Source organism: Solanum lycopersicum, chromosome 10 (assembly GCF_036512215.1).
Source record: "Solanum lycopersicum chromosome 10, SLM_r2.1".
In the NCBI taxonomy this organism is placed as follows: domain Eukaryota; kingdom Viridiplantae; phylum Streptophyta; class Magnoliopsida; order Solanales; family Solanaceae; genus Solanum; species Solanum lycopersicum.
Genome location: NC_090809.1, coordinates 60523725 through 60584860, shown reverse-complemented (window position 1 = coordinate 60584860; position 61136 = coordinate 60523725). Strand labels below are relative to the sequence as shown.

The 61136-nt window shown below is 31.7% G+C and overlaps 6 protein-coding genes across 6 annotated transcripts; 4 read left to right on the top strand and 2 right to left on the bottom strand.

The window, feature by feature from the left end:
- The first annotated feature begins 6319 nt into the window (after nt 1-6319).
- Nucleotides 6320-10500, top strand: LOC101252540 (transcription initiation factor IIB-2). Its single transcript, XM_004249205.5, has 7 exons — nt 6320-6825; nt 8410-8434; nt 9032-9161; nt 9243-9373; nt 9469-9557; nt 9763-9839; nt 10037-10500. Exons 1-7 carry the CDS (start codon nt 6479-6481, stop codon nt 10174-10176), a joined length of 939 nt encoding a protein of 312 aa, XP_004249253.1. The 5' UTR covers nt 6320-6478; the 3' UTR covers nt 10177-10500.
- A 1759-nt stretch (nt 10501-12259) lies between these two features.
- Nucleotides 12260-14005, bottom strand: LOC101252238 (zeatin O-glucosyltransferase). Its single transcript, XM_004249204.4, has one exon. It carries the CDS (start codon nt 13908-13910, stop codon nt 12495-12497), a length of 1416 nt encoding a protein of 471 aa, XP_004249252.2. The 5' UTR covers nt 13911-14005; the 3' UTR covers nt 12260-12494.
- Nucleotides 14006-33065: 19060 nt separating this feature from the next.
- LOC101251939 (protein PGR) lies at nt 33066-38119 on the top strand. Its single transcript, XM_004249203.5, has 5 exons — nt 33066-33309; nt 33403-33516; nt 36348-36570; nt 36941-37189; nt 37851-38119. Exons 1-5 carry the CDS (start codon nt 33164-33166, stop codon nt 37980-37982), a joined length of 864 nt encoding a protein of 287 aa, XP_004249251.1. The 5' UTR covers nt 33066-33163; the 3' UTR covers nt 37983-38119.
- Nucleotides 38120-42476: 4357 nt separating this feature from the next.
- On the top strand, nt 42477-50823 carry LOC101251633 (uncharacterized). The gene is given in 5 exon segments (XM_069290515.1): nt 42477-44012; nt 44653-45620; nt 45665-45683; nt 48691-48716; nt 49379-50823. Coding segments are annotated over 5 exon segments (2739 nt in total). The 5' UTR covers nt 42477-43612; the 3' UTR covers nt 50705-50823.
- A 760-nt stretch (nt 50824-51583) lies between these two features.
- Nucleotides 51584-54172, top strand: LOC101250557 (PIG-Y superfamily protein). The gene is given in 3 exon segments (NM_001365570.1): nt 51584-51741; nt 52093-52275; nt 53617-54172. Coding segments are annotated over 2 exon segments (255 nt in total). The 5' UTR covers nt 51584-51741; nt 52093-52114; the 3' UTR covers nt 53711-54172.
- Nucleotides 54173-55037: 865 nt separating this feature from the next.
- Nucleotides 55038-59882, bottom strand: LOC101248343 (UDP-URONIC ACID TRANSPORTER 1-like). Its single transcript, XM_004249194.5, has 4 exons — nt 59097-59882; nt 56783-56886; nt 56307-56535; nt 55038-55461 (listed from the first exon to the last, which is right to left on the bottom strand). Exons 1-4 carry the CDS (start codon nt 59547-59549, stop codon nt 55315-55317), a joined length of 933 nt encoding a protein of 310 aa, XP_004249242.1. The 5' UTR covers nt 59550-59882; the 3' UTR covers nt 55038-55314.
- Nucleotides 59883-61136: the final 1254 nt, after the last annotated feature.

Sequence of the window (61136 nt, the reverse complement as noted above, 5' to 3'; positions counted from 1 at the left end):
AAGATAGTTTGTTGGTTATATGAAAACGCAATGGTTTAATCCACGATATATTTCAAATTTGTCAATAAATTTATATTTAGATATTCTATTTGAGCTATAATTTATTTCGATTGAGCATCTCAACATCCGATGCAATATTCTCTTTGATATTTTCAACTTCAAATTTTAAAGATAATTTTGCATGTATATCTTCAAACGCCTATTAAATTTAAATTAACCGCATACGAATATATCAAACTAATTTAATTATATACAATTCTACAACAAGGGTAATGTGTACAAATTACATCAATAGTCTAATTAAGTGCATGTTGAACATGCCAAAAAAAACTTAAAACCTTAATTTGAAAATTATATAATAAAAATATTTATCATATTTTTAACAATTTAATTAATACAAATCATGTTCGAATGTCTAAACAAAACGTATTACCAAATTTAAAGAATTACTCATTTAGGCAACATCTTTTTTTTTTTTGGACTAATCATGACAAACATAATACACTTTAAATTATCAAAAAAATAGCAATTTGAAAGAACAAAAACACTTACCTAATTCTCTTTAGTTTACTCTTTTTCTTGTTTTTTTTTTACATCCCATGAAGTTGCATGTTTTGTGTATTATTGTTGACACATATTTTTTTTAATTAAAATCAAGTTTTATTACTATGTTATTCAAAGCAAATTTATGTACCTAATTATTACTAATAATTTATAAATAAAAGGGGAGAACAAGAATAATAATCGAGTAATGTTGACTTCTTCAAAAAAATAGAATTATAATATGCAGAAAAACAGAAGAAGAAAAAATAATTGAAGACATCGAAATAATTAATTAGCTGATTATTATTGACTAATTATTAGTTCCAACTTTCATTGCAAGGAAATATTTGTATGTGGCGTTTGGTGATTTTTTGTGAAGTATTTTTCAAGCATATTATTGGATTTTATTTGCCCTGATTTTTTATCATAAATAGATTTTTCTTTTAGAAAATTATTTTGGATTAACTAATCATTGCAAGGAAAATGTTTGGAACGTTTTAAATAGAGACATGTTCCTTATAACTTAATTAACATTCACAATGTAGTCTTAAGGGCTTTGAGAATTTTGGTTAGAAAAGAATTTATGGTCACAAGCTTGATACTTTATCACTTGTGTGAATCTCCCATGTATTCTGAGTGAATTGATAAAGGTTATTTATCTCTGTATTTTGTACTCTCATATTTATAGTGGATTGCTCATCTCCTTTGTGGACATAGGTCGATTGACGGAATCACGTTAATTTTTTGTGACTTTTGGTATATTTCTCGTTGTCTTCTTACTCGTAGTCTTTATTAATGAGTTTAAGTCTTCCGCATTACTTTCTGTTGATATTATATTGAAATGTTAAGGTTTAGATTGGTTGGTTCGCTCACATACGAGCGTAAGTGTGGGTGCCAGTCGCGGCCCGGATTTGGATCGTGACACTTTTGATATATTTCTCGTTGTCTTCTTACTCGTAGTCTTTCGAGATTTGCTTTATTAACTTCTGCATTTATACCTACTTATTTTTGATCCTAACACATATTTCCAAACCAATCTTTAAAAAAAAAGTTCTAATTTTTCGTTCATCAGAAAATAAGTAGTATGACGTTTATTACACAATAAAAAATTCTGAATTTTAACGAGTATAGCTTTTTTCAATTTATTCATCGATAATAGTGAATTTATTTAATCATTAATAAGATGGACGAATAAAATGATGAATAACTGATTAAAATAGTATGCTTTTGATATTTTAATCATCTGGTTTAGGTGTAGTCATGTGCTTAACAAGATTTTGATACTTTAATGAATTAAAAAGAAGTTTTAAAATTAAATTTTTAAAAAATCACAAAAAAATTAAAATTGAAAAAGCCAAGGTTGGCCTCTTCTTGTACAGAGCAATATAATACTAACCATTTTAATTTTTATGCGTGTAAATTGCATACTTCCAACACAACTTAATTTGATTTTCTATTTTTAAAAGATCTCAAAAAAATAAAACTTTATTTATATAAAATAATTGAAGCATTTACTTTAAAGCCTTTGGTAGTGAATATTCACAAATTTATCATAATTATTATGATTAATAAATTTCATCATTTAATTAAGGACTCATATGTTAATACTTCTGCTTCATATTTGAAAAAAAAATATAGTTTGAAAAATAATTAAAATATATTCTGTCTTACATAAAGAGATTAAAAAGCATTTCCAGAATTTCAGTAATTCAGTTAATTACTTTATATGAATATTTACTTTGTTAACGAATGTATATTTTTACATTGTATAATTAATTTAACATACCATTCTACGTAATGATAAAAGTTCATATTTTTTTTTATTTAATCAAAAAATATATATACTTTACTAGTCTGCTCCTACAATTAAAATAACTAAATTTAAACACTTAATAATACAAAAGTAATTGGGACAGACAAAAGTTATGGGCTATGGTACTGCTGCACATTCCATATGGGGCACATTACAAAAAAAAATAAAAAAATATTTTATTAAATTTGAATTTATATCATATAAAATTTATTTTAAAAAAAAACAGTTTTATTTTTATATTTAAAATTAAAATTCAAAATATCTGATATTCGATTACGAAGGAATAAATTGCTAATAATTTTATAAGCCAACGAAATTTTTCAGTCTTTGATTACTTCCTTTTCAAATCATATTAATCTTATCTAAAATTATGAATAATTTTAATAATATTTCAAGATTCTGCTGTATTATATTGTTTCTTTTTACTGAAAAAAAAAGTCAATAATTAGTTATTTTGCTCTTTCAGCTAAAGTAGTTTGCTTTTCCAGCCACCCCATAATATTTATTTATTTTATTTATGTTAACCTAGGTACTAGAGTAGTATATAAAAAGCATAATATATAATTGTCTTTTAACTTGGTTTTGAATTATATTTATGTTCTTTAATTTTTTGTGTGCACAAATAGACATTTAAACTTGTATAAAGTTGAACAAATAAATACATATGTCCTATATGTCATTTTTTATCCTACGTAGTGTCCTACGTGTATTGTGCCATGTAGGATTTATGTATTTATTTATTTAAAAGTTAGACAGTTAAAAATCTGTTTGTACATTATGAAAGTTGGGGGTTAAAGTTAAAATTTGAAGTCAAGTTTAAGGCTCAATATATGTAATATGCCTATATAAAACGGTTCTAATTTAGACTCTAGTTTTGTATAATAATGGGGTGCGTTAAATAAAAGTTTTTATTTTTGTTACACTTGGTTGATTAAAATATTATAAAAAGATACTTTTTTTAAGAAAATAATTTTCTAATAAAATTAGAAAAAATAAATTTTCAAAACTAATATTTCAAAGTTTATTTGTTATCCCCACCCCACCCCATCAATAAATCCCCTACACTTGTAATTTTTGTCAATCTTTACGCTGTATGTTTACATTTTAAAATATTATTATATTTGTTGTGTATCAAATAGAAAAATAATAATGAAACCCTATTTATAAAGTTGGATTATATATATATATATATATATATATATATATATATATATATTATTTTTAAAGAAAAAAAAAAGGTTGAAAGAGAAACCAAAAGTGCAGTCTTGTCCTAAAATATTTATCACATCTTATTTTTTGAAAGTAGAATTAAAAAAATATGATTAAAATTTAAATAATTTTATTATTAATTTTAAATAATTAAATATTTTAAGACAAGAAAAATAGTTTCAGTAGAATTTTGAGGAAAAAGACATCCTTAAATATCGCCGGAAACATACAATTTTGATGGAATTAAGATAACCCCTGGATTACGGCTTTAATTAATATTGATTTATACGCTCACGGATTAAGATTATTAACCTTTTTTCCTACATTTTCAACGACAATTATTTTTGGGAGGGCACCTTTTGTTACTTTGAGTTAACTTTTTAAAAATAAAATTAAAATTAAAAAAAATAATCATGTTTAAAAAAAGGGATTAATGGATTATTAATTGCATAATTAAATCTATTGTTTTTTTTTTGGTTCAATCTGTTGTGTAATTTTATTAGGGTAGAGGACCCTATAAAAAGTCTTAGTATTGAGGTAGAGTAATAAATATTTATTTTTTATTTAATTATTGATTTGGGGATTAAGCTTAGTTAGGTAGGGAGTTATCTTATATTTTGTTTTAGTTAATTACAAATGTCATTAAATATATTTTTATTTTGAATACTAAGTGACAAATAAAAAAATAATAATTAAAAGTTTAGCTTAATTAGCTTAGCTCTATTAAATATAAGTGCGGCGCAAATCGCAATCTATGACCAAAAGTTTGAAAATTGTGTTAGCATAAAAGAAGTTTAATCCGATTTGACCAAAGTTTGACTATGTAATGTTATCTATTTCTATTACAATGATGAAAAATATTAACAGTGATATATATATATATATATATATATATATATATATAATCAGCGATAAATTACATGGAGTTTAGAGTTCATTTAAATTTATTAAGTCGAAAAATATGTAACATATAAAGAAAATTTGTATTTTATTTCTTTATATTTATTTTTAATCCGTTAACACTATAAGGGGCTTGATTCAACGGCTATGGGGTTCAAAAACTAGTAGACGCGCAAGTTCAAAATTGGCTAGAAATATTTTTCAATATTTTAACTTGAAAGTAATGTTAATTTGTCAAATACTATTTAGTATGTTTCTTTAACCCCTCGACAAAAGTTCTGACTCCGCCATTGTATATTATAGTTTGAATCTGTAACTATTTGTTTTAATTAAACAATTATATTGTCTATGTTTATTTTAATTCTGAATTGTCTGTTTAACGTCCAAAAAAAGCTTCTATAGGAATAATTCTCATTCCATCTCTCAATTGACTGCAACACGCCAACGCCTAGCCTTTTTATAGCATGAGTAGCTTAAACTATATATCGACGATCAAGAAATTTAGAAATTCAAATGGTAGTGTTGAACTATAACTGGTTTGATAGCGACAGATGCATAGATACTCGATTTTGAATCGTCTTTTTAAACTCAAGTTTATAAAAATTTAAAATTTTAGTTATGTTTGAAATAATTTAAATTTATCAAGCTTAAACAAATATCTCAATTCTCTTTGATGATTTATTATTTTCATTTTACTAATATTCTATTTGTAATTATATATGCATTATATTACACTCACGTACATTCTTTTCAACAATGATATTTTATTCATTTCACCTTAAATTTCTTTCACTTTATTCATGGTACCTTATTATATGGTAACTCAAATCAATACTTTAAAGTGAAGATGGTGAGGAAATATCACATCTTTTCTCAAGTTTGCCAAAACATAATACATGATAAATACTATCTTCGCCTCAATTTATATGATAATTTTTGAATCTCAAAGTTCAAATAAATATTTTTCTACTAAATAATTTCATATATATCTTAAATATATCAAATTATGATAATAAGTCTTAATAGTATTTTTTACATAATTTTATAATTTTTTATTTCAAAAACTTAAAGATAGCATGTTTGAATTCACAATCAAAGTAAATTATTTAACTTTTGAAATTCAAACAATATCACATAAATTAAAATAATGAGAGAGTTTTTAAATTGAACGCACCGGAACGAGGACGGGCTTTTTGGGCTAATTGGATTTGAGAGTTATCTCGGATATGTACCAATCCAGCCCAACTAATATAAGATCTTTTGTAAGCCCAACTTTGATAAGGCTGGGGGAATTAATGGGCCCAAGCTTTGAACACTAATTTGAGTGATCTAATCAATTAATTTGAGGGGGGAACAAGTCAAAATTAATATGTTATATTTACATGAATTGTTATGATACGTTAAGCTATTTCTCTTTCATATAAGTAAGTTATTCATTAGAGTATAGATTTAATATAAACAATATCTCTATTTTGTAAAAATAGAAATATACAACACGGCTATAAATAGATTATAAGTTGTAACTTGTAACTATAGTCAGAAAACACATCAACAAAGTTCCTAACATTAACCTGACGAAGCAGTAGCAAAGGAAACAACAATTGAATAAACCTCACTTGTAAAATTACACTCGTTATATAGTTTGTCATCCTGAGGCACGAAGATAATAACTTGCGCACAAGTTTAATCATACTCAATAAATTTAAAATTCTAGCTTCGTCGTTGATGATCGTCTAAATAATTCCACGTTTTTTGTGCATGAACGAAATGTGGTCCCTACTCTCAAACCTTTTACGACCGACCCGCTTCAGCTTTATCGGTTTATAAATACCCGGTTGAGCACAGTTGAATTCTCCATAGTTATCAACAAAGATTTTCTAGATAGAGAAAAACTCCATCAACAACACATTATCCTTCTCTCTCCAGCTCAATTCACTGCTTCTGAAGAAGAACCTCAAGTCAATTTTCTCAATTTCGGCTTCACATAATTCGGGTCGGGTCAGGTCAGGTGGGATGGGTGACTTGTACTGTTCGGACTGCAAACGGAACACGGAGGTGGTATTTGACCATGCCGCCGGTGATACAGTTTGTTCGGAGTGTGGACTTGTACTGGAATCGAGGTCAATAGATGAGACGTCTGAGTGGCGTACGTTTGCTGATGAATCCGGTGATCATGACCCGAACCGTGTTGGAGGACCCGTTAACCCGTTGCTTGGTGATGTTGGTCTATCTACTGTCATTTCTAAAGGTCCTAATGGAAGTAATGGAGATTCATCTCTAGCTAGGTTGCAGAATCGAGGTGGTGATCCTGAACGTGCCCTAGTTATGGCTTTTAAGGCTATTGCTAATATGGCTGATAGGTAAAACTTATCGAACTTCAACCAACGTTTTCAAAAGTTCCCTTTTTTACTAGTATTTAGAATGGGATATTTGAATTTTGAGCTAGTCCTGAAAAACTGGGAGTGAGGGAGTACTTTCAGTTAGTAAAATATTACTCTCGATTTCAATTTGTTTGTCTAGTTCGTTTTTTTGCTTGACACGGGGAAAGTCAAATTGTTTGTCTAGTTCATTTTTTTTTTGACTTCGACACGGAGTTTAGGAAAATCAAATTGTTTGTCTAGTTCGTTTTTTTGACTTAACACGGAGTTTAGGAAAGTCAAAGAGACTTTTGAATTTCGTGGTGTTAAACCGAAGATATATAAAATGTAGCAAAAGGCATGATTATAAACATGTCACATGGATGGTTAGAATTAGAAGTCGCCAAAAAAGGAAAGAGATGTTCTTTCTGAAACGGACTAAAAATGAAAGTAAGATAAATAAATTGAAATGGAGGAAGTATTATGGTGGTTCATCTTGAGTTCAGTGTTGTGTGATATTGACTATTTAGACGAAATATGGATTAGCCCAGGAGGACTGATAATGAATTTTGATGTTACTTGGAAGGTGGTTTAAAATATGTAACGGAAATAGTAGTGTGAGTTTTGGTTTGAAACTCACACTGTCAATAGATTAGGTATGAAATTATAAAAATGGAATAATTTAGGTGTGTTTTCGACACGTTTGTCTTAGTTTTTCTTTAAGTATTTTTTATTGCCAAAGCCAGTTGTGTGATTGAAGCCTGCTATTTTGCAAGGAGTTAATAAAGTCTAACAAGGTATCACAATGGTTTGCATTTATCATATTACATACCAAAACACCAAGGGATGTACGCATCCATGTTTAATGAAGTGCTGCCGCTCTTCCCTCAAAACTTCTAGACTTCCTTCCTGTCTACGAAGTACGCACATTGGGATGGTGCTCCACAGAACTTTGAGCTATGGATTCATCCTTTGTCCTCTCCAGCTACTGATTGTTCCTTTTTAGTTACTTGGCGTTATCCATTTACTCCAAAAAAATTTGTAAAACATACACCAAATCTGCTAGGATATAGAGCAATGCTTTTCACAGATGTACATTGGCTGCAACAGTAAGACATGATCTTTGCATAGCAATCCAAGTTAAAAGGACCACCTTCATGGCACCTTTTTTTTATTATTTATAAATTATTCCAACGGTAATGCTTTTTTCTTCCAGTTCTAACCAGAACACTATAGCAATACGTAACAGAGGAGCAGCTAACCTTTTTTCTGCTTTTTAGGTTTTGGAGAGAAGTCCTTTTTGAGATGTGATCATAACAATTGTTATTTATTTATCCTTGGTTGTTGATGAATTGAGACAATGATTATGTACGCCTTATGTTCTTACTGTTTTTAACAGTTAGCTAAGTAATTGTATTGTTTCAGATACATATTGTTGTGATTTGTATGACACCATTATTAATGATCTTAGACTGTTGTGTTTTGTCTTGAGAAGTTTAAGATCAGTTATTTTTGTTGGATTAGTCAAGTGTGTCCCCCATTGTTGTGTGCATTAATTAAATTAATTGTCCTTTTCCTTCTTTGCAGGTTGAGCCTTGTTTCTACCATAAAGGTGTGTCCTCCTGTTTTGTTAGATTTTTCTTGTTTCTCTTATTCTTCTTTTTTGGCATACAAGTGGAGCAAATTTTTGAATTCCTGTTGCTTGCTTGTTTTAAATCTCTGTTTTTTCCTAGTTTGCTAAGAATATATCTTCAATTTACTAGACGAGCTTCGCCTTGAACACGATACTTCTAAGGTGTCAGTAATTCTTATTCTGGTAACTTCAAAATTTTTTACTGAAATTCTGGATGCCATACTGCTATTCTCTCTGGTCTAGAGTTATCTTCTTGTTTGAAGAATATGACTTTCGCATCACATTGTTTTGATCTCTTCCCATGCGTGCTATTATCTTTCATATAATAGCTTGAAATCATAATGCAAAGGCTACACAGCCTATGTAGCCACCGTTGCCAGCTATCTTTCCTTGGCAACAACCATCAGCATCAGATTAATGATCAAGGAGGTACTCTTTTAATCCATTCTATGGAAATCAACTTTTAACTTTATCCTTATCAAACCCTGTGGTATTGGGACAAATTTGGTCCTTCATTACGTAAGAACAAGTCTTACCCATGTCTTTTTTATGCATATTTCCCTTAATCTTCTGCAGGACCGAGCAAGTGAGATATACAAAAGGCTGGAAGACCAGAAGTGTACGAGAGGAAGGAATTTGGATGCCTTGGTAGCTGCTTGTATTTACATTGCTTGTCGGCAAGAAGGCAAAGCACGCACTGTAAAAGGTACTATCATGACATCTTATTATGTAGATTAATGGTTCAGTCCTCTGTATGAACTTCTCTGAACCTTTGGGTGTTAACTAGAAATATGCTCAATCGCCAATGGAGCTACAAAGAAGGAAATTGGCCGAGCAAAAGAGTTCATTGTGAAACAATTGAAGGTTGAAATGGGAGACTCAATGGAGATGGGGACTATACATGCTGGAGACTATCTGGTGAGTGAGAGCAAGTGTTGTGGTCTGCAACTCTTTGTGAGTGCATTCAGTACAATATGAATTTTTATCTGATGCGGACCATGCATGAATGTCAGAGACGTTTCTGTTCTAACATTGGAATGAACCATGAAGAGATTAAGGCTGTCCAGGAAACTGTCAAGAAGTCGGAAGAGTTTGATATAAGGTACAGAAGTGTTTTTGGTTATCGTCTAATCAAGTTATCAAATGTTAATTATTGTGCCTTAAACCAAAAGTAATATTAGTCTAGTAATCAAGTCGATTGTGGATATGAAAAAGATTAGAGCGAGGGAAAATGGGTTTCACCACAGATTTGTATGCGACTTATCTCATTGGTCGAATAACATAAATGTTTATTCCTGATTTTGCAGGAGGAGTCCTATTTCAATTGCTGCAGCAATAATATACATGCTAACACAGCTTACAGATTCAAAGAAACCCCTGCGAGGTTTGGGCATTACCTTCTTTTTTGTAAACCTGGGCAATATACTATATTTTATCGCGCTATACTTTTAAGGCTTCCAATACTATAGTTTTATTGTTTCCAAGTCGACTATTGGTTGCGTAAAGTATAGTGCTGATCTGGATATACTGAAGATACTTTTATTCCGGCTGTGTAGCTTGACTGATAGGCTGTACATGCAGATATCTCAATTGCAACCACAGTTGCAGAAGGGACTATAAAGAATGCATATAAGGATCTCTATCCACATGCTTCCAAAATTATACCTCAATGGTACCTCAAGGATAAGGACATTAAGAGCCTAAGCAGTCCCAAGGCATAGAGGTTCGATTTCTACAACACCTGCTGCTCTCGCTAATCGTCTACCCTTTGGGGGAAGTGTGATTTCTATGTTAGGTATAACGATATATGTCGGTTAATGTAGTATAGAATCTCCTGTTATAAGGCCTAAATCTTCAAGAGAGTGCCCAGAATAGAGACAATTAGATAGATGTATTGAAGTTATTAGGGTAGTGTGGTATAATATGTTGATCCCATTAGTAATCAGATTCTTTTTCATTTCCTCTTTTCTTCCCTCTCACAATACAGATAGGCTAATTAATTTCATAATCTATTTGACGTATATGATAAGGCCTTTAGTTGTCTATTTCTTTTTTATAGTTACCAATTGTTATTAGCAACATTTTTTCAATGTTTGTTCAGTCAAGGGTTAATAGAAAACAATCTATCTACCTTCTTAAGGTATGTAGACCTATATAAACAGTAAGGTTTATGTACATTTTACCCTTTTTGGACTATTTGTGGGAGAGTTTTTACGAAATTTTTTTTTCGAGCAGTACAATAAAATGATAGAAATGAAAAGGGGAACTTACCAATTCAAAAGCAAAGTATATTAAATCGATCTTAATACTTGTTTCTATCCCTAACAAAAAAAATGTTTTCAGAATACTTATCGATCTTAATTACATGCTTCTATCCCTGGTAAAAAATTATTTTCAAACAACTCGAGATATTTGGACATGGTAGAGTTGTAAACTTATGTAGACCCACGTTGAATCCTGCATCAAAGTCTTGACACTGTCCGAGTAAGCTAAGAGCTATTCAAATGGGAATATCTTTAAATAGTAAATAAATAAAAAAAATAGTTATGCTTTTCAACTAAAATATTTATATACATTAAAATATCTTCAAATAATAAATAAATAGACAAAAAATATTATGCTTTTCGACTAAAATATTTATATAAGTTAGAATAATTCATGGCATGAGATGAGTATCATAATATAAAAATGTGGAGAGCAACCAATACCAAATACTATTGACGTTTGACTTTCCTTATCAATAAAATTTTTTCTCTGTAAACCATTATGCAAACATAAAAAAATAAATTCAATCGCTTAATTTTTATTTTTAAATTTAACATAAATTATTAATTTTATTTTTATATTATTAATTGATATTAAAAACATGACTAAATAAATTGATATTTTTAAAGTGATCAATAATTTAAAAGTAAAATTTGGTAATTTATATCAAATGTAGAAATATTTTTCATACTTTTTCTCTCGTTATTTAACTAAATTACATGTTCTTCCACACTTTTTCTTGTTACTAAATTATGTTTTCAATCTTTTCAACTAGTCATTTTGAGATTAGTTGTCGACACTTCAATGGTTGAAAACATTTTTTTTTGTTTCCATCACCTATGGATTTTTGTGTGTGGACCTGATCCTTCAATTCTCTTTTTTTTATGTTGTCGAACATATTAATGGACTACACATTTATACCCACTGTCACCAATGATGAGATAAGGCCATATACCATATTATCTTTTTGAAATTTTATTTGTGAGATTAAAATTGATACATTATTTTTGTCAAAAAATAGATTATTAAAGATTACAGTGGAATAACAGATAATATGTTCATTTTTTATTAAAAGTTTTAGTTAGAGACTAAAGTTATTTTAAGTTGGAGTTATTTACCCTTCAAATTAAAAGTTTATTCTATGAACTTAAATTAGTGAAAATAAGAATTTAATCGTACTCGATGTTTAGATCAAGTTTATAATGCATGACGTATGTTTGTATATAATACTTATATTTGGTGGATTGACATAGTTTGGTAAAAAAATTCTCGATATAAATAAATAATTATTTCAAATTATAAACAGAGCAAATCGTTCACACATTAGATATATGGTATAAAAAAGGTTTATCATGCCTCAACACAAAGCTAGAGAGTTGTTTACTGATGCACATGAATTCAGTTATTATTGTAACATGATTTTGAAGTTAATACAAGTATATATCCAAAAATTTAAAATCTTTAATTAATCTTGATAAAATTGCTTATATAAAAAAAAATGACGCATACAAATATACGAAAAATAACAATATGTTACTATTCATAATAAAGGAAAGTAGTTATCTGAAAATATATTAAGCAATAATTATACTTTTTTTTAATACTCTCAACATATAAAAGTTAAATCTAAATGGAATTTTGATTCATTGACTTCAATTACATCATGCTTGAATATTTCTTGATTTTATTCGATACTCCATGTCACTTAAATTCTTTAAAAATTTATCTGTGCGATAATATTTTTAGAAATTCTGAATAGTATCGCCAGAACTTGTTATCTTGTTATATGAGATATGAATGAATCCAATTCTATACGTTTAATTCCACCCTCTGCCACTGATTTTCTAATTTCTACACTCAAAATTTTTGCTTTGTTCCTCATTTCATCTCCTTCTTTTGATGCCATTAATTTTTCCACACAATTTTTCACCACATTTGATTTTACCAATTCATTCCTATCAGCCCAATCTCTAACAACAATTCCAATTTTAAGAATCTTGGTAATTAATACAGTATTTCTTGGTTGATCAGAATGCATTGGCCATGCAGCTATTGGCACGCCCATCGAGACACTTTCCATGCATGAATTCCACCCACAGTGACTCAAGAATCCACCAGTCGAACAATGCGACAAGATCTCCAATTGAGGTGCCCAATCTCTTACCAAAATCCCCCTTTCTTTAACTCTCTCCTCAAACCCCTTTGGCAATTCAATCTTTCTTGTTGAGTCTTTAGTAAAAACATTCCCTTTATCCGCATCTCTCAACACCCAAATGAACTTTTGTTCGCTCTGCTCTAGTCCAATTGCCATTTCCTTTATCTGTTCATCAGAAAATGAAGTTGTGGTACCAAATGATACTAATATCACCGAGTTTTGTTCTTGTTTGTCGAGCCATAACAAACACGTGTGGCTTTTGGTATAGGGGCCGTTCTTGGGAAATGTGACCGGGTTAAACGGGCCGAGGGCCCATTGTTTTTCGTTGTTATTGGTTACTTCTTTCGACAACAAATCAAGAAAAGGACTTTCTATCACTTTACAAGTGTTATAAATCTTTCCCGAGTTAAAGTTCATGCATTCATATTCTTTTCTCATAAGATTCTCGAATTCTGGACTAAAACAATCTTTGAGGGAAGGAAGGTCAATCAGTATTTCAGAGTCTATAAGAAACGGTCTCTTTTTCCGCTCCCATATAAACAGGAGCAGAGCAAAAGCTGACACACTATGGAAAGTGTATGCCTCAACATTTGGTACTGACACATAATCTTGAACAACTGATCCCATCAGAGAGTCGTTTATGATAACGACTCTCTGATACTTGGATGAAAGAGTTTGGATTAACCTTTTCACAGGATTCCTCAGATAGGACGATGATTCAAACGAAGATTGAAGATGAGATGGAAATTTCATCCGCGAATTTGGATTTGGATTTGGTGAGATGAAATTAGGAATAGGAAATTCATGGAAATGAATTTTGGAGAAAGAGTCAAAACTATTTACAACTCTAACTTTTGCTTGAAGATTATGTGTTTTTGTACTAACATAATGAACTTTTATGTTGTTATAAGATGCTATAAGGCAAGAGAGTTGTAGAAGTTGATTAAGATGACCTTGTGCTAGAAAAGGGACTATTACTACAACAATTTTTTGACCTTTTTGGTTATTTTTGCAAATATGAAGATTGGAAGCCATTGAAGAAATAAATTCCCAATGAAATATTTCTAAACTTTGTATGAGAAAATATGAAATTTTTTTTTTCTTGGTTAAAATTTTTGGTACAGACTTTCTCATAACTTTACCCCCTATTTATTTAATTTGTAGAGGGTGAGAACATGTGAAAATTGAGTCACATGGCAATAAAAGTACCATGTTTAAGTTAAAGAGTTTTAATTACGAGTTCGATAAAAAAGGAAAATTTCATATTTTTCTCAAAAATTCTTTTTTTTTTTTTAGTTTTTGTCTTTAAAAGAAATAATGATTAAAAGAAAACATGAACTATCATATTCATGAGTTTCATATTTAGTTATCAGTCATTTTCTTTTTCTACGTAAACTGTTAAAGTCAATACATCGATGCCGATTAGAATCGACCTTCGAACTATCATTATCTACTTAACTAGTTAGGTGTATTTTAATACATAGATAATAATAATTTAGGTTGAAAAAAGATTCAACTAATAATTAAAATCGCAAAAACTGATAGCTTAAATATATCTTTTAATGATTAACTCAGTTAAAAATATAAACTCGAAATTCTAAATTTACTTTCATTTCTAATAGACATGAAGTTCTTATTGTAGGACATAGGTAGACATGAAGTTCTTATAATTATATGACATTTTTTTAATTAGAAGTAGTTATCATATAATAAATGTACTTGCATAAAAAAAGAGAGTTTGGTGCAATATCTGGCTGGTGACAGCAGTGCTACAAACTTCAAGCAAACTGTATAAATGAAACTGATAGATATAAAAGGTCATAATTAGGATAGTATTTTAGGTCTAGTTAAATTATTAGTGGTATGCAAATTGTAATTATATATATATATATATAAATAATAATTAACATTGTTTCATGTTAGTAGTAAGGACAAAGAGAAATTAATAGATTATTTACTTGGACATATCAATTTATTTTATATAGACTTTGACTAATAAGTGAACGTAAGTAGATAGTGGATATTGCTAATTTGTAGTTGTAAAAGTGTAGCATATTAAGTTGATTTATGATTAAGCTTGAATTATTATATTGAATATAAAAAAGTTGTTGTAACTAGCTTGTAGTTATTGAAGTGTAGTATTAAGGTGGTTCAGTTGGTAAACTGATCTTGTATTATAAGTGTTGGCTATTAATAAAAAAGATAATTGTATATAATAGCAAATTAATAATCTAAAATAAATAAAGTAGCTAGGGTTTGATTTAATTGTGTTCCATAGCAAACGTTTGTCAAAATTTGCCAGTTGCCTCTCTCTCAAAAATCTCGCTCGCCACTCTCCCATCCTCGCTCCAATCTCTCGCTCGCTTCCTCACTTTTTATACAAACACAAGTGTATAAAAACTATTTCTATTTGTATAAATCAGAGAAAATTGTATTAATACATATATTTTTGTTCCCCTTTCTCTCCTCTTCCAGATCTCGCTCGCAATCCTCGCCTTTCTCACTTATACAAACAGAAGCGAAATGTATAGATTGCATTTCTGTTTGTATAAAGCGTGAGAAAATTGTATGTACACATGCAAGTACATATATTTTCGTCATATACACTTATAATTATACAATAAAAATACTCCCCTGCCCAGTTTCTTTTGCCTTTCTCTCTTTCTCGTTTTATATAAATTCAAATTGTATCTAATTTCTCTCTTTCTCGTTTTATTCAATTTGATTCAATTGTATATTCCCTGTCCAAGTCTCTTTTATCTTTCTCTTTCTCATTTTATACAAATTCAAATTGTATATAATCGTTCTATACACTTATAATCATACAATTCGTTTTATACACTTTTCTCGTTTTATACACTTCGTTTTATACAATTTGCTTCAACTGTATATGTATAGCGAATTATACAATTTCTATGTTTGCTATGGAGCGCAATTATGCAAACTTTGCTATATCATACAGATATGAATTTTTTATTTGCTATATGTGAAAGTTGCCATTAATAAAATAAACGTAGCAGGGGATATTACTAGTTCGTAGTTATTAAAATGTTTGCATTAAGATAATTCGAAGTATAATAAAGTGAACATAGGTAGGGGATATTACTAGTTTGTTAAAGTGTAACATTAAGTTGATTTAAGTGATTAAATTTTACTAAAATTCGAAGTACTATAGTGAATATAGTTAGCTTGTAGCTATCGAAGTGTATTATTAAGGTAGTTCAGTTGGTAAACACGTCTTTGCATAAAGTTCCACTAATAAAATAAATATAGTTAGTGGATGTAACTATCTTGTAGATATTGAAATACAGCATCGAGATAATTCAAGTAATAAAACCTTGTTTAAGCCCAAATTACTATAGTGAACACATTTAGATAGTTCGAGCTCTGGATACAAAATTTTATTGACAGCATCACCCCTAAATAAACTTTATAATACGTAATTCAAACTTAATTAGAGTTTCAAATGTAGACTTCGAATACCAAACGAAAACCAAATACTATACAAAGAAATTAGTTTGGATTGAAAATAACAAACTGATGTGACAGATTATTTGCTTATATTGCAATAGGATGAGTCACATGTCAATAATGTAAGTAGGCTAAAAGTTCTCAATATATAGGATAGGGTTGGTTAGTTATTAATATGCTTGCTTAAAGAATATATTTCTCCGTCTTAAATTATTTATCGTAAGTTTTAAAATTAATTTTCTTAAATTATATATAGTTTGAAAAGTGTAATCAAGATAAAATTATCTCATTTTATCTTTTATAGTTATAATTTGAAAACTACAATCTACAAACATCTCAATTATGCGATGTTATGATTTATTCAAATATCACTAAAAGATAAAATAACTAAAACCTTCTCATATTTCATGTTTTTAAAAATGTGTATAAAAAGAAACATGACAGATAATTTGAGAATGAGACAATAAGTACACATCTAATTCTACTATTGAAATTTAAACTCGTGATACTACAATTTAAATTATAATCTTTTAACCGGAAACTTGTAGCAGTTGTCCCGATAAATTAATCGAACGATTTATTTAAGTATATTATGTGACATCAAGCCGTGATAAAAATTGTAGTGCATAATTGTCACGACCCAAATCGGGCCGCGACTGGCACCCACACTTACCCTCCTGTGTGAGCGAACCAATCAAATCTAAACTTTAACATTTCAATGTACTATCAACATAAAGTAATGCGGAAGACTTAAACTCATTAATAAAAACCAATTCAATAACTATTATTTCCAAAATCTGGAAGTCATCATCACAAGAACATCTACTTCAAATTACTAAATCTAAGAATTTCTAAGAAGCTAAAAATACATAAAAGCTAGTCCATGCCGGAACTTCAAGGCATCAAGACATGAAGAGGAAGATCCAGTCCAAGCTAGAAGCATTAGCTCACCCTGATATCCGGAGTAATGAAGACTGGCTAGAGTTACTGTTGAGTCGAAGATGACGGCACGTTTGCTGCACTCTACAATTAAACAAGAAGAAAACATAAAAGTAGGGGTCAGTACAAAACACGGGTACTGAGTAGATATCATCGGCCAACTCAAAATAGAAATCAATATATACCAAGTAATATCATAAAATCAGCTATGATACTCAACATGTAGCAACAACAAGTACTATGTCATAATCAATTACCGTCAAGTTCACACATGAGGACTCAAGCATCAATACCATACTCATTTGGGAATTATGTTCATTAGATTGAGTATATTAACATCTTTCAAGATTCATTATCTTTATTTCTCTTGTGTCGGTACGTGACACTCCGCTCCCTCATATTCATTAGTTCTCTTGTGTCGGTACGTGACACTTCGATCCCCTACATCTACGTGTCGGTTCATGACACCCGATCCACTAATTCTATGTGTCGGTTCGTGACACCCGTCCCACTAATTCTATGTGTCGGTTCGTGACACCCGATCCACTAATTCTATGTGTCGGTTCGTGACACCCGTCCCACAAATTCTACGTGTCGGTTCGTGACACCCGATCCACTAATTCTATGTGTCGGTTCGTGACACCCGTCCCACTAATTCTATGTGTCGGTTCGTGACACCCGATCCACAAATTTTACGTGTCGGTTCGTGACACCCGATCCACTAATTCTATGTGTCGGTTCGTGACACCCGATCCACTAATTCTATGTGTCAGTTCGTGACACCCGTCCCACTAATTCTATGTGTCGGTTCGTGACACCCGATCCACTAATTCTATGTGTTGGTTCGTGACACCCGTCCCACTAATTTTACGTGTCGGTTCGTGACACCCGATCCACTAATTCTATGTGTCGGTTTGTGACACCCATCCCACTAATTCTATGTGTCGATTCGTGACACCCGATCCACTAATTCTATGTGTCGGTTCGTGACACCAGATCCACTAATTCTATGTGTCGGTTCGTGACACTCAGAACCTCATATACTATCCTGGTACCGGAACGTGGCACCCGATCCATATTATTCCTGGTGTCAGAATGTGACACTCCGATCCTCATATACTATCCTGGTACCGAAACGTGGCACCCGATCCATATTCTATCCTTGTGTCGAAACGTGACACTCCGATCCTCATATACTATCCTGGTACCGGAACGTGGCACCCGATCCATATTCTCCTTCCATCAATTCATCAAGCCTTCTTTCTTACCAAGGCATCATCAATCTCACTATTTTAGTTCATCACGCCTTCTTTTATACCAAGGCCTCATCATTAACAAAGAGATTAGGGTTTTTCAAGATTTGGGATTCAATAACTTCATCATGCTTATATAATCACAATTATATAATTACATTCATGCAAGCATACAAGTAAGCACATAGCAGGGTTTACAATATTATCAATACATATCATTCGCTATTAAGAGTTTACTACGAATATCGTAAGAAAAACCATAACCTACCTCCACCGAAGATTAGTGATCAAGCAAGCAATTTCCCCAAGCTTTGTTCTTCGTTTTCTCTCTTCTTCGTTCAACTTTCTCTCTCTTTCTCTTGTTCTTTCTATTTTCTTTATTCAAACCCTCTTTCTTTTACCCTAATTAGTATATAATTAAGAATAAAAGATGACAATAATAACCCACTAATTAACTTAAGGTTACCTCTTTTAACCCCCAAGTAATTGAGTTATTAATATAAACCCACGAAATATATAATTATAGCAAGAAATAGTCCAAAACGCCTCTTTAAAACTTAACCAGAAATCCGACTCCGACTGGGATTACGCAACCTGTGACGGGCCGTCGTGCCTGCGACGGTCCGTCCTGCTGCTCCGTCACAGAGTTCAGAGACTGAAATTCTCTGAAGAGTCTGTGACGGTCCGTCACGCCTGTAACGGTCCGTCCTGCACTTTCGTCACGAAGTTCAGAGAGTCGATTTCAGTACCCAAATTTCAGAATTTCTAAGTGTTTTGAAACGAGACCCCTCGACGGTTCGTCGTGCCCATGACGATCCGTCGTGGGTTCCGTCGTCTCAGCCTGTTTTTCCAGAAATAAAATCTGCTGCTCAAAACGACTAAACAGGTCGTTACAGTGAGAAATTATTATCTGTAGCATGTGTGTCAATCAATTCAAATCCAATTGTACATATATCTAATATAGTCTTGTCAGTCAATAAACTTTATATGACTCATAAAGAAGAATTCCTAGCCAGCCACACGTAAGTATTTAACTATATGGTGAAATTTAAAAATTTAATAATTTAAAAAATTAAAAATATAAAAGTTGAAGTACAACACAAATCACATGTTGAAACTTGAAAGAATAAGAAAAAATAGGAATATTACTAAAAATGAGGTGTGTTTGAGGGTGAAAATAAAAATTAGGAGGGCCGAGTACGAATGAGGTGCATTAGAGGGTGGAGATGGAAACTACGAGGGGTGGGGTGAAAATGAGGTGAGCCGGAGGAGTGGGAGGGGGACTACAAGGAGAGGGGGGGGGGGGGGTTCAGTGTGAGGAAGGAGGCTACGAGGGCGCGGTGAAGAGCAGGTGTTCTGGAAGATGGATAAGGATTACGGGGGCGGGGTAAATATGAGGTGTGTTGAAGGATGGAAAGGAGGTTATGAGGGCGGGGTGAAGAGCACATGTGCTGGAAGGTGGAGCTAGACACAATTAATATTAAATGTTACTAGTGAAATATCTTTCGTAAAAAAATATTTTTCTCATTTTTACGAAAATTATTTTTCTAGAGACAGTATTTTCTAAAAAATTTAACCAATCAAATTTTCTTCCCCCCTACCGATCGAACACATCCCAAGAGAGAAATTCTCTTACATTTATTGGCGTTTACAATTTGATAAAAATTCAATCTAAATAAAAAATCAAATTAAATAAATATATTATTTTTAATATTATCATAACTCTAAAGTATTAATATTGAGACACTTTTTAAAAAGTCAAAATCATTATTTTTTTATAATACGAATATATATAAGTTATAGTTGATCAATCTATGAAAACTAATTTATCATACAACATGATATCGAATTATACCAAATTATTTAATATAAAATAAAATTATATTTTTAAAAACCATAAATTAAAATTATCAAATCAAACTTTTCAATATCATATCCAGCTCACTGCTCAACCATTATTTGCACACAAGCCTAATAGAGGGTAAAGGGGCTCTATCGCTCTCTTATTTCTTTGTTAAAAATATATATAATTTTCTCTGACATTATTAAATCATTTAAACTTTCTTTATGCTAAGCTAAGTAATCTATAATGAGCTAATTTACATATTAATATTTTAATTAAAGTTTAAAAAAAGCAAAGTTAATGGATGTGTGATATATCTTTGAGACGTAAGGAACACTACCACTAATAATTAATATTCTGTTTTTTCAATTTATGTAATATAATTTGTTTTTCGAAAGTTAAACATGTTAAGTTTAATTGTATATTTACATACGAAATCTTCAAAAAAAATTTTAAAATTAAATTTATATATTTTTAAATTACGTAAAAAATATTATAAGTCACCATAATTGACAGTTTAATATATCTAACAAAGAAGAAAAATTTTACAATAAAAATAGAATTATTTGAATTTTAAAATTTTAAAAGCATATGACCTAAATATTGCTCCTTTCATTCGGAATTTTTTGTCATGTTGCGCTTATCGAAGTTAATTTGACTAATTTTTATAGGTAAATTAGATCACATTAATTTAATTTAAATAAAAAAAATTAAATATTCTAAAATTACATGAAAAAAATTATAAAATTATGATTTTTTTCATATTAATATAATAAAAAAAATATATCTTAAACTATTAATCAAAATTTTTATAATTTAATTCCTAAATTAGAAATCACGACAAATAAATTCACACGTGTAACCAATGTCCCATATCTTCAATCCGTACACCCACATGTGAAAATTAAATGAAATTTGTCGATTAGTAAATATGGTGATGTGAGGCCATCCCATCCACTAGCCTTAATTGATAATTCTTTAAGAACTTGTTTTAACTTCTTTTTTCTTTTCTATATTGTATTAGACTTGGATTAATTAATTTAAATTCAAATTATAAGATTTCATTATTATATATAAAGCAAAACTTTATATTTAAGATTCAAATTAAAATTTTTTTATTAAAATAAATACATAAAACAACATATTCTTCTTTCTAAGGAGTAAATAACATTTGATATGTTACGGCTAATTTGTCTCAGGAGACTAAGTCATAGATTTTTAACTATTCTTGACAAATATTACTTTGGTGAAAATCTAAGTGTTATTTTACCATGTGTTTTAGTATTTTGGAAATATATTTTACTTTTTAGAAAAATATAATTTATATTCATAAATTTAAAAACTATCAAAACTAAACATAAGTTTGTATTACAAGTTAATTGGTTTTGCACAACAAATAACAAGTAATGCTCATGACACTAGCGCAATGTGGTAGTTTGAAGTGAGTGCAACAAGTATCATTCCATAAATCGTGAAGTAGACAAAGCACATGACTTTGTTACCTTGAGCCGCTTGTTCATCATTTTCGTCAACCACCATATCATCACTTTCATATTCATTGATTATTTTATCACTACTTTGGTGTTCACGTAAAAATATTATATAATATAACGCAAATAACTACTATAAAAGGTGTTTTGTAATTAAAAAAATAATTATTTTCAAAGATCCAGATAATGAGATTTTACCCAAATCCAAAAAAAAATTAATATTTCAAATGAAAACTTCACAAGGATGTATACGTAAATAGGAATGACAATGGGGTGAGGCGGGTGGTTGCAAGGCAAATCCATGCGACATCGTTAAGATTTCAACCCACCCTCCTTAGCATAATCTATTGTTATAAATTCGCTCCACTCCATCCCACATAATTTGTAAAAGAAAAAAAATTGAAATGGTCCGTATTTAACTTAAAAGGTTTATGAAAGTAAATTTTTAACATAATGGTTAATGCAACTTATGCAAGTAGTGACATGACTCATCATATATATGCAGAGGCCAACTTAGGACTCGAAGATAGGGGGACACCACTGAGAATTGCTCAAGGATAAGGTTAGCGGAGCATCTTTCTTAGGTTTCGAAATTTTTTGACTTGAGGCTCCTATAAATTTTTAATAGTGAATTTTATTATTTTATTTCACTTTAGTCGATATTGAACATTATAATTAAAAAAATGAAAACTTAAGCATCTTATTTTTTGTGAAAAAATCACTTGCATTTCCCTTTGCATAGTCATTTTTAAATAGCAACATAAGCAAAATCAACATCTTTCTTCATACTATACTCCAACCATTTAGAATATGAACCCCTAATCATGCCTTACAAAATCTGACACATTTACGTTCCGAATCTAGTTTGAGGTTATTTCATTATCATTAATATCCGATTGACAAGGACCTTGTTGAATATAGTGTCTTCTCACATCATCTCGTATTTTAGGGCTATATTTATCAATGGATATTCTTTCTCCACAATCCGATTTAAGTTATAAAACGTGAAGAATTGTCTCTAAAACTATAACTTGATTGAAAAGAAAATGTTTTGTCAAAAATCTATTCATTTCAAATCACAAGAATTAACAACAAATTCTTAGAAAAAGTACGTTTACAAAGAAAAAGTAGGACTTAATTATGCAGTGAAGAATATTTGTAGACTTTCTAGAAGTCTTATATTTTATTTAGAATTGTTCTAAAAAAAGTTAGTCTTCTATTTTGTTTAGAATTATGTTAGGACTTTTATTTATTTTTAAATTCAATTAAGAAAGAAATGGGATAAAAAAAATTAAGAGAAAAAACTGAACTTAAAGTAAAAAAAAAGTTACCTTCGGCAGGTATCGATAATGGAAGAAAAGTTTTTTTTTTTTTTTAAAGAGAAAAAGCTTAATTTTAACTTTTTTAAAAAGTTACCTACCTTTGGTGGGATTCAATCTCGGGCACTCGTGCTACAAATAGGTGACTTCGACCAGTGCATACGTAATAACTTTTAGTTGTTAGGGTGCATAATTAAATATATATACATTTTATCAATTATCTATAATTAAATATATATACATTTTATCAATTATCTATACAAATATATATATATATATATAATTTTTAAAAAAATTTAGCGGATGCATATGTCTGCCCGTGTATGTATAGCGAGTGTCCAAAAGCTGCAAACTGAAAAAAAAATATGTAAATTTACAATCTTAAAAGATTTATTTTTCAAATCTGTGACCTGTCGTCTGAAATATTTTAAAATATATATTTAATGAATTTTATCAACAATACTATAAGGATTTTTCAAAGATACATACAATTAAGTAAACATTAGTTTTGCTGGTTGGTTCGTATATAATGTCTTAGATATAAATTCATTCATTCTATATGTTAGACGATTTTAATATAATAAGTTTGTTTTTATGTGTTTCATTTAAATATTTTATTATCTTATTATTATATACAATGTATCGAATAATCCACTCTTTTTTTATACCTTATTGAATGGAACTTTTAAATTAGATTAGATAAATACATTATTATATCTTTAAACTTTATGTAAGAATTATTTAAAAAATATATCAATTATTCGAAGTCTTAATTAATTAAATATTAAGTAATAATATTTCAATTATTTTTTAGGTTATGAGTTATTTATTAGCATGAAAATTAAATAATTATTAATTATATTGTATAATGAATTAGCCAAAATAATAACAAATTAAACACAAGTGCATTTATGGTGAAGAACCCATCACAAATTAATTGCAAGTTCATATATGGTGAAGAATCTAGGAGTTATTTGTATGACTTTTTTTTTTAACATGATTTTTGAGTTTCTATATGACATTATATATTTATTAACTTATAAATTACATTTGTGTGCTTCATGAGAAGGTACTTTTCTGTCATGAAGTAATTTTAGTTATTTTTTCATTTTGATTGTTTTGTTAAGATAATGAACCATGAAAATGCTGATGATACGAAAGAATTTTCATCAACTTCATTATCAGGTGTGAGGAATAATGAAAAACAACAGTTTTTTTTTTTGAAAAAATTTAGTCACATTTCATTATTGTATCTCTTGATTGTTTAATTTCGATATTACTTCTCTTTTGCTTCTTGAATCATTTGATATCTATTGCCCTTTTTTCAAGGTCTAAGTGATGTCGAATGAAATAAAATCTACATATGCACAAATATATTATGTTTTGTTTATAGATTCTATTATATATTTATATTAATTTGGTCTATTTATTTTTTTTTTGCTTTATAGATTTACTTTTTTCGTTGTTTGTTTTATCCTTTTCACTCCAAGTCCCAAATATATATTGCATGGAATACTACTATACCCGTCATATGATTATTATTATAGTTGAAAAGCTAGGAAACTCTAATGTTATTTTTTCTTTTTTATGGTTACTTACTTTGTGGTGACTAGGCAAACAAAAGATGCACACTATATATATATTTTTACATCGTATCATTTTATTTTGATATATTCTATAACTTCGAATGAAACTTCTCTTGTATCTATGAATTACCTTTAATGTCCATATTTTATGTTATTCTTTAGAAATACAATAATAACTTAAATTTATGAATGAATGTGATTGCATGTTTGGAGGAACAAACTTTAAAAGAAAAAGTATATTCAAGGTTTTAATATGTATCTATCTAGGTATACTATTCGATAAATAGAATATCTTAAATTAAAGTAATTCAGGAGCGGCTCTAGTAAATCGGTGACCTAAAGCCAAATTAAATGGAAGCTTTAAATTTGAATATATATTTTTATAAAGTTTACTATAGTGAATAATTTAATCTTTCTTGAGACATAACATTCATAATTTGTCAAACTTCTATTACTTCTTTACTCTTTTATATAAAAAAATTTATTTATTGCAAATAATACTCAATACTATTTTTTTAAAAAAGAATTATAACGGATTATTTTTAAAAAAAAGGAGGCCCCTCAAATTTGGGGCCTAAGGCGATTGTTTTTTTTTTGCAAAGCCGTAGAACCGCCCCTGAAGTAATTAATAATTAAATAAATCCTATCATATTGAACGCCCACATAAAGTTTAAAGACATATTTTTACTCTTCAATCAAATTCCTTCTTTTGGTATTTTTGTGATAGTTTACCCCTAGGTGATATTGATTAGTAAAGTTGTTATTTCTTTATGTTATTAAGTTTTAATCCGAGTTACGCTTGAATGTGTAATTGCATGAATTACTATAGATAATTTTTACTATATGTTAGATGATATATTGTAGATGAACTGTATTTTAGAGAATTAATTCATTATTTGTCTAATTTTATGTGACTGATTTTAATTGTCTGTAATGTTAAATTTGATATTATATATACATTTTAATTAATTATTTCTATTAAATTCGAGTATGAAAGGACTTTGAAGTTAAATTCAGGCAAAAGGTAACCTACCCCTTTCAAAAGTTCATACAATTAACCACACATTAATTCTAATATTATTTTAATAAACTATTAGTTAGCCTGAAATACACGTGCAACGCCCGTGTTCAAAAACTAATAAAATCAAAAGAGGCACACAAACAAAGACCAAAAACATGACAAAAGTTGTAACACAACAAGATAATAGAAGAAATGTTGACCCAAAAAGAAAGTAATAAGATGTTTTCTTTGCTTTAATTTATTTGTCATATTTTAATTTTATACATAATTGTGATAAATAAAAAAGTTTAAATATTTGTAATGTTAAACTAAGGATATAAAAAATACTAAGACATTTTTTAATTTTGTAATTTTTTACATATCACGTGAAAGGTTCGAATTGATAAGAAACATTAATTTTGACGCACTAAAAAAGTATGACAAATGCATTTAAACGAGGAAGTAATAGAAGATTTAATGGCAAGAAATGATGAATGTATGGGAAATTAGTCATAAATATTTGATTCCGCAGTGCAATTAAGGTAAATTCAGTCAAAGTAAAGTAATCTCGATCACTTATAACCGTTTCTTCATTTTCCGTCTTTCAATCCCCAATTAATAAAAAAGAACTTAGTCAAAGTAGACTTATAACGTATTATTTTTTTTAAAAAATGAGGCCCCTCAAATTTGGTGCCTAAGGCGATTTCTTTTTTTGCAAAGCCGTAGAGCCATCCTTGAAGTAATTAATAACTAAATAAATCCTATCAAATTGAATGCCCACATAAAATTTAAAGACATATTTTTACTCTTCAATCAAATTCCTTCTTTTGGTATTTTTGTAATAGTTTACCCCTAGGTGATGTTGATTAGTAAAGTTGTTATTTCTTTATGCTATTAAGCTTTAATTCGGGTTACACTTGAATGTGTAATTGCATGAATTAGTATAGATAATTTTTACTATATCGTAGATGAACTTGTACTTTAGAAAATTAATTCATTGTTTGAAGTTATTTGTTTAATTTTATGTGACTGATCTTAATAGTTTGTAATGTTAAATTTGATATTATAGATACATTTTTATTAATTATTTCTATTAAAAATTCGAGTATGAAAGGACTCTGAAGTTTAATTCAGGCAAAAGGTAACCTACCCTTTCAAAAGTTCATACAATTCATCACACATTAATTCTAATATTATTTAATAAACTATTAGTTAGCCTGAAATACACGTGCAACGCACATGTTTGAAAACTAGTAAAATCAAAAGAGGAACACAAACAATTGTGATAAGATGTTTTCTTTGTTTTAATTTATTTGTCATATTTTAGTTTTATACATAATTTTGATAAATAAAAAAGTTTAAATATTTGTAATATTAAAATAAGGATATAAAAAATACTAAAACATTTTTTAATTTTGTATTTTTTCACATATCACGTGAATGGTTCGAATTACTAAGAAACATTACTTTTGACGCACTAAAATAAGTATGACAAATGCATGTAAACGACGAAGTAATAGAAAATTTAATGGCAAGAAATGATGAATATATGGGAAATTTGTCACGACCCAAACCGGGTTGCGACTGGCACCCACACTTACCCTCCTGTGTGAGCGAACCAACCAATCTAAACCTTAACATTTCAATGTAATATCAACATAAAGTAATGCGGAAGACTTAAACTCATTAATAAAAACCAATTCAATAACTATTATTTCCCAAAATCTGGAAGTCATCACCACAAGAACATCTATGCTCAAATTACTAAACTAAGAGTATTCTAAGAAGCTAAAACAAATAAAAGCTAGTCCATGCCGGAACTTCAAGGCATCAAGACATGAAGAGGAAGATCCAGTCCAAGCTAGAAGCATTAGCTCACCCTAATATCCGGAGTAATGAAGACTGGCTAGAGTTACGGTTGAGTCGAAGATGACGGCACGACCCAAATCCGAGCCGCAACTGGCACCCACACTTACCCTCCTATGTGAGCGAACCAACCAATCTAAACCTTAACATTTCGAACATAATAAATAGAAAACAATGCGGAAGACTTAAAACTCATTAACAAAATCAATAATCAACTTCTATAACTCAAAACTTATCATTATCCCCAAAATCTGGAAGTCATCACCACAAGAACATCTATGATCAAATGACTAAACTAAGAGTATTCTAAAAGCTAAAACAAGTAAAAGCTAGTCCATGCCGGAACTTCGAGACATCAAGACAGGAGGAAGAAAGTCCAGTCCAAGCAAGAAGCATTAGCTCACCCTGAAGATCTGGTGTGACGAAGACTGGCTAGAATTACTGTTGAGTTGAAGACGACGGCACGTTTGCTGCACTCCACAAATAACAAAGAAGAAAACATAAAAGTAGGGGGTCAGTACAAACACGGGTACTGAGTAGATATCATTGGCCAACTCAAAATAGAAAACAGTATATATATTAAGCAATATCATAAAATCGACTAATATCCTTCACATGCAGCATTTACAGTTACCATAACCCTTGGTTACAACACCAAGCACATCAATGAGGACTCACACCTCTTCATCATACTTATTTGGGAATTCGGTTCATTAGATTGAATATATTAACATCTTTCAAGATTCATTATCTTTAATCCCCTCGTGTCAGTACGTGACACTCCGCTCCTCGATATACTATCCTGGTGTCGGAACGTGACACTCTGATCCTCATTCTATCCTGGTGTCGGAACGTGACACCCGATCCATATATTCTATCCTGGTACCGGAACGTGGCACCCGATCCATATACTATCCTGGTGTCGGAATGTGACACTCCGATCCTCATTCTATCCTGGTGTCGGAACGTGACACCCGATCCATATATTCTATCCTGATACCGGAACGTGGCACCCGATCCATATACTATCCTGGTGTCGGAACGTGACACTCCGATCCTCATATACTATCCTGATACCGAAACGTGGCACCCGATCCATATTCTATCCTGGTGTCGGAACGTGACACTCCGATCCTCATATACTATCCTGGTACCGGAACGTGGCACCCGATCCATATTCTATCCTGGTACCGGAACGTGGCACCCGATCCCCTAATCTCTCTACTTTCGTTCATCAAGCCTTCTTTTATACCAAGGCATCATCATTAACAAAGTAGATTAGGGTTTCTTTTCAAGATTTGAGATTTCAATAGCTTCATCATGCTTATTTATTCATAATTACATAATCACATCATTCATGCAAGCATACAATTAAGCATATAGAAGGGTTTACAATACTACTAACACATATCGTTCGCTATTAAGAGTTTACGACGAATAGCATGAAAACCATAACCTACCTCCACCGAAGACTAGTGATCAAGCAAGAATTTTCCAAAGCCTTGTGTTTTTCCTCTTCGTTCGTCTCTCTCTATCGTTTCTCCTTCTCTCTCTTTCTGTTCTTTTATTTTTCTTATTCAAACCCTCTTTCTTTTACCCTAATTAGCATATAATTAAGAACAAAAGATGGCAATAATAACCCACTAATTAACTTAAGGTTACCTCTTTTAACCCCCAAGTAATTAGATTTATTAACATTAACCCACTAACTTTATAATTAAAGCAGGAATAGTCAAAAACGTCCCTTAAAACGTATCAAGAAATCCGACCCAGACTGGGATTACGCAGTCTGTGACGGCCCGTCGTGCCTGCGACGGTCCGTCCTGCTGCTCGTCACAGAGTTCAGAGACTCAATTTCTCTGAAGAATCTGTGACGGTCCGTCCTGCCATTCCGTTACGAAGTTCAGAGAGTCGATTTTCAGTACCCAATTTCAGATTTTCTAAGTGTTTTGAAACGAGACCCTGCGACGGTCCGTCGTGGGGTCCGTCGTTTCTGCCAGTTTTTCCAGAATTGTAGTCTGCTGCTCAAAACGACTAACAGGTTGTTACAAAATTAGTCATAAATATTTGATTCCGCAGTGCAATTAGGGTAAATTCAGTCAAAGTAAAGTAATCTCGATCACTTATAATCGTTCCTCATTTTCTGCCTTTCAATTCCCAATTAATAAAAAAGAACTTAGTCAAAGTAGAGCAATCATATTACTTTGATTGCTTTCTAATCCCTTCTCTCACTTTTAGTGACTCCAATTTAAAACAATTATTCAAAAGAAACACGTCAAAGTAAATAATATTAATAACTGAATTGCTTGTAATCACAACTCAATTGCTTGATCCATAAAGAAAGTAATAGGATGTTTTCTTTGTTTTAATTTATTTGTCATATTTTAATTTTATATAAAAAAGAACTTAGTCAAAGTAGAGCAATCATATTACTTTGATTGCTTTCTAATCCCTTCTCTCATTTTTCGTGACTCCAATTTAAAATAATTATTAAAAAGAATCAAGTCAAAGTAAAATAATATTAGTAACTGAATTGGTTGTAATCACAACTCAATTGCTTGATCCACAAAGAAAGTATAGGATGTTCTCTTTGTTTTAATTTATTTGTCATATTTTAATTTTATATAAAATTGTGACAAATAAAAAAGTTTAAATATTTGTAATTTTAAACTAAGGATACAAAAAATACTAAAATATTTTTTAATTTTGTATTTTTTCACATATCACGTGAAAGGTTCGAATTAATAAGAAACATTATTTTTGACACACTAAAATAAGTATGAAAAATGCATTTAAACGTGGAAGTAATAGAAGATTTAATGGCAAGAAATGATGAATGTATAGGAAATTAGTCATAAATATTTGATTCCGCAGTGAAATTAAGGTAAATTCAGTCAAAGCAAAGTAATCTCGATCACTTATAACCGTTCCCTCATTTTCCGCCTTTCAATCCCTAATTAATAAAAACGAACTTAGTCAAAGTAGACTTATAACGTATTGTTTTTTTTTAAAAAAAAAAATGAGGCCCCTCAAATTTGGGGCCTAAGGCGATTGCTTTTTTTTGCAAAGCCGTAGAGCCGCCCTTGAAGTAATTAATAACTAAATAAATCCTATCAAATGGAATGCCCACATAAAGTTTAAAGACATATTTTTACTCTTCAATCAAATTCCTTCTTTTGGTATTTTTGTGATAGTTTACCCCTAGGTGATGTTGATTTGTAAAGTTGTTATTTCTTTATGCTATTAAGCTTTAATTCGGGTTACACTTGAATGTGTAATTGCATGAATTAGTTAGATAATTTTTACTATATTGTAGATGAACTTGTATTTTAGAGAATTAATTCATTGTTTGAAGTTATTTGTCCAATTTTATATGACTGATCTTAATAGTCTGTAATGTTAAATTTGATATTATAGATACATTTTAATAAATTATTTCTATTAAAAATTCGAGTATGAAAGGACTCTGAAGTTCAATTCAGGCAAAAGGTAACTTACCCCTTTCAAAAGTTCATACAATTCATCACACATTAATTCTAATTTTATTTAATAAACTATTAGTTAGCCTGAAATACACGTGCAACACGTGTTTGAAAACTAGTAAAATCAAAAGAGGCACACAAACAATTGTGATAAGATGTTTTCTTTGTTTTATTTATTTGTCGTATTTTAGTTTAACACATAATTGTGATAAATATAAAAGTTTAAATATTTGTAATATTAAACTAAGGATATAAAAAATACTAAAACATTTTTTAATTTTGTATTTTTTCACATATCACGTGAATGGTTCGAATTAATATGAAACATTACTTTTGACGCACTAAAATAAGTATGACAAATGCATTTAAACGACGAAGTAATAGAAGATTTAATGGCAAGAAATGATGAATATATGGGAAATTAGTCATAAATATTTGATTCCGCAGTGCAATTAGGGTAAATTCAGTCAAAGTAAAGTAATCTCGATCACTTATAATCGTTCCTCAATTTCCGCCTTTCAATCCCCAATTAATAAAAAAGAACTTAGTCAAAGTAGAGCAATCATATTACTTTGATTGCTTTCTAATCCCTTCTCTCATTTTTGTGACTCTAATATAAAATAATTATTAAAAAGAATCAAGTCAACGTAAAATAATATTAGTAACTGAATTGCTTGTAATCACAACTCAATTGCTTGATCCACAAAAAAAGTAATATGATGTTTTTTTTGTTTTAATTTATTTGTCATATTTTAATTTTATACAAAATTGTGATAAATAAAAAAGTTTAAATATTTGTAATTTTAAACTAAGGATATAAAAAATACTAAAATATTTTTTAATTTTGTAATTTTTCACATATCACGTGAAAGGTCCGAATAATAAGAAACATTACTTTTGACGTACTAAAATAAGTATGACAAATGCATTTAAACGACGAAGTAATAGAAGATTTAATGGCAAGAATGATGAGTATATGGGAAATTAGTCATAAATATTTGATTCCGCAGTGCAATTAGGGTAAATTCAGTCAAAGTAAAGTAATCTCGATCACTTATAATCGTTTCTCATTTTTCGCCTTTCAATTCCCAATTAATAAAAAAAAACTTAGTCAAAGTAGAGCAATCATATTACTTTGATTGCTTTCTAATCCCCTCTCTCATTTTTCGTGACTCCAATATAAAATAATTAGTAAAAAAATCGAGTCAATGTAAAATAATATTAGTAACTGAATTGCTTGTAATCACAACTCAATTGCTTGATCCCTAAAGAAATTAATAGGATGTTTTTTTTAAATTTATTTTTCATATTTTAATCTTATACAAAATTGTGATAATTAAAAAAGTATAAATATTTGTAATTTTAAACTAACGATATAAAAAATACTATTTTTTTTTTACTTTTGTAATTTTACACATATCACGTGAAAGATTCGAATTAATAAGAAACATTACTTTTGACGCACTAAAATAAGTATGACAAATGAATTTAAACGAGGAAGTAATAGAAGATTTAATGGCAAGAAATGATGAATATATGGGAAATAGTCATAAATATTTGATTCCGCAGTGCAATTAGGATAAATTCAAGTCAAAGTAAAGTAATCTCGATACGTTCCTCATTTTCGGTCTTTCAATTTTCAATTAATAAAAAAGAACTTAATCAAAGTAGAGCAATCATATTACTTTTATTGCGTTCTAATCCCTCTCTCATTTTTCGTGACTCCAATATAAAATAATTATTAAAAAATATCATATCAAAATATAATAATATTAATAACTCAATTGATTATAATCACATTTTCCATTTTCCAAAACTGCAAGTTAATTTTTTATTTTTTTTTAAAAATCGAATCAAAATAAAGAAATCTTACTAAATTGTGCCTTTCAAACCCCAAATTAAAATAATAATAAAAAAATTGAGTCAAAATAAGCTCACTCTAACAACAAATATAAATTCTGAAACACACACTTTAAATCCCCACAAAACTCTCCATATCAGTCGGGTAGTTGCCGGCCGGTGAACATTTCAGGTGAAAAATGGAGAAGCATTTGATTCAACCGGCGGTGGCTGCGGTTCTCTCATCGGTGATCGCGTTTAGATCTTACAAGCGCAAGTCTCTCAACTTGTCCGGAGCCATTGCTGGGGTGATTGTGATGTTCATTCACCTCGCTGTTAACTACAGGTCTGCTGCATTCGCTTAGATACTTTATTCTTATTTTTTTTTTTGATTGATTTCGTTTTTGTGATTTCTGATTCATGTGATTGATTTCATTAGGTTTGGAGCGATGCTGCTGGTGTTCTTTTTCACTTCTTCAAAGTTTACCAAGTTTGGAGAAGATAGGAAAAGGAAAATTGATGCTGAATTCAAAGAGGGCGGTCAACGCGATTGGTATTTCTCTGTTTTTGACTCTTCGAATATAGCTCTATCATGAAAATCAATTTATATGTTGTTTTTTGTACTTTAGATCATAATATTATTTTGTTGTAGTAAATGTTTCCTTTTGAAGGGGATTTTTGGAGTAACCGGTAAAGATGCCTCTATGTGACCTCCTTGTTAAGGTTTATGCCGTAGGAATAGCCTGTTGTAGAAATGCAGGATAATGCTGCGGATAATAGATCCTTGCCTCTTGTAGAAATGCAGGATAATGTTGTGTACAATAGATCCTTGTGGTCCAATAGATCCTTGGGCTCTGCACATAGCAAGAGCTTTAGTGTATCGGATTTCCCTCCGGACTATTATTCATTTTTCATACTATCACTACCTATTGTTTGTGTGTCTTATTATCTTGTTGGTTTCTCCGTTTGTTGCTATTGTCACTTTTTCCCCCTTTGCTCCACCAAGGGTCTTTCGGAAACCTCTTTGCCTTCTTAAAGGTAGGGTTAAGGTTTATGTACATTCTACCTGGTCTCAGACCCCACTTGTGAAAACACATCGGGTTTGTTGTTGTTTGTTCTCCACATTTTTTTTTACTTTATATCATGTCACAATCAGTAGATTATTCTCTATCTATCTCTGTTTTTAGCATGTACTCTGGCTTCCTCCCAGCTCTTCAAACCTCTATGATTCTCTGGGAGGAGATGCCTTTGAGACTTGGAAACATTCTCCGTAGTTTCCGAGTGTAATTGCAGGGTAGAAACATATGGTTCACTAGGGATGGCAATGGGGTGGAGCGGTTGTGGGGCGAGGTAGAAGAAGTTTTGTGGGGGCAGGGCGGGTACAAAATATATTTTTTTAAATTCATGCGGGGTGGGTACAAAATATATTTTTTAAAATTCACTCTGGGCGGGGCGGATATACGGGTTGTGAATTTTTCTTTTGAACTTAATTAAAGGTAAGAGTAAAACCTAAAATATTACAACAAAACTACATCAAATGTTAATAGAGATTGACATTTTTCTTTTTTGAGGTTGTAGTTTGTGCAAAAAGTTGGGATTGTTTGGTGAAATAACTAATGTATCAAGGATTTATAAGTAGTTGACAGTACTTTACGCAGTTGAATTTTGCACAACCTGATTCAAAATGGAAATTTGAATTTTGCTTGTCCAATTTCAATTCTGAATTTGTTTCTTTATGAAGTTGCATTTGTTTTTCTATGCAGTAGATTGATAACTGGTATATTTTTAATAAAAAAAATAATAAATTATGCGGGGCGGGTTGTCTGGCACAGGGCGGGGCGAAATCTTTGCGGGTTATGTGGGTTTGCCCCGCACCTGCCCCGCCCCATTTCCCATCCCTATGGTTCACTGTCTCAGATGTTTCCTTACAAAGAAACATCCAGAGCATAAGTTATCCCTCTCTTCATCACATTGTCCTGAGTCAAAGCTGCATCCTGGGTCAATAACCATATGAAACAAGATACTTTGTAAGGTATCCTATTTTTCAAGTTTGCCTCAATGGCCAATTTGGATTATGATGGCTTGGTTTATCTATCATATTTTGAGCTTGTTAAGTATGAATACACCTTTGAAGGTGTCCACATGTTAAGAAATTCAGCAACCTAAACCTCTGCACTTAGAGAAAAGTTTTCTTGATGGTATCTCGTTTCTGGATCAAAACCTCCATATGAGTTTTCTATTTATTCTATGAAGATTGCTTATCCTTTCTTCTTTTTATATTTTAGTTTTTGCTTTTTAAGACCCAAGGAAATGATATTTAACCTCAAATGAATGTGTTCTATGTGATGCAAGTAGCACTTCACATGAATTTGTTGTATGTGATACACGTATATATCTGTTCTCTTTTTTCCCATACAGTTTCATGTAAAAAAAACGCATGAAAGATTTTGATTCTGTTCTGTTCATTATCCTGTTTAAGATGCTAAATGATCAAATGACTGTAGCAGAACATAAGTTCTCTGTTTGTGGTTGTGAAAGATCAATAGATCTGGATATTAACTCTTTAAAGAATTACCTGATGAAGGATAATTGGGAGATTAAGATGGTGAACCTGTGCCTCAAAATCAACTTGCTTTAATTCTACACGCTGATCTGTTGCTATTATGCTCTCTTTGCATCTCCGTAATTTTGATGACAATTTTGAAATCCTGTTTTCTAAAGTTAAGGTCTATGTCTTGGGATTATATGAAATCAAAATCTTAATTTTCACTGTTCCATGTGAATTCAAGTTAGTCCTTTCCTCCTATCCTTTTTTTTATTGGCTATTAGAATTTTTGCTTTTTGTTTCATTTCAATGACAGGGTACTTAATCATAAACCTCATCTTCAAAAATTCCGAGTGCTGATGAGCCATGAGGACAGTTATTTGAATGTGAATATTAAGTCATTTTTAGAATTTTTTCACATTAGGACATTATGTGATCTGTGATTAAAACCAATATTTTCTACCAATTTCATCATTTCTCGCAAGCTTTCGATAAAACCAATACTTTCAACCAATTTCGGCATTTGTTGCAAACTTTCCAGAATGGCTCTTTGTAGCCCTTATATTTGTCAAAAAGTGATTTTATCCTGACATCATAAATTTACAACTTCACCCAGTCATTATGGATATGAATAGAGGCAAAGAATTTTTTCTGGAGGTACAACATGTGTTGGATATGTTTGTTTTACCATTGTGACGCTTTATTCAAGATGGTTGTAATTTCCGCAGAACATAGTTTGTAAGTTGTGATTGGACACCACAGTAACCTTGTAGAAATGCCACAAGTAATGTGAGAGAGGTCTTAGCTTTCCTTATTAGTATTTCGATTTGTGTTTACAGGATTCAAGTCCTTTTCAATGGTGGCATCGCAACCCTTTTGGTTCTGACTGTATGGACAGTGACTGGATCAGAGGACAAATGTCTGGATTCAAAAGAGTCACACATGATAACATCTTTAATTGGTGGTATCATTGGTCAGTACTGCTGCTGCAATGGGGACACATGGTCTTCAGAGCTTGGGATACTTAGTAATGAGGAGCCTCGACTAATTACAAACTTCAAGGTGTGAATTCATAGCTTTGACATCCGCTAAATCCTTAGTTTTTCATTTATTCTGACACCTCATACATAGAAGAAAACACTGTAGAATGTCTTTTATCTTTAGTGTTTGTTAGGAATCAAATAAACTGATAAAAATTTCCCTTTATCTATTTCATGCTTACGAATTTCAATTAGTTTATTGAGAATCAAGTATGAGCTAATCTCATAATAAGCCGAGTTCTTCTCTACTTAAGCTTGGAAACATGATAACTTCCTTAAGATTTTATGATAATCAATTTATTATTCTTTATCTCGACCCTTTTTGAACTATTATCTGACGGTTCAAGATTAAGAGATTATGTTTCTCATTTCTCCTTTTTACTTAAAATCAGCCAGTTCGAAGGGGTACAAATGGTGGAGTGACAAAAGCAGGACTCTTGGCTGCAGCAGCAGCAGGCACTGTCATTGGATTGACATTTGTAGTCCTGGGATTTTTCACTACAAAGTGCACATCTGATGTGACTGTAAAGCAGCTTTTTGTCATACCACTTTCTGCATTGGCTGGACTATGTGGAAGTGTTATCGATTCTTTGTTGGGAGCAACACTACAATTCAGTGGATTCTGTTCTGTTCGGAAGAAGGTCAGCCATAGTTTATCTTTTAAAAGAACTAAGTTGATTTGTTTACGCAAGAAATAGTACAAAGTAACTGATCACCCCCCCCCTTCTCTGTAAAAGAAAAATGAAAAAGTAGAAGACTACTGTCAATCTGTTTCCTAAAACCATAAAAGCAATCCATGCCATGTTTGTGTAAGATGGTTCTCGTCCAGATCTGAGTTTCCATGGCTATAATTTTATCGGTATTTGAGAAGCTCTTGAAGTTATGTAAATATTCTTTGTGCTCTGATATCCAATCAAACTATTCTTTTAGCAATTGAATGGAATTTGGTAAAAATACAAGCAGTTTCTTTTGCATACTAAACTAAAGGTCTTTATAACTTAACCAAAAGAAGAGATAAAGCCAGTCTACTTGTATGTTCAGGAACCTATCATTTTTCTAAAATTTTGATTACACAGCTGTTCTCTTTGGTTGAATGTTTCTGTTGAGTTTACATGGTATGTTATATTTAAAGCAAAGACATACCTGCAGAAAAGATATAGAGAAAAAAAGGATATTGAGTTCATTGTGCAAACGAGCAAATGAGTAACAAAAAGAAAACTACGATTTAGAGTTTGGACACTTGATATTCTTCTTCCATGTAGGTTATTGATGGTTCATACTTCATGATATCTTACCTTGCAGGTGGTTGGGAAGCCAGGACCAACTGTGAAGAGAATATCTGGTCTTACTGTCCTTGATAATAATACAGTGAACCTCTTATCAATATTGCTGACAACGGCTATGACCTCCTTTGCCTTCTTATACATTTTCTGAATGTATCCAGCCAGCTCAATTTGAATTCTGTAGTATTTTGTATCATCTTCCAGCAACAATGAGGATTATGTTCATGCTATAAATGCTACTAAGTATCATAATCCCTATCGAGATTAAATGAGAGAATTTTTTCTCAACGCTGCCATTTTGATCTCAAAGTAATCAATTGTATCTTCTTTCTTGTTTTGTTTTTATTTTCGTCATCCCCCTTTATGTCTATAGACATGAAAAAGGTATGTGGAGCTATCCATTAGAAGCAATGGCTACATGCAGGGAAAACAGTCATTGCCATGTAGTTCATAATAGATAGGACGCACAGAAGAACAACAATGTTTTTAAAACTAAACGTTTGGAAATTTATACATTGAAGTGCCACCATGAATTAGAGGACAGGTTCATGATAGCACTTCAATGTATAAACTTTCAAACGTTTAGTTTTAAAAACATTGTTGTTCTTCTGTGCAGTCCTATCTATTGTGAACTCTCTGGCAATGATTGTTTTGCCTGCATGTAGCCGTTGCTTCTAACGGATACCTCCACATACCTTTTGTTTGCTGCTTTTCATGATTTTCAGTTGAGTTTCTTTTTACCCTTTTTGTTGTCATGTTCTCTTCTATCAATATTTTCACATTGTACAAATGAGGCTCTGAGGTTAGTTCTTGGTTATAAGTTGAGAAAAATTCATAGATAGCGATAGTTTTGTCCCTAATTAGGAAACAATAGCGATAGTTTGTGTCTGCACGCAAGTGAAATACACTGTATCTGCGCACTTACTATATCTCTGCCTAACTGAAAATCATGCGGATTCAAGATCAACTAAATACACTTTAGTACTCTTTATAGTCATCCCAAAAATGTCACACATACAACAATACACTTTACATTCACACAACATACACTTGTATGTCACTATATTTTAGTGTATCACTTTCATATTCGTTGTGCAACTGCTTGATTGTCTTCTATTTTAGTGGATATCCTTTGAAGAAGGCAGAAGCATATGCTTCATTAAGAAAGTAAGTTCCATCCATCCTTTGCACTATGTAGTTTCAATGTCAGGCATGCTCGCTTTCTCTTCTGCGGCATTCTCTTTCCTCTGAATATCTACTTTGACATGCATAAATGATCTTTTGATTGACATCGCCAAAGTAATTGCTAGCACTAGAGATTGTAAGAGTCCTGAAAATTTTATTTGCTTATGCAAGATTTTGGTAAATTTTAGGATTTCGTTAGCATGCTTGCAACGATGCTATAATCCAGCCAATGTCTATAAACTTATAAAATCACAAGATTGTCTGTCTGAACATGTATTAACAGCAAGCTTAAAGTTTTTGATGTCACTGATCGTCAATCTCTTTCTTTTTCTTTTTTTTTAATCTTTTGGCTTCTCAAATTTGATAGCAACATATAAAATGCGTTAGGGTAAACTCTATTGTTTGTGATTTATTCTTTTGGCAAGTGATAAATAATTGGCTGGCAGATCTGAAGCATTTGTTAGGAGTTCAAGGATATTAAACAATGCAGGATAGACTTAAACGAAATTAGAAAAATGGAAGTAACGGTCGTTTTGCTTTAACTGTGTTTTTTCTTTTAGTCTTCCTCAATATCTCCTTCAAATCTGGATCTTCCAGAAATTACTATATTGATCTGTTTGGCAATCTTTTCTTCTCAGATGAAGTTTCGGATTTCGTAATAATGCCCACTGTCTGATCATATTACTTTTGTCTAGACAGGGTCCCAAGACCAAGAAGATCTAATGCTGTTGAGTGGTGAAGCTCCAAGGATAAAGATCTCTATCTGATTCCCCCTGTAAATGTTGGAAAGAAATATCCAACACAATTATATAAACCTTTGCCATCGTGGACAACTTATGATGCTATATTATCTCCCGTCTTAGGCCTTTCCTTGTGAATGAATTGGAGCCACAGTACCTTCTTCATGATTGGAGGAAAGTATATGGGTGTCTTGTGATGTTTGTAATCCCTGTGCCAAGTTATGGTTGCCTTCACAGAGAAGTACCTTGCTGGCATTTGGATTATTTTGTTGAAGAATATGACTTTGTTGAAGTCATGGGAACTGCTTTTGGAAACCTTTTGCAGAAAAGCCTACTGTTATGGTTAGTCTCTCTTCCCATGGATGCTCAAATTTTCATATTGTTTGCTCTGGCTGTAAATGTATGTGCATGGCAGGCTGCCAATTCGATGAGAAGATAGAACTCATATTCTCTTAGGGGCCGTTTGATAGCTGGTTAGAGTTACGCACGTATTGATAATGCAGGGAATAGTTATGAGGAAATCTACGTATAATTCTATTAGTTATTCTACCTTCTATCCCGCGTAAAATAATTCGTAAATTCCCTCATAACCTATACATGTATGTGTCATGAGGGTTTCTAAATTGCTAACCAAATACTATATAAATTTTATATATGAATAACTTGTCTCTTTACCAGCTACACCTACCGAACGTGGTAAGTATTACTTGTACAGGATTTAATACAACTGTAACTCACCTCCAACACAGCTATCAAACGATCCCTTAGTTCCTTGATGAGTAACCACTTTGTTGGTATCATAATAGTCGGACAAACAAGATGCCTCTTAGTAAAGATTTCATAGTTGTTAGGTTGTTGATGTCAACATGCTGCTTTAAAAGTTTCAGTATGGTTATTTTGAACAAGGAACTTCCTTTTGATATTGTCTGCTTGTAAAGATGCTGCACTTCTGATATTGTAAAAATACTACTCAGGGATAGGAAAGATCAATTTCTTATTTGCTTTTATGTAGTTGATGCCACGCCTCTCTACCTCCACGAGGTAGTCATAAGGTTTGCATACATTCTACCCTATCCAAATCTTACTTGTGGGATTTCACTGGATATGTTGTTATAGCTGATGCCACCGAATAATTATTTACTATCCTAGTTCCGATGGCAGCCGGGGAATAAAACTGTTTCCTAGTTCCAATGGTAGCCAGGGAATAAAGGAACTGTTTTGAATGCACAATACGTAACGACCATCCTAAACTTGAGTATTTTCTTCAGATCCCCTTTACTATCAGTAGTCAATGTGGTAAAGGCTACCAAATAGCAAAGTTTGGGGGTAATTAAGACTACAGATAGTTTAGGAAGTATTTGAAGAAAACGCGTCAAATTTTAGGAAGGATCTGAAGAAAATGCATCATATAATATGTACCCATGAAATTTAGTCTATAGACATGTTGTCCCCCTCTTATTTCTTTGTTCAAAACAAATGATTTTCTGTTCAAGCCAGAAGTTGTGACTATATATAAATTCCTTCTTTATTTCAAGTGATCTCTAATATTGACCTAACCTAAGTTACTCGTACTCTTCACTTTAGTGTTGCACCCTTGTCGACATAACGGGGTGGGGTGGGGGGAATCCGTGTCTGATCTGGTAAAATTAGTCTTGGTACTCTGACCAAATTCGAGGGAGAAATTTTTGGACAGATTCAATGATTTGTGTGCGGAAAACAAGAATTGAGGTGAAATTGAAGAAAATGAAATACGTTATATATGTAAATTTCTTCTGTAAATTTCTTTTGTAACTCCCTTTCCTTTTATCTCCTTCCAGGATTCTCCTCAAGTTTTCTTCATAAGATCTTGTAACATAGGTTATACAACTCTAGTTTATTATTTGAATTATTTTTAGCCAAATTTTCGCACCCGTAACCATACAGATCCATATCACCGAATCTAAAAATTTATATCGTAGAGGATCTGATCTCTAAATCCGCATTCATATCGGACATCCGCACTAGAGTCCGAGCAAAATTAGGACCTAACTCTAATAAAAATCCAAGGCAAAGTTAGTGAATCAGAATTGATGTAACCATCTGTTTTCTCTACATCAACCTGTGAAGTTAAATTATATTTGTCAATTATCAAGCATATGTTGGTGTCAAATAACTGGTAGGTAAAACCAATAGTCTTTGCTCGTGTGATTTTACGGGGTATGTTGTATTTTAGCAAATTGGAGTTATTTCTGTTCATATTCTAAGTATTAAATAACTATAATAAAGTAATCATGGTCAAATTTAAGCTTTCAAAATATCATTAGTAATATTAATTTAATAAAATACGTCTCTAATTAACCTTTTCTTAAAGGTTATGTCAGATCAACAGGGATCAAATAATATGAAATGAAGGAAGTTCTTGTTTTTATCCTTTTCTCATTCAATGTCCGATCTTGTATCAGGGTTGAATTTGGATGGAAAATTCCACATCAAAAATAAGGGTAAGAAGCAATTTTATCCATCTCTGAATGTACACTAGCTAATCAAGAAAGGGTTGTCCTCCCTCTCAATCAATGCTGTTCTCCCTCTATTTCCTTCTTCCGGTGGTTGAGCGAGTCCGTTCTTCGTCCTTTTCAGACGCCTTTTGTGACAGGTTTACAAGAAACTTTGAGCGGGAGACAGGGGGCGAACCCGCAGGTTCCCCTTGCCCAAGAATTTCGGGTAGAGGAAAATGGGTAGGTTGGTTATATACTCTTATGCGCCTTCCTTCTTCGAACCTTTTGGTATGTATTGCCCCCTAACTATAGATCAGATCCACCAGACTAATCCCTTGAATCCGGTACCAACGGGTATCACCCCCCCCAAAACAACGTTCTCTTTCAGGCCTTTCAACCAATCGATACGACCCCGGACTTTATATTTGGGTTCAAACTCGAAATTGTCGATTAAAGATAAAAAACTTGAATAACTACTCCCTTTCATATTACGAGGCCCATGTTGAAAAGATATTTTAATAAGAGGTGTATTTTACTAAATTAATTTTATTATTGATGTTTTGGAACTTTACATTTGACTATTATTTTATTTGGTTATTTAAACTTTGAGTGTAGTATGGATAGAAGCAATAAATCTCTTGATATTTTAAAAAAATAGGGGAATAAAATGAAATAATTAGTTTTGGCATAGAAGCCAAGTAAAATGTAATGAAGGGAATATAATTTTCATTTTGGTTTCGTTTCATATTACTTGGTTCTATATTAAAAATAGTTATTCAATTTATTTGTCCAATTTGCGAGATCAAAAGAAATTTAATTACTTCGTCACTTCATGTGTTCACTTTTTACTTTGTGGTCTATTTTGGACTTTGCATGTAAATGTAAGGTGGTGCAAAGCAAGTAATTAATGTGAAATCTTTTGATATATTAAAAATGAACAAGTAAAAATGGATGGGTAGAAGTATATTTTTCCATTTCTCCTTTAGCATTAAGTAAAGCATTATTAGTAAAGTTAGTTAGGTACACATTTAATTAAAGTTCTTTTAAAGGGTGTGTCCAATTTTTTGAAAAGATTTGATATTTGATCGAGAATAGGAAATTCTCGAGTGGATTGTTATCCTTAAAATGGATGTGACAGTGCTTGATTTGACGTTCTTGATATCATGTGGTATTATTACCAGATGTGATCTCGTATGTGTGTACTTCTTGAAAACGATCAAAAGAGAGATGATGATCAAGTGAGAGGGTATTTCAGTCAATTAAATTCACACATACTTCCAACATCATGTGCTTCATATAATATAATATAAATATTACTTGTGTCCACATATGGTCATTTTTTTAGTCATTACACAGAGTACCATAAACCTCAAAACTCTTCCATGGCTGACCTCTTTGATCTGAAAAAACACAACCAAATGAACAATGAAGAAACATCTCATATAGCTATAGTAATTGTTCCATATTTAGAACAAGGTCATCTGAATCCCCTTCTCAATCTTTCTCGTATAATTTCATCGTACAAACTTCCTGTATTTTTCCTAGGTACTAGTACTAGTAATCGACAGGCGAAATTCCGGCTATCTGGTTGGAACATTCTTGATTTTCCGACTATTCGATTTCATGACCTTGTACCTGGTTCTTGTTCCTCAGTTTCTGCATCAGTAATGGAGAAACTAGGCTCATTCTTCACATCCATTTTGCTGCTTCGTGAACCAATTCGGGAGTTTTTGCAGGAAGTTTCGAGTACATATAGAAGGACAGTGGTTATTAATGACACAGGTATGTAAAGACGGATTCAAAATTTAAATTTGATGGATTTGGCTTTGGTTTTGAGCTTCTCTTTCTTTACTTCTTTTAGAAAGACAACCTATTTATGATTTCAGTAAGAGAATATTAGTAAAAGGAAGGATCTAGAATGTTAAATATTTTAGGAGCTAGATTAGTAGACGAGGAACAATTAAGAAATGACAACCAAAAAAAGATCTAGTAAAATAACTATTACAACCAGTTCGTCATGGCAACAACAGCACTAGGAGAAAGACGATTAGTATCTCACGAATGACAGCTATTTCACTCGTTCACGTGTCTATTTTGCTTTACGAGGTATCAAAGCTATTTTGGGTACAATCATTTCAATTTCTCGAGTTGATATCTCATATGGTTACTCAACTGAAGAGTATTATTTCTTCTTCGTTTCAACTTTTCATTGAACAAAGATAACTTTCTGAGATAATAGTTGTTAGTTGAGTGACCATATGAGAAATGAACTCGGATTTCTCTACAAGTCTTTCTTATTTTGAGGTGTTCAAGAAGACCTTATTGCAGGCTATTCGTGAGGGAGTGATTGGAGTTAAACCATGTAGCTATCAGTTGTAGTTGTACTTTTGAAATTATGTGTTCAAAAACCAAATTGTTGCAGGCATGTCATGGGTAGTTCAAGATGCAGTGTCAATACCCAATACAGAATGCTACTGCTTCCACACTATTTCTGCGTTCACTGCTCTGTCATTCGCCTGTGAAGCTACAAAAAAGCCACTTCCGTCTCCCGTGGCTGAGATAATTGCAGAGCTTCCTCCAAAGGAAAACACATTTGATTCCGAAACTATAGAATACATAATGATGCAGCACGAGTCGAGAGATTTTTACTCAGTTGGTCTACACAATTCTTGCAAAGAGATTGAAGGTGTTTTTATTGAATTGCTGGAAGAACAACGCGAAAACAAGCAATGGGCAATTGGTCCAGTATATCCAGTGGAAATTTCAAAGAGAAAAAGCTCTGAACTAACTCATGAATGTTTTTCATGGCTTGATAAACAAGATCTAAATTCAGTGATTTATGTTTCATTTGGATCGACAACTACGTTATCGAAAGAACAAATTAACGAGCTGGCATTTGGATTAGAACAAAGTGAGCAAAAATTCATCTGGGTTCTTCGAGGAGCTGACAAAAAAGGTGGGGATAATATCGAAAATGTCGAAAGAGGAAGTAATTCTGATTTGCCAGACGGGTTTGAAGAGAGAATCAAAGAAAAGGGGGTTGGGTTTATAGAGAAAAATTGGGCACCCCAATTGGAAATCTTGGCACATGGGTCAATCGGGGGATTCATGAGTCATTGTGGATGGAATTCATGTATCGAGAGCATTTCAATGGGAGTTCCAATGGCAGCTTGGCCGATCCATTCAGATCAGCCGAGGAACACTGTGCTGATAACAAAAGTACTGAAGATCGGGATTATTGTGAGAGATTGGGAAAATCGATATGAATTGGTAAGTGCTGCGAAAATTAAAAATGCGGTGAGATTTTTGATGGATTCTGCCGAAGGAGAGGAGCTGCGGCGGAGAGTGACAGAGTTGAGCAGTTCTGTGAAGAAGTCAGTGATGAATGGCGCCAGTCGCAAGGAGATGGACTCCTTTGTTGCTCATATTACCAGATAAGTTCGCATTTCTCAGGTTAGGTTGATAATAATAAATCTATCGTTTTAAACATATGTTTTGTTATTAAACGTTTGAGTAATGATCTGTTATAATCGATTAAACTGTTTCGATGTTATAAAAATATGTTGTCTGTTTATAATATAAACTGCTTTAGATTCTAATAGAACAATACATGAAACAAGCTCAACTAGTACAAAACTATAACTTTTTATCTTGTAATATGGGAAATGAAAGAGTCCATCTCTTTGCCACCGCCACCACGATTCACCACTGATTTGCTCAACTCCGTAGCCCTCTTTCTCATCTTATCTCCTTCTGCAGAAGCCATCAATCTCTTAACGCATTCTGCTACTGCGTCTGAGCTCATCTCATCGCCCAATCCTTCAATTGTAGTCCAATTTTCAACACCTCTGTTACTAAAATTGCGTTGCTTGGTTGATCTGAATGCATTGGCCAAGCGACCATTGGCACTCCCATTGAAATACTCTCCATACATGAATTCCACCCACAATGACTCATAAATCCAATGTGTTGCTTTCCTCATCGGAAATTGTAGTCGTTGTTCCAAAAGACACGAATATGAGTTAAGGGGATCACTTGTTTGTCCTATATCGAGCTATGGGTGTAAGGGGGCTCATCAACAGTGTACATAACAATTTTAATCATACCATGAATTATTGCGTGGTAAAAATAAATCAAAAATCCACTTTCCGGAATTGAAGTTATAGTAAATCTCGTAATATGAAAATAGATTTACCGTCATAGTTTAATTCAGATTCAATAATTGATTTTCTCATTTTTCGTGTTTGATTGTAGCAACAGAGGTTGCCTTAAGTCCTTTTTGTTTTGGTAGACAGATCACTCTCTTTTAATACATTTTACGTGGCGTTTAGTAACAGGAAGATTACACAAAGTCAAGTCTTTTTTGAAGCTTCTTCCGGATAAGTTGAATTAGACCTTTAATTAAATATGTCCATGTCAATTTGTTAATGATAGATACGTGGAACATATAACTTTCAATCAAACCTTCTATTCTATGCTTTCTATAAAGCTTGGAATTTGCTTCCTTAGATTTTGTTGTATTTATTTTATCTTCACAAATTGAATTTACACAAGTATCTTTGAACGACTTTCCTCGTGAAGGAAGGTTCCACTTTATTATTCAAATAATAGATATTCTCTCCGTTTCATTTTATGTGATATTATATTCTTTTTGATCAGTCCCAAAAAGAATGTCGCATTTTTTATATGGTAAATATTTAAAGGTACAATTCCTCTTTTACCTTTATTGGTCCCACTTAATTTTAATAGTACTCTAATACATTTATGACGAGAGAGAAAAGTGAATTTATTTTTTTACCGGGCAATTTGATAAACATTTCAAAGTATTTATTATTTCTTAAAGTTTGTATCCGGTCAAATATTGTCACATTAAATGAAATAGAGGGGTATAAGATTTTTGTTAACTTTCTTTTGTATCTTTTTTTTTTTAAAGTAAAAATCCTTATTACATAGCTAATCTTCATCGAGATCCGAACTAATCCAAATTTATATCATATAAAAGCTACTAAAGAAATAAATTCGCGGCCCTCCAAAAATTTTATGTATACTTAAAACTCGAGTTTGAAACCTTTAATTAGTAAAAAAATAACTATATTCAAACAATATAAATATATAATTTTTTTTTTTTGGACAAACGTAAGTGGTGACATAAGCTTACTACATGAACAATTGATATGTGATATCAATTACTCATCTTGCAAAGTCTTTCAACCTTCTAGACTATAGCTTCGTTGAAGTTTCCTAAATTTATCATCACGTTAAAGTATTATTCCACTTGACTTGGTCTTTCTTAGCCCTTTTTTTTATTCATATATTTTTTCACTCGATATTTAATATCTGCATGAAAATTCAATTATTTTAGATATGTTCTACATATGATTCTATTCAAAAAAAAGTATTTCTTATCAATACTTTTAGTTAAGAGAGAAATAGTCTTATTGATTACATTATGATTATCATTTAACTTTGTAACTTATAACTCACATGAAAAACAAATTTAATCAAACCAATAAATCACATAAAAAAACTTAGTTAAACTTATAAATCACATGAAAAACAAATTTAATCAAACCTAAAATTACATAAAAAAACTTAGTTAAACTTATAAATCACATTAAAAAAAATTGTTATTCTAAGACCCCTTAGTTTTCAATAAAAAAATAAATATTAGAGCAAAAGAAGTTATAATGAGACCACTAAAATCTTCCATCCTATTCGAACTTTTATAAATAAAATTTTTTTATTAAAATTTATTATATTTTTCAAAAATAAGTTATATAATATATAAATTTAATCAAATCTCAATATAAATATCAAAACAAAACCAGGTAGAAAAGTCACAGAGTTCAAAAAGTGCAAATCATTTAGTGGAAAAATTGGTTAGCTACACAATATTGACTGGCTTTGCAAAACGACATAATTCATCCTACAACTTTTTTTGTCCCCTTTTTTTTTTTTTACTATTTTAATATTTCCAGTAGTTTTTTTTTTAATTTAAAATGTGGATGTATTTTTTAAAATTTAGTCATCTATGTCTGTCATTTATTCAATTAAAAAAAGGTGTTACGTCTGTCATACTGAATAAAAAAAAAAGGTTACCTTAATTGTTTATTATTACTTGTCATTACCTTCTATATTACTCATTTTTTAAGTTAGTTATCACGTCTTTATAAGTACATTTTTCTTTTAAAATTTCAGAAACTATATTATGTATGTTATTGTTATTGTGATAATATAATGATAATTACTACTATCTTGTATTATGTTTAAGTCATAAATATGAAATTATCCTTATTATTTATAATAATATATTCAGTGAAATTTCATATTTTTGTTTATATTTTGTTTGAATTATTATTACTCATTATTTCATAATATTTATATTGTATAGTACTATACTGTACTGTATTGTATGTTAGATGTAATATTTGGTTAGATTGTATTGTTTGTTATTGTTTAGTAATATTGTAATTGTTTGGTTTGATTGTATCGTATTGTAATGTAATTTATAAATTTATTTAAATATCCTTAATTATTCTAGAGTAGGTGGTTCAACTAGATTTAAATAATTAAAGTAAAGGGTAAAATAGTATTTTGAAAAATTATTTAAAGATATAATTGAAAAAAGAAATTAAGTAAAAATGGAAACACACCAAATTGGTTGTTCCATAAAATAAGGGTTTCTATTGTTAAGTAATAACTAAATTTAACAATCATTTTAACAACCAAAACAAGTTATAGGTATAGTAACGATGAAATACAATACAATGGATAACAATGATCCAAACATAGTGTTAGTGGCTTTAAAAAAGATAAATAATATATAACAGATCTTATCACTGTTTATAAAATTTGCTATTTTTGAAATAGAATTAGATTGTGTCCTGATTACCGTTAAACGATGAAAATGCTTTATCAAAACTAGATAGGAAAACTTAGCTAACTTTCGTATTTTGATAGCATCTTTATATAATAAGTAGCAACAATCAGATCCAGAGGCTATTTTCAAAAGAATTGTTTCGTTATAAACCATATTTAAATTATTTTTTTATATATCTGAATTTAATCGAAATTCAATACGGACCAATTCCACCTTTAAATACAGCCAATTGTAAGCAACAAATATTTCAACAACTCCGAAAAAAAAGCTTTGTTCTTCCATGGCGAAACTCACCAATCATGAAGTTGCCATAGTAATGATTCCACTACCAGCACAAGGCCATTTAAACCAACTCCTCCACCTCTCCCGCCTCATCTCCGCCTATAACCTCCCACTCCACTTCGCCGGAGCAGCCGTACACCTCCGTCAAGCAAAAAATCGTATCCATGGCTGGAACCCAGTCTCCACCTCCACCGTCAAATTCCACGAACTCCCAATCCCAAATTACGAAACCCCTCTTCCTAATCCAAATTCCACCACCAAATTCCCTTCCCAATTGATGCCGTCTTTCCACGCCACGATTCATCTTCGTCACCCGATTACTTCCCTTTTACAAGAACTCTCCAGAAATTACAGAAGAGTAATTGTTATTTACGATTCTTTAATAGCTTGGGTTCTTCAAGATACACCTTCTATACCAAACGTTGAGTGTTACAGCTTTCGTAGCATTTCAGTTTTTTCGATCTACTCTTGGGATAAATCCAGTGTAACGCCGGAGTTTACAGAGTATAGCAGAGTACAATTTGAGTTCAGAGAAATTGTTAATTCTGGTAATTTATACAATTCTTGCTATGAAATTGAAGGATTGTATCTTGATTTTGTAGCAAAAGAGAAAAGTGCGCGTAATAAACAATGGGCTATTGGACCATTAAACCCTGTGAAACAGTTTGATAAAAAAAATTCATTAATTTCGCATAAATGTATGAATTGGCTTGATGAACAAGAACCAAATTCTGTGATATTCGTGTCTTTCGGGACGACGACTACGTTTTCTGATGAACAAATTAAGGAATTAGCAATTGGGTTGGAGAAAAGTGAACAGAGATTTATATGGGTATTGAGGGAAGCTGATAAAGGTGACATTTTTACAGGGGAAAGTAGAGAAGTTGAGTTACCAGAAGGGTATGAAGAGAGAGTGGGGAAAAGAGGGGTTATAGTGAGAGATTGGGCACCACAATTGGAGATATTGGGACACGAGTCGACGGGTGGATTCATGAGCCATTGCGGGTGGAATTCGTGTATGGAGAGTATATCAATGGGAGTACCAATATTAGCTTGGCCAATGCATTCAGATCAACCAAGAAATGCAGTTTTGGTAACTGAAGTGTTGAAAATTGGAGTAGAGTTGAGGGATTGGGCAAAGAGAGATGAGTTGGTGAGTTCAGTTGCAGTTGCAGAATGTGTTAAGAGATTGATGGATTCTGCAGAAGGAGATGAGATGAGACAGAGGGTTATGGAGTTGAGTAAATCAGTGGTGGATGGTGGTGGCAGTGGCAGAGAGATGGCTTCTTTCATTGCCCATATTACGAGATAATAAAAGACGATTTTAACTAGATTTTATTCCTTTTAAACGATTGTAGTGAGTTTGTTGTGCCAACTTGAAGTGGCTATTGATGGGCTACATTTATAAAGAAGTTCAGTGTGTTACTATAATTCGACTCAAAGTTAAAGGTGTTTTAATGTTTTACGCGTTGTGTAATATTGATAATTAATTGATATATGATAACGTAAAAAATAAATACAAGTATCATGTTGGATCACAATCTAATCAGCTTTGAACAAACCTATATTTCAGAGCGGCATAATACATAAATATGCCCTTTAACTTGGCTTTGAATCACATTTATGTCCTTCAACTTTGGGCGTGCACAAGCAAACACTTAACTTATATAAAGTTGAACAAATTGACACACATGTCCTACGTGTCATTCTACATGTCATTTTTTTATTCTATGTGGTGTCCTACGTATATTGTGTCATGTAGGACTCATGTATTTATTTATTTAAAAGTTGAATAGTTAAAGTGTTTGTTTGTGTTTATAAACGTTGGAGGTTAAAGTTAAAATTCAAAATCAAATTTATAATTAATATATGTATTATGCCTTTCTGAGTGCTTGAAATTTCAAAGTGAATTTTAATTTCGATTCTTCTCACAAGATTCAAAAGTTACATTTCTATATATTATCTTCTTTTAATATTTTTATTCGTTCACTTTAAGAAAATACTACAATATTCAAACATGTAATTATTTTTTTTTTAAAAATGTTTTATATGCTAAAAATGTAATAAAAGTATTATGTTTTTTTTTTTTTTTGCAATATTGCACACCCTTTCAGGAAATTTCCATGGCAGGCAGCCAAGCGAGTTTGGTTTCCAAATACGAACAAACACCAACAAGAAATTACGCCTAATTACAGTGCTCTCTAAACGTATTTGGATTTCTTCAGTTTGTTCTTCTCAGTGTTTCTTTTGGTGAGTTTGATTCAGAAAACTCGAAGGTTTTTTAAAGAATAGAGAAGGAAATAGATATGGGTATGCTCAGATAGCAGTTTTGGTGACCAATTTTTCACGGTTTGTGCTAAACCCTTTTCGATTTTCTTGCTCAATTTGCTTGTATCAGTGAAAATTTCCATGAAAGATTGGATCTTTTTGTTGCTTTGTCGATTATGAAATCACCCAAATTAGCAAAATCTATTTTTGCTGCTTTTTCTGATATGGGTTATGCTGAGACAGCAATATAGTGACTAAATTTTCACGGTTTGTGTTGAACCCTTTTCGATTTTGTTTCTCAATTTGCTTGTATCAGTGAAAATCTCATGAAAGATTGGATCTTTTGTTGCTTTTTTGATTATGAAATTACCCAAAATCAGCAGTCTCTTTTTCTGCAATTGTTTGATGTATTATTGTGCTTTCTTTTTCCAGTCTGTGAATTTTCAAGTATCAAATGGCGCTGTGTTCTATTTACAAGTATGGTTCAAAAGCTCAAGGGTTGGCGTTTCTTGCATTTGGGTCCATTTCCTTTTTGGTATTTGTTTATGTTGCTATTGTCTCCAAGTTGCTTCCGCCATTCGACAATCCGATCCTTGCAGCCATTCAGAATGACAGGTGACTTTCCCTTTGTTCAATTTTATCCAGTTTCTGTTATTTAGTCAAATTAGCTTATGCCTGGCTGTATTGATAGCTATTGGGAATTATTATAATGTAGTGCTTAGTGAAATGCAAACTGTTATTGAGCCTTATCCGGATTGTTTGTCGCTGTTTCACTTTAGAAACTGATTGTTTAGATAAAATTATCTCTAAATTTAGGGATTTGTAAGGAACTTGACACTGTGACATTGTTTTGTAGATCATAAACTGAGTTGAGGTATCGAGATTTTAGATAGTGTTTTGGGATAATAAATGGGTTTGTTCACTTACTATTTATGAATGTTCTTTTGCTGTCCACTGTGTTTGTTACTCTTGACAAATTGTATGATTGGCCTGTTGGTAATAGTTGTTCACAAATTGTATAGATCATAACTTACCGGTTTGGGATCATTTATGCTCTAACTGCAGGGATGTTGATCCCACTCCCATTTAAACTTATTTTACTAGGATCTCGTCTCCATGAAACTTGCATTCATATTTGTGACACTTCTGTCTGTTTAATAATTATCTCGTCTCCCCTTTTTGAAAAATAAAGAGATTTTATCTAGTTCATTGGAAAGGTACTTTTTGGGATTCTGCTTTTAATCATCATGGATATAGAAAGAAGATTACTTAGAAGCCGATGCTGCTGGTCGAAATGTATTATGCTTTCCATACGACCTATAGCTCTTCAGTAAGTTACAACTCGAACATCTAACTGCTTGTGGTTTCAATAAAAAAGTTAATATGCTTAAGAGGTTTACAACTACATGGGTCTCTTCCAACCAGTTAACTGAAAGATCAATTTTGAATAGAAACACTTCCATTTTCTTACTTATTCATCACTCACATTGAGCCGAAGCATTGATTTGGTAGTACCAGACCAGTACTTCTCAATTCTGGATGCTTACATTCATTGTTAATGCATTAGCCAGCTTGCAGCATAATATTACGTACTGGTATGATGATTTGGTAAAAGTTGATTCGATTATGTTATCTTAATACTTTAGTTATACAAGAGTCTTCATTAACTGAATTCGACTTCGTCAATAAAAAGCGGTTATGGCATGAGTGGAATTGTTATTTGGAAAGGAGGATTCTATGAGATATCTTTCTGATTTTGTGATGGTTGTTAGTCTAATATAATCACCGTGCTATAATCAAAATCTTACTAAATGCTTGATGGGTTTTGTAGCTGGACTATCTCATGTTCAATAGTTTACGAATATTCTTCTTCCCCTTATCCCAAATTATCACGTTTGTGTTGGTATAAATAGCGCTTTTAGCCTGTGTTTGAGTTATTTTGTATTTCTGTTTCAGATACTATTGCTTTCTGGTTCCATTAACGCTTCCCATCCTTGTTGTTGCTATATATTTCCACTGGCTCAGCATGAAGATCTTTAAGCATGCATAGCTCAGACGAGGTATGGAGCTTTTGTGTAATCTCACGAAGGATCGTCATCAATTGGTTAGGTTTCTGATTCCAAGTTGTTTACTTGAAACATTTGACATGAGTAGAATGAGATAAGTTTTCGTAGTAATGACAAACGAAGATACTTTCACTATTAAAGTGTAGTTATTTCAGCCCCTTTTGTGTTTCTGCATTTCCCGGAACTTCAGAAGTTAAGAGGACAAAATCGCGAGCTTCCTTCAAATAAATAATTTGCATAAATCAATACTTGCTTCTATCCAAGATTTTTGATGAAGGAACCGCTTATGAAGAAGACATTTAGGCTACTAAATCATCTTAGGACATTTAGACATTTTAAGTTTTTTTTTTTATCCTAATTCAACAGTTCAGTTGTTTGTAATTGGTATGAACACAGAATTTTGAAATTGACTTGCTTATATATATTGAAGTAATTGTAGGAAAAAAGCTGTCTTTGTTAATCTTCTTCTTTTTGAGGGCTTGATTAGCCTATTATCCCTGGTGGGAGCTAGCAGATACCTTGTGAAATTAGTTCTCGAGTTATAAAAAAATATTAAGAAGGTAAAATTGTAGACAAAATGACACTGAAGTTTTACTCAAGTCACTTGCAAATTCTGTTAACTCGAATATTAATAGTTTGAATTAACAAACTCTAGTGACTAGCTAAACAATATCAAATAATGCAAACAATTTTCTAAGTAAAAAAATTGAAAGTGTTCTCTTTTTTTTTTCCGATAAAAAGTACAATATGATCCACTAAAGTTTTTGCTATGCGCGAGATTTAGAGAAGAGTCGAACCAAAAAGGTCATTGTACATAGTTTTGGATGACAAGAAAAAAGAACACTTTTTTGAAGCATTATAGACTGTATTGACAACTAAAAGAAGGTTGTTGGTCAACTTTTAAAGGGGAGAGCCTTAGCGCAGCAATAAGAGTCTATCAGTATATTGAATGTTACGAGTTTAAGGTGTAAAAATAATCTTGGAGAAATATTATTCTGAAATTTTGCTAAAAGTAGTCGAACGAATAAAGTCAGGGAAAATTTATGAAGTTATTTTGATGAATTTTGAATATATAATAGTTCAGAATCGTATCTCTTTAGAGTTTCTAAAAAAAACATTCTATATATGTTTAAAGTACTTATAAAGCAGACATATTTGGTTCCCTTTTTCCTAGTGTGGATATGGAGATTATTAAGGGAATATGAAAGAGTTGGTCATACCACATGCTTCGAACTCATTGCTTTTGTCTCGAACTATGTGTATATATATAAAAAAATAGATTTTAAATGTAAACATATAATATAAGGACCATTTGAAGGAAGAAGACATTATTTGACTTTATTGTAACAACACACAAAAAAAATAGTTACAAATGTAAAGATCCCCTCTTAATAGAAAGAACACAACAGAAGAATGGTAAAAGAAATCAACCCCTTTTAACCATTTCATCTGTCTATGGGCTACAGAATTGCAATGGAATCTATTTCTTCCTAACTCTACCACAACACAGCTAACACCTTTTGAAGAAACACAAGTGTCTGGTACTTTATGAAAACAAGAAAAAAGGGGTTTCGATTGATGTCAAAACTTATTTGTGCCTTCTTTTGGATTCTCCATAAGCAACAACTCCCATCACAGTCATTGTGTAGCCCGCGATTCCGATGAATGTTACTGGATTTTGGAAAATAAGTATGGAGATAACAACAGCAACTGCACCTTTTGCATTGCCTAGGACCTGCACCAGTCCATAGAGAGTTAAGTTATTTCAAACAAGTGAAAAATATGTTACATTTGCAGCTACTATGAGAATTTAGTAACCATTCTTGAAAAATATAGTAGGTGTTTTTTTTTTTTGGCAGGGGGGATGACAAGGGAAACTCGAAACCGCTATACTTGGGTGCATACACGATAAAATCCCCGCTCTTATGCAATAACTCGCAAACCACATATAGATGTAACCTGCACTAGACAAATCTGGTGCGAGGAGCTCGACCCAGAAGACAAACCCTTGCTTTTGAACTTGAGACCTCCAACATGAAAGTCCCAAGCCCAAACCACTGGGCCACCCTAAAGGGCAATAGTAGGTGTTTAGACAGTATTTGGTTGATGTTTCACAGACTCACCAAAGAATGTTGTTGCATCTTGACAGATCTTCTAAAGATGCATTACTTTTGGAGGATTTGATACACACTTGGTTGCATTTTTGAAGAGTCGGAGCAATATAGTATTTGGTTGAAGTTTAAAGGGTATTTGGAAGTCGTGTTCAAACAATGTATTTAAAAAAATAATCTTTCTTGGCCAGAGACTAGGCGTGATCATTCGTGTTTAAGTCTAAAGAAATATGTCGAGTTAAGAGAACAAAAACATATGCTAATCCAGGAGTGGTCTATAGTGGCCAATGCTATCTACGATAAGGTTCTTTATTCCTAGGTTCAGACTTGAACTCGAGACTTTTGATTAAGGATAATATATTTCCAACCACTCCACCACATCCATCGGTTATCATTCTGCTTTCATCTTTCTTTTGCCACATAACACTACACTTAAAGGGGAAAAAAGAGGGGTAGGAGAGGAGCAAACCTGGAGTGTCAATGCACTGGTATGCTTAGTCACCAAAAAGTTCAATAAATTGGCACCATAGGCCATTGCGGAATTAACCACAATAAGCAGGCCAAGGTATCTGTGTTCAGTCGCGAGTGTTGCAGTGACATCGATAACATTGGGCTCCATAACGAGTGCAGCAGGCAATAACACTACGACAGCAATTGGTGACATGTAGAGCAGGAGATTCATGGAGTTCAGCTTCTCCCTGAAAGATAACATCAAGTTAAGGAGAAAACTACTAGTTAAAATGTAACAGCAAAACAAACGAACGACAAATAAATCGAATGAAGGGTCATGAATTTGAAAGGAACCCCAATCTCTATCAGATGTAAATCAAACGAGGAACCTAGAAGATCAGAAACTCGTAACCTGTAGTTAGTTATCTTTTAGATGATGTGATGGTAAAAGTATTTTGCGTTCACACAGATGGCTAGAAGACGCAAAGTACTTACCCTTCAGAAGAAAGAAGAACTCCTTGAAGAACAGACTTGAAGGCTCTAGCAGCAGTTGCACCAATACACATGATAAATCCATAAAGGTGGAAGCTTGGCTCACCCTATCATCAAATCAAGAAACTTAATAGTCAATAAACAACAATAACAACATACCCGGGATAATCCCACACGTGGAATTTGGGGAGGGTAGCGTGTGTGCAAACCTTACCGCTACCTTAGGAGGTAGATTAATACTTAATAAAAGTTACTACAAAATTTTCAACAAGAAAACAAAACCTATTTCAACAACCAATAGATGGATACTTGTCATGGCTTAATAAACTTCAAATATAACACAACAAAAGACAAAGGTAAGTAATTTAACTATCAATTTCTTACTGAATAAAATCTTAAATTAATACCATGAGACATTGAGAATCTCTGAATTGCTTGAAGTATATTTATCATCTAGTGTTTGATTCTGTATATATGTCATCAAAACACACTCAATTGAGACTTGAGAGGCAAAGATACAAGGTGATCTATCCCTATATTTTCAAGTTTTGCTAGACAGAGTTACCCTAAAGCTAGCTCGGACATCACGATTGTTTACTTTTTTTTGGATGACAAGGGAAATCCGTAGCCGCTACCCTTTGGGTGCGCACATGGTAAAGCCCCTTCCTATGCAATAGCTCGCAAACCACATAGGAGAGGTAACCATCACTAGGCAAATCTGGTGCGATGAACTCTCGACTCATAAGACAAATCCCTTGCTTCCGCTAGCAAGGGATTTCGAACTTGAGACCTCCAACATGAAAGTCCAAGCCTAAACCACTAGGCCACTCCGAAGGGTCTCGGACATCATGATTATCATAAGAAAAAAACACATTCTACCGAGCAAACTTCACTTTAATGAATATCTCCAATGGAAACGTCGTCAAGGAAGACACTATCATTTTAAAAAAGCCAGTGCTCTTTATGAAAATTGAAATAGAATGTGAAAGTAACATAATTTCCATCGAAAAGAAAAGCAAACTACTGCAAAACACAGAAATGGTAAGAATTGTTCACAAAGGAAAGTATTTTTGACAGGGGCATCAATATACAGGTGGAAGATTACTAGAAAGATTCGAAGTTGAATGAATAATGGGCTTGATAAAAACTTATGATGTGTTGAACACATTAAATTTAAATTCTAGATCTGCCTGACAACAAATTGTCGAGGCGTTATAATGTATCGATATGAGCATCCATAAAAATTCTCATATCTGATCTCAATCAGTTAATCTAGACTTCTAAAAGAACTACTGCCATTGTTAAAAAAATCATACATCAACTTTAATAGGAATGAAATTAAACAGCCCAAAAAAGGATAGAAATTTTAAGAGAAAAAGATCCAATTTTTCTACACGAAACATACTACAACCTGATCAACTAAATATAATACCAAGTAACAAGCAATTAAATATTCAACAATAAAGGCCACGGTGGAGCTATAAGTGCTCCTCCATCTTTAACCATAAGTCTCAGGTTCGAATCCTAGGTGCATATTGCCTCCAAAGTGACCTCCTGAATCCAAAATAGTCAAGCGCCAAAATAGGGTATAAAACACGGAAACCCAAAAAAAAAGACAAGCAATTAAATGTTCACCACCAAAAGTCATGGTGAGTTGCAAGTACTGCATCATTTTTAACCAAAGGTCTTTGATTCGAGCCCTATGTATGTTTTATCCCCAAAGTGGGACCTCCTAAATCTAGAGTCGAGCCCATAATGAGTACAAAATACGAAAACAAAATAAAAGCAATTTACTTTTCATTACCAAAGGTCTTGGTGAAGTTGTAAGTATTCCTCCATCTTTAACCAACGAGCTCGGGTTCAACCCCTAGGCATGTTTTATCCTCAAAGTGGAACCTCCTAAATCTAGATTGGTCGAACCCCAAAATGGGACAAGACAAAACCAAAAAAAAAAAAAGAAAACAAGCAATTAACTATTCACCACCAAAGGTAGCCTAAAAAGTATTCCTCCATCTTTAACCAAAGATCTTGTGTTCAAGCCTTACGAACGTTTATTCCCTAGAGAATGGGTCGAGAACACGGAAACCAAAAAAAACAATTAACTATTCACCACAAAGGTTGTAGTGGAGCTATAAGTACTTCTTTATTTTTAACCAAAGGTCTCAATTTCAAACTCTAGAGCGTTTTATCCCAAAGTAAAATTGAATCCAAATTAGTCGAGCTCCAAAATGAATACGAATACACGGAAACCAAAAAAAAACAAGCAATTAACTATTCATTTAAGAAAAAGAACAAGTTAGAAAGTTTGCAAACATACCCCACTTGCGATAACAACCCCAGTAACAACAGGAACAAGGCAACCATAAGTAGCCCAAGCTTCTTGCTTCCTTGTCATCAAATAAGCAAACAATGCAGTAAAAAAGGGTGTTGTTGCACCCACAGCCTGATTAAACGACACAGGCAAGTACCTTAAAGAAATGTTTCCACCAACAACAGAACCACAAAAGACAACACTAAGGGTAGAAATTCTTAAAAATTGAGACCTTGATTTAATCCTCTGAAAAGGTGCAATCTTTAAGAAAACAATAGAAACATAGCTAAGAACAGCACAAGCTGTCATATGACACATTGTAAGAAAAATTGGGAATCTAAATCCATAATTTGACAGCAATAATTTGTTTAAAAGAAGAACTCCAATATTTGAGGAATACCAAAATGTTATAAGTGTAGCTATGAAAAAACCCTTCTTTTCTAATTGTCCAGACAACATTTTTTTTTGATTCTTGATTTTATCAAAAATGGCAAAAAGATTCGATTTTTAAGGTACCCTTTTGTTGAAACTACAAGAAAAAACTCAGAAATTGATCAATCCACCCTTTTCTCAACAGATTTTCAAGATTTATTTCTTGAAAAAAATTTGATTTTCAGTGTGTGTGTGTGTTTGGGAACTTTTTTGTGGGGAATGTATGTAAGTGGAAGAAAGAGAAGCAATTGTGTTATTTGTGTGCCTCTCTTCTTCCTTTTTCTTCCCCACAAGACCCAAATTTTGGAGATTACCTCTAATTTTTGTGAACTTGTAATATATAAAGAAAGAAAAGTTCAATGTACTTAGATATTTAAGATAAAGAGAAGTTCTAATTAAAGTTGAAATATAGGGTGATCCAATTTTTTCGACCCTTTTTTAAATGTATAATTTTTGAAGGTGAAAGAAAAAAAAATATTTTAAATTTAAAATTTTAATATATAGTGTGGTGATTCACATATTTTCTGTGGTGAACTTCCATGTTATTGAACTGAATGTTTGTTGGATCATGCAATTATAAAATTTGGAGATAGTAATTTTTTTTAATGGAGAAAGGATTAGTGGTGTATGATTCGAATTTTGATGGATAATGGATTGTTATATATTTATTTGTTTAAATGTCATATTAATTTGTTTGTATGATGTGCATCTAACTTACATGTCATGTTATTTTACGTTTTTACTGTCGAAGGCAATATAGGAGATAAATTTATCAATAGAGAGTTTTGATAATACCTTGGTATTCAAACATTATAATTTGTTAGTAATTTATGAATTTTGTTTTCTTATTTTTTTCCATTTGTAGAAGTTTGCTCATATCAATTGAAATGTTTGAGCTTATGATATTTATAGTATATGGTAAAAAGAATACATCAATTATCCTTTTTTTTATGAGTTCTGTCCCATAATTATGTATTTGTTTCATTTATCTATCTAATTATTATATTTTTTGTGAGTTTATATTTTGACTATTTATTGTTTTATTTACGTACTTAAGCTAGCACTCTCTTTGTTAGACATATCTCGATGACGACTTGGCCAATATATATGGTTGTTATAAATTGAGAAGAATATTTGATCAACTCACCATCAAGATATTATGATTTAATACCGAGGAAGTAATGATTTAAATAGATATAAGAAATAATGAATAGTTAAAGTATGAAATTCGTGAAAAAAAAATAATTTTTTCATGGTGTGCTTTTGATCTAAAATCATCTTTATTTTGTAATTGAGTGATAGCAATAAAGAATTGCCTAACTCACTAGAAGATAGTGACCCTAACTTTTTAGATAGAAAAAAGTTACCAAACTAATTACTGCATGCATGTGTTATGTTAAGGAAAACATTTGATGCTATGAAAATTTTGATACTTCTTAACAAACTTTATGAATCTAATTTTGGCATGAATTAGTTAGGTAAGTTTTCAATTCGATGATATATTTAACTTTTAGTTACTAAAATTATGTTGAAATGAAATTCAGAATACATGTTGCATGAGCTATTAGAAGCTCCAAGTTAGAAGTTCTTGATTAATCTATAGCTAGGTCCTTT

Excerpts from the sequence above, each read along its gene's own strand:
- LOC101252238 (XM_004249204.4), bottom strand. The coding sequence starts at position 13,910 with ATGGCTTCCAATCTTCATATTTGCAAAAATAACCAAAAAGGTCAAAAA.
- LOC101248343 (XM_004249194.5), bottom strand. The coding sequence starts at position 59,549 with ATGTTGTCTGGACAATTAGAAAAGAAGGGTTTTTTCATAGCTACACTT. Across the intron at positions 56,536-56,782 it reads GTTCTTCTTTCTTCTGAAGG|GGAGAAGCTGAACTCCATGA; the intron begins GTAAGTACTTTG and ends GTTATCTTTCAG. Across the intron at positions 55,462-56,306 it reads CCAGTGCATTGACACTCCAG|GTCCTAGGCAATGCAAAAGG; the intron begins GTTTGCTCCTCT and ends GGACTGGTGCAG.
- LOC101251939 (XM_004249203.5), top strand. The coding sequence starts at position 33,164 with ATGGAGAAGCATTTGATTCAACCGGCGGTGGCTGCGGTTCTCTCATCG. Across the intron at positions 33,517-36,347 it reads GAGGGCGGTCAACGCGATTG|GATTCAAGTCCTTTTCAATG; the intron begins GTATTTCTCTGT and ends TTGTGTTTACAG. Across the intron at positions 37,190-37,850 it reads TCTGTTCTGTTCGGAAGAAG|GTGGTTGGGAAGCCAGGACC; the intron begins GTCAGCCATAGT and ends CTTACCTTGCAG.
- LOC101252540 (XM_004249205.5), top strand. The coding sequence starts at position 6,479 with ATGGGTGACTTGTACTGTTCGGACTGCAAACGGAACACGGAGGTGGTA. Across the intron at positions 9,374-9,468 it reads TACATGCTGGAGACTATCTG|AGACGTTTCTGTTCTAACAT; the intron begins GTGAGTGAGAGC and ends CATGAATGTCAG. Across the intron at positions 9,558-9,762 it reads TCGGAAGAGTTTGATATAAG|GAGGAGTCCTATTTCAATTG; the intron begins GTACAGAAGTGT and ends CTGATTTTGCAG.